A 72,089-nucleotide genomic window follows, 5' to 3' on the forward strand; every position below is an offset into this window, starting at 1 on the left:
CTTCTGATTCAGTGAAAGCAGTGGCCCTCTTCGCAACCAAGACCAAGCCTTCTCCCCATGCTTGAACTCCTGCCCCTCCCAGCTTCTCAGGGGTTTTACATTATCAGTTATCCTGTTTCTCTTATTCATAGTCTAAACCACACTCTTTCCAACAGCTTTTAAACATGCTTGAGAGTCTGTTCCACTGAAAACATAACTCCTTCAACCAACATCTCCCCTCCAGCTTGCATCCCTCTCCCTCCTGTGCGCTTCCTAGATTTCTTAAAGAACAGTTTCCATTGCCACCAAACGCTCTGGACTGTCTCCTTCTATCTGTTGTTCACATCAAAGCCTAATTGGGTTTTATAAGAGTGAAAAATAAGCATTACGTTTTTTCTTAATAATGTTTATTTTTGTATTATACAAATAATATGTATTAATTGTAGAAAAATTTAGAATACACATAAGGATGTATTTTTTTGAATAATATAAAACCATATACAAATGCAATAACCAGAGACAGCCACTCCTCCTTAATATCTTGCTGCAAGCTCTTCCTGGCTCTTTCTTTGTTTACGGTCCTTGATATGCATGGCGTTGACATGCAAAACTTCCAGCTACCGTGGTTTAGTTATAACCAACAACATGGTTCAAATTTCAGTTTTCTTGTTGTATTAACTGTAATTGCATAAAGGGCAAACTTTGCTTCTCGCTCTTGGGCCCAGCAACCACTTCACAAATAATAGATATGCATCATGATCAGTGGCCAAAGATATTATTTCCTTCAAAGTCTGTCAGTGATGGGTCTCTGTGCATTTGTTATTCCATTCACACAGACAGCAAACTTCGTACCTGTGTTGCCTCCCTATCTCCCAGGGATAAAACCTCTGTTACATTTTTCAAAAATGAATAACTGAAAGAGGAAATTGGCCAAAAACGTGAAACTTCAGCAAAAAAAAAAAAACTTTTTAAGGGATGATGTTGGAAGTGAAATAAGGATAGAATGAATGTAACTGGATTATGGAAGAAATAGCGGACCACTGGAATGTTGACACTGCTGCCATTGAAGAGGAACTAAGTGAAGGTACATTTATAGACACAAATGTGGAATGTAGTTCTAATGAAAGGATGAAGATGTCCCAAAGGACGTGATGCCACCAAGTCTCTCCATTAAGGAAACTCTCAGACACATGTCATGACTTTGACGGTGCAAAGAATAAAATGCTGGAAGGTGACCCAGACTTTAAAAGGAGGATAACAATTCACCAAGGCATAGAAAAGATGCTTGTTCCATATCATACGTTATATGACGAGAAGGCAAGTGATATTCAAACTACTACTGATAATTTTTTAAAGAAATGAAACACTTTAATTCCCAGTGCTTCTAATGTTTTAAATTAGAGTATACTAAATAGAGATTAATTTTACTAGTTTTTCATTTCTTTATACAATTAAAACAGGTTGTAGGGAACAGCTTGCATAATCCATTTTACAGGCTGCACTACCATGCAAAGCAAGGGCTGCCTGTTCTCTCATCCATTCTCTCTCTTCTCTTCTCTCTCTGTTTCTCTCTCATATCAGTACATGCACTGTAATAAAAATGGTACCATAATAGAAATGTTGTGAATCCTACTTTTTTGCTTCACATATATTATTTCCATGTCAACACCATTTGGCATTCAGTGAATGCAAAACATACCACTGGCTCTGGCATCATTCATACAGTGATTTATTAAGACAACATTTGAATTATTGCTTTTGCTTTATGATTATGAAAAGTGCTACAATACGCTGCCTAAAAGTAGAATTGCTAAATCAAAGGGTAGGTGTGTGTATTTTTTAATTAGATAACACAATACTGAACTGAGTTGCTGAGAGTTACACCAATTTACACTTCCTCCTGGAGTGAAAGAGAACCACATCAAAAGTTGGTATTTGTAATCTTTCTAATATTTGCTAACCCAATCAGTGAAATATTTCTTTTCATTTTTTCAAATTGTTGGACTAAATTAAATTTGTGTTGGAGCAAAACACGACACCATGGCAAATTTCTATTTCACATTAGAAAGTATAAATGTTTAGGTCAGATAGTTTAGAGATACATATACTCGAAGAGGCCTTTTTGTAGTTCTCCAAAGACCTTAACTGTTGTATAGCAATCAGTGATACCTCTGTCTTCATGGACTAGAAAATAGAGGTTACACGGGAACAGAATACCAGTTTTGGATTCTGTTTATTGTTCTTTTCACTGGCCTGTTGGCTACAGATGTTTAGAAGTTCACAGTGGTCCATATGGGTATCTATGTATACTAAAGATGCTTCTAACATTGGAATCCCCAGAAAAGAGAGTAGGGATAAGTAGACATTGGTTAAGGGACTGGTTTTACATTTAAGACTCTAAACATAACACTGAGAATGCAAAGGGGTGAGAACAAAAGTAGGTGTAAGTTAAAACTAAGCAATAAATCAAATTTATTTCAATATCAAAAGGTTAATTATAAACTTTAAAATATAATAATAACTTCAAAGGTAAGCAATAACTTCATAGTTTATTCTGTTGTGAAATAATGTCCTTGCAATTTATGATATTTGGCTAGCAGAGTCGTTTTTTAATAATTGAAAAAAATTTAATATTAGAAGTGTTTAAATTTCCAATTATTCTTGAATCCTCAGAAGGTCTGATAACATGAGACCTCTCATTCCCACATGGCAACTGTAGACAGGGGCTGGAAATGTAGGTGCTTCCCTTACAAAGGGACAAGGTCCATAGTTTTTAGCTCACTTTCTTTATTCATTTATATTCCCTGCCTACCTTTTGCTCAAGAGAGTAAACCAATCTTGAATTTCCTTATGATTTATAATACTAGGGGAAAGAAATGAAAACTTATGATGAACTCTGATTAGTGTAGCCATTATACTTGAAAGGGGCAGCAAGTAAGTTTATCACTCTCTTTAGACATTTTATTTCAGGGAAATGATTTTTTTTCTTTAATATTTTTCCATTGAGTTCTTTCTGACTAGCTGCCCAATCAGATGACCTAACGCTTAAACACTGTGAGTTAACACAGTATCTAGGGGTTACATAGATTTCTACCAAATCTTCCATGGTCCTGATGCAAGCACTTATCAGACTTGATGCCAGTGTGATCTGCACTGTGGCTGAGAAACCTAGTCCTTTCATGTAGTATCCCCACTAACACTAGTCCACTTTTCCCTAAGAAAAGTGTATAATCTGCTTGAAGTCACTCTCAATACTTTGTGGGAAAGTTTCAACGTCCTCTGTGAAGGGTTAGGCTCTTCTCCTCTAACTGTAAATGATTTGCTTCCAAATTGACTGGGCTATGACAAAATTCTCAAAATACATGTTTCAGATAAGTAAGTCAATTTACTTAGTTACTTACTGTATGTTCTTCAAAACAACCATCACCAAGCAAGACGGGCACTGTGCTGGCTCTGCCATTTCTATAAAAAGATTCTAGAGAACTCTACATTCGAGTCTTATTCATTTTTCACACGTTAGAAAGAGAGAAAGGCATTTAGCTGGTTTTCCATGTGAGGAATAGGATCCATTAGGACAATTAATAGAGACACGAACAATGCAAGCTTAGAATGAGACTTCCCAGCCCCCTAAAATAAAAGCTAATTAATCAAGGTCATTCACCCCTTTCTTGATGATCTCATGGCACAAGGACTGTTCCTCAATAAAAGCTCTTTTTCTATTCTGTGACTTACTACAGCCACTCGTGTACTAATTGTCAGAGGCCTGTATCTTCAGCATCTTTAGATGCACCACAGTAACTAGCTCCTTGGTCTGCCCAAAGCAAGCCTTCAGTAAATGCCAGTAATCCACTGACTGACTCGCACAGTGCCTAATTGAATACTCTTTATGCTCCTGCTCTGGGCAGGTACATCTCTTTCCTCCATCAGGTTGATTCCTGTGTCCCATTAGCTCTAGTGACTTTCTGTCTGATCTACCCTTCTCTCTTCATCCCTCCCTCCTTGGCCCAGGATCAGGGATGGGCCACCTCTCACTTGGACTCTTGCAATCTCATTCCTATTGTCCTCCCTGACACTGTCGTCCTTCTAATACTAAATTCTGAACATGACACTCCCTTTCCAACTCTTCAGTGCCCTCCCCTCCCTGCAAAATGAAAATTCTCGGGATAATATAAAAGGTCTGCCCACCTGTCCATCTGTCTAACTTACATTTCCCGTTAAACCCAGGATCCTATTGTAAATTCCAGTATAACCAAACAATGTTCCAACATGCCACCTCTCTGAGATCCTTTCTTTAGGTAGGCTGTTTCCTTGGCCTGGAATGTGCACCCCTACCTGTGGGCCTGCGCAACTGCCACTCATTCCTCTCTGCTCCAAACAGCCTCCTCTGAAACCTTCCCCTTACTTCCCTAACAAGACACAGTTGATCTCACTTCACCAGGCGCACACCTCCAATAGAGTACGCCTCACATTGTAATTGAATTTGTTTGGAAGAGTTTCTCACTCATAGACTGTGAATTCCTCCAGGGAAGCAGCTGTCTCTCTTCTTATTTGAATCCTTGGTACTTGTTACTAACAGGTTGAGGGAGCTCTAACCAGAGAAGGCACTCAATTCCAATTCATCTTGATTGAATGCAAGAAAGGACAAGGGTTGACTAGTCATTTCCTTGAAAACTTCATTCATCTATTCATTCATCTATTCATATTCTGTATTCATCCATTTATTGACTGCTTCCTAAAAATGGGTAGATTATTGTAATGGACACTCCTGAGAGGCTTAGTAAAAACGAGGCCACTTCACTTGTCAGGCCAGAGGCACTGAAAGCCAAGCTAACACACTTCAGAGTTTTGCTCAGGGACAATGTAGGCCAATTATTAGGGACAACATGTAAATATAATAAAGAGAATAATGCACATCACCATCATCATCATCATAATGGTATCCCACATGTGTACATCACTTCACAGTTTATAAAGAACTTAGATGTTTGCAACCTAGTTATCACAATTTAAATCACTAGAAATACTTGGGAGGGGGGTTCTGGGTTACGATCATCTCTAATTTACTAACATAAATGACGCTTAGAAAGATTACGTGGCTTGTCTAAGTTTACTTCGTGTGATAGCCCAGTTCCTTACCCTTTCCTGTACACATACCTTTAGCCATCAAACTTTGCAGTTCTTCCACTTAGACTCTGGCTCTACCTACATAACTTACTTTGACTAATGGGATGTCACCAAGCATAATACCAGCAGAGGTTTGAAAAGCTGATGCACACCTGGGCTTCCTTGCTCTTACCCTCTGCCATCACCACGGGAAGCACCTGCCCGGGTTAGCCTGTTGGTCCCAGAGGAAGGAGGGAAAATACCCAGAGCAGAGACTAGTCACCTCAGCCATCCAAACCATGACTATATAGACAGCTAAGAATCTAGACACATGAGTGAACTGGGTCAAGGCTAGAAGAACTGCTCAGTTTGGCCCAGACTAAGTCATTACCCTCAGATTCATGAACTAACTGTATGCTTATTATTTTAAGCCACTTAATTTGAAGGTGGTTATATATAAGGGATTATTATGACAATCTACCCAGTTAATAAAATTAAAACCAGGACTAGAGAAGATTCTTATTGCAGTCATTCTTTACAGATATTGGCAAATCTGTAGACATTAGGTGCCTGGGTATTGAAGGTTGAACATATCCAATTTCAAGAGTCCAGGTGCCTCTCCATTTCCTGGGGACTATAGATCTTGTGTAGTCCTGTGACTCAGTGAGAGAGTGCAGATATACTTCTTTATATCAGGGACAGCTCATAATTTTCTAACTTCCAAAGTATCCCTCCTCTCAGAAAAACAATGTTTTTATAGCGTAATATCCCAGGCTATGCTAAATTGTGATTTGGAGACCAGTTGGAGTTAGATGAAGGCACTCACTCATGGGAGGCAGTTCCTGGGTCAGAAATGGGAGGAAGGAAGAGACGGATGAAGAGGCCAGTAGGAGATGTTTTTTCCAAGCCCCTCTAGCAATCAAGTATAATTAACCCAGGGAGAGAGGAAGGTCATGACACAGGATCCGGAACAGCTGGGTCAGGACAAGAGGTGCACGTGGAGGCAGAGATAATGCTTTGGGGCCCAGGTAACAAAGAATCTCTTATAGTGGAACTCAGAATATGACTCTCGTGAAGGGAGAACAGAATGCTCTTCAGTAGCCCTGGACCTTGGCAGCATTTGTTGTGCTGGGCAGAACCGCTCTTGGTGGAGACATGGTACACTTAGGGGCTCAGCATCCGTGGTTCTGAGTGAACCACGCCTCATGCCTCACCACATGTCTCGTGGGTACCAAACACTAGCGAGTGGTCAGGGACAAAATCCAGAAGCAGTGTCCTCCGGGCTAAATGGAAAATCAGAAATAACCAGGTGGCTCTGAAGTGGGTGTTAAGGCCCTGCGTTTATGTAGGTGGGAACTAGGGACAACAAAGCCAATTTTAGTGTGAAAATCAGCGTTTAATCTAGAGGCTAGGGATGCCAAGAGGCTCAGCTTCCAACTACTAAAATTAAAATTGAGAGTGCCGAGAGGTAGCACGCAGAGTCAGAAGGCGCTGGCGGCGGGGTCAGCTTCCAGACCGTAGCAAGTATTTACTGAGCACCTGCCTAGTGCTTGGTAGTGAGGTTGATGCTGTGAGAAAGACAGGACGAACTGAACCTGAGCTTAGTCCTCAAGGAGTTGGACTGGCCCAGAGGAGAGAGAAATTCAACGGAAGTAACTCTACACCAGACTTGACCTTGCCAATGGACCTGGTTGGTTTTCGTTATGCAGCCCTGGTGGCATCCGTAAGCATTTTGGGATATAAGCAGAGAGGTGGTGTTCCATCTTTGATTGCTGGTCTTTTTGTTGGATTTTCAGCTGGTTATGGAGCTTACTGTGTCTCCAATGACAAGCGAGGTGTAAAACGATCACTGTTTACAGCTTTCTTCCTGGACACCACAATGGGGGTGAGGTTTAAGAGATCCAAGAAAATCATGCCAGCTGGGCTGGCTGCAGGTTTAAGCCTCATGATGCTTCTGAGACTTGTCTTATTGCTGCTCTTGTCTCACTCTGAGAATTCGGAGGAACTGAAACCTAAATTCGTGTCATTCTGATGTAACGGGCAGAGCCTATTCTTTGTATTGAAAAGATAAATTTCAATATGGAAAGTTCAACATGGTCTTATTTTATGTTACAAACTATAAAAGACATACCGTCACCTCTAATATGGACAATAGTTTAAGGGTTTTTTTTAAACAAATGGTTTAACCGTTTTCTAATTATCACATACTGGTTTCATGAAAGATATTTAATAAACCGTGATACACTCTTTGATTTGCTGTCATGTTTTATAGATGTGGTATTTTTTTTGGTAGTTCCAAATACTCATGTCTGAAATAAGTTTAAATTAAACTACAACGTATCAGATGATGGAATGCCCCTTAAGTGGGCTTCACAGAATGCTAATGTTATCTATTTGTCATTTGTGTTATATTTGAAATCATTTTTTTTCCATTTTAATTGTATTACTGCCTTTTTTTTCCCTTAAAAAACTTCAGCCTCAGCACACTCTGTACCAACAGAACGTATTCAGTATTCAAATAAAACACATTCTGTTTTAAAAAATTAAGTTAAATTAAAATCGAAATGTAGTATCTCCACGATGTAATACCACACCTAACGGAAGAAATCAGATGAAAAAAGACAGATAATATGAAGTGTTGGCAAGGATAAGAAACATGCACTGTCACACAATGCTGGTGGGAGTGTAAATCTGTACAACGGCTACTGTTGAGCAATGTCTACCAAGGCTGACTTATTCAAATCCTCTGACTCAGCAATCCTCCTTCTAGGTATAAGTCCAACAGAAATATGTCCCTCTGTCCACCAAAGACATGTATAAGAAAGTGGTGGTGTTCACAGCACCACGGTTTGAACAGGGAAAAACTGGAAAACAGCCACAATGCCCATCGATAATCACACTGGATGACTAAATTTTGAAACAGTCACACATGGGATACTATACAGCAATCAGAATGACCTACAACCACCCCCAATAATCTGAATGGAGCTCACAAACGTAATACTGAGCAAAGGATGACACAAAAGAGACTTAGTGTATGATTCCATTTATAGAAAATTTGAAAACAGCCAAAATGAGTCAACGCTGTCAGAAATAAGGATGCTGTTATCCTGGGGAATTGGGTAGTGGTGTCCAAAAGGGGCATGAGGTGGGCTTTTGGATGATGGTCATGTCCTGTTTCTTGGTGAGAGTGCTGGTTACATGGATGCTTTTAGGTTGTGAAAATTAATTGAGTTGCACACTTATGCATAGTTTTCCATGTGCACGTTATACTTCGATAAAAATTTTAAAACCTGGAATTAAACATCAAGTCGAAGTAATATGATGTGATAAAAATTTGGTTGTCTTACAAACAGCTGACACTGTGTAGTGTTGATAGTGTCGGCTATTTGTAAGACAACCAAATTTTCTTTGTTTGGCCACGCCTCATGGCTTGCAGGGTGCAGGATTGAACCTGCACACTCAGCAGTGAAAGTGTGGAGTCCTAACCACTGGACCACCAGGGAATTCCGACAACCAAATTTTTATTTCAGCAAATAATGCTCTCTGAATTTTAGCTTTCTCATTTTAAAAGTGGGGAAAATGATATCTGTTCTATTCATATGGTTGATTTGAAAATCAAGTGAGTTAATGGGTATAAAAAAACTTCATAAACTGTGAACATGTATACACATGGAAGATATTCCTGTTGGAAAAAGGTAGAGGAGGTTTTGATTTTAATTTTTAAATGACTTTTCACTGTTAAGGAATAGCTCCCTTTGGCAAATGATAGTAATTGTAAATGTTTTGGATCAAATTTTAAAAAGCAGGTTTGTCAATTATATAATGGTCTTTAATGTACCCAGATTGTTGCTTTTGTTTCAGAAAACAGAAAATTACATGATAGCTTGTAAATGGCACATTTAATTTCACACACTGAGAATGCTTGAAAAGTAAAAGGTCCACGTATAATGCAGGAACTCAAATTTAATGGCATCAAATGATACATAATTTGATTCGTTCAGTCACATTTCCAGAAACTAATCACTGAGTGTTAGTGTCTTTCTGTCCTTTGTGACTTGGTTTGTCAAGAGAAAACTGCCCTTTTTGCCATATCACTACTAATCAGCATTAGATGGTTCTTTGGATTTAGCATTTCAATCCAGTGCTCAGCATCTGGAAACATTTTAAAAGGTCAGACTGCTACTCCCTTATTCAATTTACTAAAGTTTCACAAACATAATGAGCTTCCCAAGATGCTTAGAAACACCTTTAGAAATCAATGGAAACTTTGTTAGAGCAAAAATTGGGAGAAAAGATTAGGAGAGGAAATCAGAATGAATGATATGTAGCTTCTTCCTTTCCCACTGATGTTTTTTCTCTAGATCAGAGTGCCTGAACAGTACCACAGTTGACCTTTTAGGATGGCTAATTCTTTGTGGGGTGGGAGCTGCTATCCTGTACGTTATGTTTAGCAGCAGCCCTGACCTCTAACCACCTGATGCCAATAGTCCCCTCCCCCCACATTGTGACAACCAAAAAGGTCTCCAGCCATTGCCAAATATCTCCAGGAAGGGAGAGGGGGTTAAAATTTCCTCCAGGTGAGAACAACTGCTCTGGATGGAAATCTGCTAATGCCTTTGTCTTCAGATCTTCTCCAAGACGTTGACACCTTTGTACAATTTTCCCAAACTTTCTGGAAACAGTCTGGATGTAAGGTGCCCTGCTAAGGTGTGCAAGTAAGCGGGTGGTTTGGCAAACCCATGTTGTTCTCTGGCACAGTGGGTCACTGCCTGCTGTGAACATCTTTAGAGCATACCTCCATTGACAGCATCACATTTTGAGAAGATCAGAGAGGACTAGAAATCAGAGGACAAGAGGCAATCACTGAGGGGAATGAAGATAATACTCAGGTCTGCCTGGGAAGGGACTTGATGACGCCTCTCCGTGTCTGTGTTTACCTGGTGCATGTGGAGCTGCCCTGCTCACATCCCTTCACACTTACTGGTGCAAAACGCCTGTCTTCCAGATGCCAGCAATTGAGATTCTTTGCCTTTTTTCTGGCCACTGAACCACCTTCAGCTCATAAGCAAAGGTTGAATGGGAGTGCAGGGAAATCAGTTTCCCTGGGAGCAGAATCTCAGTCTTTGATGGACTGGATGAGAATTGATGGATAACAATCCCAGCTCCCTCCAGCCTCGACTGGGACATCCCTGGTGTGTGTTCCCCACTCGGTCCCCCCAGTCCCCCACAGGACTGAGCTCCAGCTGGTAACCTGGCTGCGTCCCACTCATTGTTTCACTTCCCCGCTTCACCCTCAGTGTTTCCTTGGATCACCTCCAAACACACTACTTGCACTTGAATCCTGTTTGGAGGTTTGGTTCTGAGGAAAATCAAAGCTAAATGGTCTGGTGGGATATGACTTTTTGCTGTCACATTCTGGAATATTCCAAACCCACAAAGCTAACCTTGGGAGAATTAGACTCCACAGGGCTTCTCGGGGTCCAACTTATTTGATCAGAAAGAATACTTTCTCCAGCTTTATGGGGAGTTGCACAGTAATAACCCTTTTTAGAAGGGCAAACAGCACGATACAAGTAGGTGGTGTTTTATTCGTCTGATTTTTTGTCATTCACTCATGTAGGCACAGAATGTTGCATGGTAACTCACAGCTCTATGAACTGTAATTTACTCTTATAAGGTTATAATCCAGTAACAAACAATTTACAATGCCTGTTTAAAGGGAAAAAGAGAAAAGGTTTCTATAGGACTCTGAACCTCCACAGATGCCAAGTAAGCAAACCCAGAGAAGGAAATGTACTTGCTTATTTCTTAAAAACATAGCTCAGTCATATAATCAAGTGATAAAACACAAGGCCTCTTACTTTAATGTCTGGGTTTAAGAAAATCTCTCTATATAACTCTTTAGTATGTTTTCCTCAAAATTCAACCGGGTTTAATGTCTGGATTTAAGAAAATCTCTCCATATAACTCTTCAGTATGTTTTCCTCAAAATTCAACCGGGAATGGTTTTACATGATGAATTGAGCCATCAATTACGAGGTGAAAAACACACGTGTGAACTACAAACGTTAAATGGATAACAGACAAGTAGGAAGTGTTTATCAACAACTGTATGCATATGAGAACTTGTTACTTAATCTTTTTGAAATCAGGTTTAGAATTCTGATGAAATACATAGCATTTAAAACCTTTTTAGAATTCAAGACTGCATAGTGTTTTAAACATATCTGTTTACTGATTGTTGGGTTAATCAAAGACTGTATTCATTTTTGTTATTTACCCATATAATCAATTTAAAAAAGGTTTTAAAAGTGTAAAAGTGACTAAACCTCAAAGTAAAGTTCTACAAGACAGAAGGATACTGATAAAACTTGAGAGAGATCCCATTTACAATAGGGAGAGATAGTCAACACTGCAATTACTGAAGAGATAAAGAAACCTTGCAGAGTAAGAACAACTGGAAATGTATGGAATCAAATGTGATAGGACTAACCAAATAAGACCTAGGCATGGCAGATTAAATTAAGTAATGCCTGTATCCATTCTGGGCTTGCCAATGTGGCTTACTTTGGCTAATGAAACAGGGTCAACTTGATGTAATCAGAGGCTTTAAAATGTGCTTGGGTATTTTCACAGTTTCTGGAGGGCCACCACTGCTCTGAGAACACACCTGGGCTAGCCTACTGGAGACGAACAGACCACGAGGAGCAGTGCTGAGCTATTCCAGTTGACCATCCTAGACCAACTAGTTCCAGGCACCCCACCTGGCCTAGAAGCAGAACTGCACAGCAGACCCAGAGATTCGATGGAAGCAATAAAGGTTGTCTTAAAGCCACTAATTCCTAGAGTGGTTTATTACTGAGAGGTATTAGATATACCTGATATGTTAGGTACAGATAATCAACAATGACTGGAGTAGAAAACAAGGTGGGAAATTTTTGTCATGAATGTGAGTTAGCTCTTATACTGGCAGTAGGATGTTGAGTGCAAGAGTTAAACATATTAAATAAATGTAGGCATCACAGAAAAGTTTTGTGATACCATTGTCAGAGGTGTTTCTCTATTAGGAGATTTTCTAAACAATCATAAAGTAAAAATTCCACAGAACAAATACAGAAGTGCCAACACACAACAGTTCTCACCAAGCACTGAAGTAAATCTTTACCTGGAATTGTCCACGTTACATCAGAACTCATGGCCTGAATAATCAAAGCTTGGAATTTTATTAGCAATTGTTAATTTTGTTAAGAAATACTAGTGATGCACATGTGCCACGTATGCTATATATGCTACACCGCTAGTATGTTTCAGCATGATTTTTAAATGCTATTGGTTTCAAGTAAAGAACAACTGACACTGGTCTCATAATATTTACGTTTTGATAATGCCTTAAATAAAACTAGTGATTCTCAAACTTAGTTGCATATTAGAATCACCCGAATTTCTTTTTTCATCCCAATGCCCAGGTGATGCCCTAGAGCAAATACACTAGAATCACGGGACCATGACACAGGTATCAACATTTTTTCATCTTTTCTCAGGTGATTCCAATGTGCAGCCACTTTTGAGAACCAACAACCTAGTCCTAGATCTGTGCTGTCCAGCTCGATAGCAACTAGTCACATGTGGCTACTAATTGTTTGAAATTGCAGTCTGAATTAGGATGAGCTGTAAGAGGAAAATACAAACCAGATTTTGAAGATGTAGTATGAAAGCAAATGTAAAATATTTCATTAATAATTTTTTATATTTATTACATGATGAAATGATAATATTTTGAATATCTGGATTAATGCACTATTGAAGTTAATTTCACCTGGTTTTACTTTTTTAAATGTTACTAGAAAATTTTAAATTGCATATCTAGCTCAAATTTGTGGCTAACATTTCTTTCTTAGCACTGACCTAGACTGTCCCATTAAACTAGAATATAAGGGATATAAATAATTTTAATATTCATGTGACTTTACAAAACCTTGCTTAATGTAGTATGTGTTTACATTCTGGAAAACTGGATATAATTTTCTGTAGTGTAGGAGGTTCATTTTTAAAGAAACAACCCTCTATAACCCAGTATTGGGTTTGTCGCACAGTTTTTGTCGTTGCTTATGCAAAATAATTTACATGCATTTAATTTTTATGATTATACTCAATTTAATATTTTAAATGTCATATTGATGGAACATTTACTTAGGATTTAAAACTACAGGTATAATTAAAATGTGCAAAAGTCATCTTATTGAAAAGTTGTGTGTCAATGACATTTTGTCAGCGGCATAAAATATTAAAGGGAGGTAGAACTGGAAAAAATAATAGATATTGTGCCTGCTAGCCATTTTATTTTATATTTTTATTTTTCATGATCAAATATTCTTATAATAAGAAATATTTATATTGCCAATCTCTTTACTGAGTAGGCAACATTCTACTTGTGATACTCAACAGGTTGAATTCTTTTGAATAGTATTAATTTTAAAAAATCATGGAGAAAAAAAAAATCATGGAGAGAGGATGCTGTGTATAAATCTGTAGTGCAGAGCTATGTATTAGTTCTGATTTTAAACCATTTAATGTGAGCACATTGGTTAATTCTGCAAGGCACCATTCCAGAGTTGGTAATTTTTAAAAAAAATTTGGCCCAGGATTTATTTTAACTTATTTCACATCTCCTATTATCATCATTATTATTCATCAGATGATAATTAACATCCATGGCTGGAGGCTAGTCCTTTCAATTTTATTAAAACTCTTCCTTTTCTAGTATAGAGTTTCCTTTAATCCCAGATTAATTTATTTCCCACTCACTGTGGCAAAGCTCCTGAAATGAATATATTCACAAATTCTTATAATAAAATAACATCCTGATTATTTAAAAATTACTAAAATGCTGTGTATTTCCCCTAAATCACTTGCTTTTGTCAGTCCTGCAGTTGGCTTACTCTCATCCACAGTGGAATATTTCATTCTCAGCCAAAAGGAACACGGGGGTCACAGCATGACAGCCCTGGCTACAGAACAAACATGATGGCCATCTCTGTCCACCTGGCTCATGGTTTCCAGCTCAATTATTCCTTGTCCTTTTATGAACTCCAGTCCCCACTGTTTGTTATTGTCATGTTAGATTTTTATGTATTCTCCTCATAAATCTTCATGAGGTCAGGGGAATTTACCTAAGTATTTTTTTTTTAACTCTAAAGTTAAATTCTCCTTTAAACAAAACAACAGCCATGACGGAAAAAGAAAGAGGAAACAAGGAAAAGAGGAGCTTTTACCTCTGAATGGCTTGTCAAGGCCCCTCCTGCCTCACCCTCTCTTATTATACCCTGTAAACTCTGAACTGAAGCAAGTGAGTCAGGGGAATGAGAATGTTATTTTATTTAACACTTAACAGCTTTGTTCAAACTTTTTTTAAAAGATGCTGCTCTACCCCATTGGCTTGTGCCAAACCAAACTGTGCAAAGTACAACTGGCTCAATCATTTATGCCCCTCCTAAGGCGCTTGCCACATTCTGCCTTACATTATAGCTATGGACTCATAGGCCCTTTGATCAATTCCCCGAGGGCAAGGAGGTTGCCTAGTACATAACAAATGGCAATAGCTGTAGATTAAATGGAATATCTTATCCATTTTTGCGTGCTCGCAATAGCTACAGGATTGCCCCAAAAGGGATTCAATAAACACACTGATTGAATGCTACATCATGCATCTACTCTGAGACTAAAAATTATTTCCAGCGTAAACTCTCCTTAGGTTGCTCCATCCTAGCAGCAAGTAGTTAATTGGCACTTAAATTGAAATAAAATGTTCAGACGTGAAATCATGTCACTGCTTTGCATGTCTGGTGTTTTAAGAGTACAACTAGAGTCTATCTTTAGGCTCATTAGGCATTTATTTGAAAATAATTAAAATATTCATATGTATCACCTTTTTGGTATATCATAGCTAGGAAGACCAAAATTGTGTTACCTCCTATATCAATTTTTTAAATTTAATAGTATTACCCAGTGAACTGAGAAAATCTCACAGTGCCAACATCCACACTCTCTCCTCTTTTGGTTTCTGCCTCTGGTATTCATTTACAAGTAATAGCAGTTGCCGTTTATTCAGACCCTAGCATGTGCTGGGTGCTTTACCCATTTTTATTTAATTTGTCATCACCTTATAAGTTAAAGATTATAATCCCCATTTTTCAGATTCAGATGATAATTAACTCATGTAATCTTCATAACCTTGCAAGGTATATTAGTCAGGGTTCTTCAACTAGAGAGAGAGAGAGAGAGAGAGAGAGAGAGAGAGAGAGAGAGAAAGACTTATTTTAAGAAATTGACTCACATGATTGTGGAGGCTGGCAAATCCATAATCTGCAGGGTGAACCAGCAGGCTGGAGGCCCAGGGAAGAGTTGCAGTTCAAGTCCAGAGGCAGTATGTTGGCAGAATTCCTTTTTTTTTTCCATGGGAGGTCAGTCTTTTTCTATTTGGGCCTTCAACTGATTGGATAAGGCCCACTCACATTATGGAAAGCAATCTGCTTCACTCAAAGTCCACTGACTTAAATGTTAATCTCACCTGAAAAAAAATACCTTCGCATAAACATCTAGACTATGTTTGACCAAATATCTGAGTACTGTGGCCTGGCCAAACTGACACATAAAATTAACCATCATACAAGGTAAATATTATGATTCCATGCTACTGTAGGGGAACAAAACTTGCCACCCCAAAATGTCTCTTTGGTATGCAGATTTTTTTTAGAACTGAAAACAATCAAGGCCCAAAAGACTCAGGAAGAAATTCTGACCTTCCCCCCCTAATTGCCTAAAAATTTTAGATATAGGGCCTATTCCAGGAATAGAGCTATCACCAGAGATACCTGCAAAAAATATGGGCTAGGGATGGTAGGGGAATAGGGCTTAGAGATCAAAGTCCACTCTGTGTCCCATTGTCTCTGCCTGACCCAGCAAACAGTTATTTACCAAACATTTATATGAATTGCCTTTTCCCCCTTTCAAGTCCCAAACCACGACCCACAACATCTTCTTTTGCCTTTAAACTGAAGATAATATTTAAGATAAGGGTGTCAGTCATTTTGGTGAGTTACTCCGTTTTCCTGGCTCTCTGCCATGCACATGTTATTAAACTGTTGTTTGATTTTCTTCTGTTAATCTGTCTCAATTGAATTCTTACACCAGCCAGAAGAACCTAAAAGGGAAGAGGAAAATTTCTTCCTCCCTGACATTACACACGAACACAGTAAGGCTCACAGGTATTTAGTAATTTGCATGACATCAGACAGTTTGTTTCAGAGCATCTGGACTTTATAAAAGGGGTTTTTGTTTTCCAAAGTCCATATATTTTTCACTACATATACTGTCTCTCAAATTAATGTTTTTTTAATTAAGTAGAAATGTATTCTCCCAGGACCAAACTCATGTTAAAAGAAGCATTTAGTGATTGTAGCTGTACATTTTAAAGGTCTAATTTATCCACTAATAAATATCTACCAAGGATGATGATCTAATCTAATGAAGTAGGTGTCTGTCATGAGAAACAATTCTTTACACCCAAACAGGCAGTGACAAAAACTAGGGAATCCTGTCCTTCACAATCTCACAATCTCTGAAAACGTTTCCATGTATTCTATTTCTGATGCCAACACTTGAATTCAGGACCCTTCTACTTCTACAGAATTTCACTGCTAGTCTTCACCTTATATTCCAAAATTCTGCATCTAATCAGACCGCCAGAAACACCAGACCCTTCTCCCTCACACCTTTAGTATTTATCAGTTATCCACTAAAAAAAGCTGAAAATTTGAAGTGAAGCATCAAAAATCTTTTCCAGACGAGCTTCAAGTACCCTTCCTGCCACCGTTTTTGCCCTTCACTATGAAAAACACATTCAGATTAAACTTTTCCCCAAGAAGGTTCATGAGCTCGTATATTACTTGATTTTTTTTTTTTTTTTTGCAGTTTCTGCCTTTGCGTTGACCTTCCTCCCAGGTGAGCTTATCTTCTGACTCCATCTCTTACCCTTCCAGGCTTCTCAAAGTTTTCGCATCACCCCAGCCAGAGGCAACTCTCCTTCCCCAAACTGCTTAAGAGTATAGTTAAGGTTTGCAGTTTCAGGTACTGGATGATCTCTATTTATGCACTTTTCTCATCTGTTCAAAGAGAGGGCTGGATTCAGTGCCCGAAAAGGAATCCCAAAGCCAAATGCAATCGGTTCACCATTACCTGAGGATGCCCTGTGTTCTGCACAAAGGCTCTGCCAAAGTAGGTGCTCAATAAATATTTAACACCTTAATTGACGAATGATACAGAGAAGAAGACTGCAACTTGTGGGACAAGAGCGAACTTGCTTCTCAGCGAAGGGTGACTTTTGGCCCTCTTCCACTTCCCTACGTTTCACAGGTCCAGGGTCACAGCGCACTACGCCACCAGACCCTAGGAAGGGAAACGCACTACGCATGCCCGGTATCCAGGGGCGCCTCCGGGCGCGCAGCTCGCTCGGCCCCGCCCCTCCCGTCGCTCGGGTGCGCGCGTGCGCGGCCCCGCGGAGCGTGCCCTGCGTGCGGGTGCCCGCCGAGCCCGCCGGGCGCTGGTTCCCCGAGTGCCCTGGCCGGGGCCTGAGGAGCGGGCACCGAGCCGGGGCAGCGAGCAGTAAGCAGAGCAGACGGCGGGCGCTGCCTGAGGCGACAAGGACTGCGAGCGGTGAGTGAGGGGACCGTGAGCGAGCGGACGGGCGCCTCCGCGCGTGCGCAGCGTCGGACCGCCGGGCCAGGGGCGCGCTCCCGGCCGCGGGCCGGAGGGGCAGAGCTTGGCTGGGGCTGCCGGCCGGCGTCGGGACAGGGGTTGTGGGGGCGCCCGGATCCCCCGTCCCGGCTCGAGAGGCGCTGGCCGCGCGGGTGGGGTTCCGGAAGAGCTCCAGGCGGGACGGTGCTGGCCCCGCGCGGAGGTCCTGGCGTCCGGGCCCGAGGGCAGGGCTAGCTGCAGCTGAGGACGCCGGGGAGGGGCGAGGCGAACCCCCCGAGGCTTCTGCCGGCAGTACGGGCGCTCTTTGAGTGCGCGACCCCCGAAGGTGGCCGAGGTCCAAGGAGGGGGCGCGGCCGAGCAGCCTAGGCGTCGAGCAGGTGGCGGGGCCGCGCCCCTCTCCCGGGGAGGCGCGGGTTGGAAACGGGAGCAAAGTTCCCTGGAACAACTTTACTGGGGCGCAGCCTGCGGGGCCCGACCGACACCCCGGCCTTCGCCCAGCCCCTGTGGCCGCAGGACCCCCGCGAATGCTGGTGGGCTTCTGCGGGTTCAGTTTCCTTCTGGTCCTGGAGCTCGTCCTCCAAGTTCTGAGCTGCATTCCCTGCCAGTTCGCTCTTAAAATAGATGTGTAAGTTTGGTGTTTCGGTAAGAAGGATATTTGCTCTCTTGGGAAGAAAGGGCTTATGTTGCCAGTTTTTTTTTTTTTTAATCTCAAAGAAAGTATTGTCAGGGCATACCGGGGACTCCTATTTATCAAGAAACCTATTGTCCTGTGTGTGCTTGGAGAAAGCCAGCTAATTTCTATTATTAGCCGTAAAAAGACAAAGGGAGATAACTGTGCTTTCTTTTTTCCTTTCTTAGAGTACTGTAGTTCCTAAAACTGGCTGCACAAAAGGATCATTGGAGACTTTTAAAACTCTGCTCAAAATTGCACCCCAGACCAATTAAAACACGGTGTGTAGTTTATAAAGTTCCCTCGGTGATTCCAATAGTGCAGCAGTTTGGGAAGCATAGGTTTAATTTAAGAAAGTCAAGATTTTAGTTTTGCGAAGTAGCATTCAGTTTGTAACTGATGAGACGAAACTCTGGCTTCGTTTTCCATAGACAGGAACTCACAAAGAGTGGTTTGTTCCCGCCGGGGGGGGGGAGGGAGGGAGGGAAGCGCCTCTAATGGTTCAAACTTTAGCTGAACTGTATAATACGACTCCAGCGGCCAGACATTGTTCTAACTGGTGTTTTGAATTTCTTTTGGGCGTGTTGAATTTCCTAGTAGTAAGCCCACCTTCCTGACCCCTGCCGCACCCAAGGGGTTTCATCTTCTTTTAACCCTCTTTCCTCCTCCCTCCCCCGTTTCCCCTCAACCATCCCCCAGCCTCTGGGAGGATCCCCTCCCCCAGCATGTACCGACTCTGAGGGGTGACTGCAGGTTACCACAGCAACGGGTCTTCCAGGGGAAGTGGACGGGTCTACCTTTGGTTTTCTGAATAGGACTCTAACTTTTCTAAAGATTTTGAATGACACTTTTCAGTTCTTGGCCTCAGTTCAGGTAAGGGTGAGTTCACGCAATTCCACTTTTTCTCACTAAGTAATTTCAGAATTATTTATTAATGCTGTTGTATGGAGTGATAATGCTAGCAGCTCTGCTGTTCTACCTTTACCAGTCTTTGCACTAAGAACTTGTGTAACAAAGTTCCAAAAGAGGTGGAAGCAACTTTTTTTATTTTTATTTTTTCTTTGGGGCACACAAATCTACGAAGTATATGCATCATTTTTCTAAACTCCGAAGACATATTTAAGAAATTTTAAAAGTGAAATATAATCCTATATCCATGCAAAAACCTTTGCTAATTTGTGGCCCAACAATGTCATTGTCAGTTTGTAAATTGTTTTGTTCCTAGAAAGTGCTTTGCCATGATTCTTTGCAAAAAGTTAAACCACTTGTAATGTTATACTTTAAAATAACAAAGGAAAGGCACAGTTTGTCTCCAGATTCACCCACTCCTTCCCTTCCCCAACACACACACATCCAAACGAAGATAATTTTTTAAAATGTTCATTCTTTTATGTTCAAAACAGATATTCCGCAGCCAACTAATTCCAGTTTACCTTGCAAGGAACGCTTAAAACTGTTCCACACAAAATAGTACAGACATATTTACGTGTCTTTAGGCTTTTTGTTTTCATGAAACCTTTCCAACTTTACTGTGTAAATAATAATCAGAATTTGATCAGTCAGTTCAAAATGCTTATGGTAGTATAGTGACTCCCAGTATCTACTGGGGATTGCAGAGGTTTTCTTTACTCTTGTGTTATGTGCTAGTTAACTTTCTGGTTATCAAGCAGATTCCGTAAGGCTAATTTTCCCCATTTCACTCTGAGAAGAAAATAATAGTGGAAAATCCTCTCTCGTTTGATGGACCTTGTAGTTCATCAGTAATGCTGTGCAGCTAAGGCAGTAACTGCTCACCTAATCTTTTCATTCCGTGTTTAAAAATTGAGGCCTTCTAAGCATCTACAGTTGAGAATTTCTATTCTTTCTATGGTTTTTAAACATTTTAAAATGAAAAGCCATTGTCCTTGTTGTAGACATTTTGGGAATTACCAAAAAAAGTTAAAAAAATAAAAATCACAGGTACATCCAGAAATAATCACCTGTTCATGGGATGATAGGCTTCCATTTGTCCCGTTTTATTTGTCTGCGTATATATACTTTTAAGCAAAATTGGCACTTTAATTTCATTTGTATTTTTAAATGCTGCCTTTTCGCTTAATATATCACAGACATTTCCTATGCCCTTAAATCTTCTTTGAAAATAAGATTTTTAATGATGGGTATGCCAAAGTTTATTTAGCTAGTTTTCTCTTTTTTGACATATTTCCATTTTCAGTGTTTGGAGGTATGATATTAAATTCTGGTTGCAAATCCTAGCTTGGGCACTTCCGATGTAAGTGACCTTAATTACTTAATTATTTGATTGTGCTTCCTTTATCCATAGAATGGGGGTAATAATTGTGCCGGCAACATAGAGTTTTGGAGCGATGGCATGAACCAGATAGAGGAAGGTCTTCAACAGAGTCTGGCAAAGGATATAGGCTCAGAAAGTAGTAGCAGACACACAGGCAGAGCTGGAGTAAATGCCCTTGTCTGAAAGTCTTACTGTCTCTGACTTGCTCAGGCTAGATTTATAGCAGAATTCCTGGGGCAGAGGTGAACTCTTTTATGACTCTTGAGGCCTGTTGCCCAATTGCTTATGCCAGAACACATCGATGCCCTTACACACTGAACGGTCTTTCCATAGTATCAGCACTCCAGTGTTTAATCTTTCCTAATCCTCTATAAAAATGTGGTCTTATTTTAATTCATATTTTTTTGGTAACTAGTGAAATTAATAATTTGCTTTTTATTTGTTCATTTTGCCTTCTGAGAGTTGTACAGGTACTTTGTCCATTTTATTGTTAAATGATGATTTTTTAAAAATGAGTTAAAGTATCTTTTAATATAAAGAGATAATATATGTATAATTAAATATCCTATATATATTATATAACATATGCTCGTAATATAAAGAGCATATAATATAAATATGCTCTTAATGTAAAGAGCATTGTGCCTTTATCATATTTGTAATTTTTTTTTCCTCCACAGCTCGTTATTTGTCTTTTAATTTACTTTATGGTGTTTTCCAAACAACAGGATATTTTTACTTTTATGTAGTCAGCTCTCTCCATCTTGTCCATTATGACTTTTCCTTGTAAATATTTACGTTTGAAAATATAAACAGACGTGAGGTAAATGAAACGAAAATTTTGGAAATATATTAAACTTGTATATTTAGTTCTATATTAGCACATGGATGTGAATTGTTTTACAGCACCTTCTCCTCCTGAGCCAGCCCATCTAGTCTACTAGCACCATCTGTTAAACAGTCCATCCTTTCCTCAATGGGTTGTGGTCTTCCCTTTACTATATTTTAAGATCTTGACTAGCTTTTGGGTCTGATTCTGTTTTAGGTCTTACTCATCTATCATTGACCTCTTATCTTAATCAATGTTAAATCTTTTTAAATGTACATTTAGAATATATAGAAGTATCTGCTAGAGTAAGTCACACTGTTCTTTTAAAAATCATAATTATAGCCATCTGTCCTTTCAAATAAAAATTGTATTACTATCTTTATACTAATACATGCACATAATTTAAATCTAAGAATACTAAAATACTTACTGTAAAATAAGTGGTCCCCTATCTCTCATTGCCCTCCACCCATCCCCTTAGGCTCCTCAGTGTCAGTCTTTTGACTGTTACTGGTTTCTTTTTCCCTGGGACCACATACGAGGTCTTTTCCTGTTGGGTTGGTCAGAGGGTGGTCATCAGGCAGCACCCTGCGCTGAGGAAAGGGTCCAGCTGCCAGTGTTGGGGAGACATCTGGCTGGAGTCTTAGCATCCTCTTCACTTTGGGGAAGGTTCTGGTGCTCTCACAGTCCAAATACTTACCTGTTTTATCTACTCTCCCAAGAATCAGTCTCCGGTCTTGCTGGGCTCAGGCAGGGACTGTGGGCCAGAGCTCCACAGCCAGGAGGTGGGAAGGGCATCCGGGAAGTAAGACTGCTAACCTTATTTTAGCCCGCTACCCTTTCTCCAGTTTTGAAGCAAACTAGAGTGCTTCTCAGCTTTTCTCACTGGTGGTGGAGCATTTCACTCTTAGGGCTGCTGAGTTGCTACTTGTCCATCTGCTTTCCACTTTCATGATTTTGTTGTAATTTCCACTACAGTTCTTCAAATCCTTCCATCTTTGTCTTCTGGAAATAACTCTTTTTTATTATTATTATTATTTTTTGCGGTACGCGGGCCTCTCACTGTTGTGGCCTCTCCCGTTGCGGAGCACAGGCTCCGGACGCGCAGGCTCAGCGGCCATGACTCACGGGCGCAGCCGCTCCGCGGCATGTGGGGTCTTCCCGGACCGGGGCACGAACCCGTGTCCCCTGCATCGGCAGGCGGACTCTCAACCACTGCGCCACCAGGGAAGACCTGGAAAGAACTCTTTACTGCCATTTTTGTGGAGTTTACAGAGAGGATGTGCTTGAATGTTTTGTTAAACGTGCCATCTTAACCTGGAATGGTCTGCAGATGAATCCTTAGAACTGAGAAATATCCAGTTAGTTTGGTTCGTTGGCAAGGACTGTCATGTACATATAAAGTAGTCAGTGTTTCTCTGAAGGGATGTGAAAAGTTATACAGACCTTCTGTGTCTTAGCAGAGGTGTTTTGTTTGTTTGTTTACTCTTTATATAAGTCCTAATATTTATTGTTAGGGTTCTTCTTAGGTATTTATGTTTTTGTTGCTGTTGTAATGGGTTCTTCAAATTGCCTATTGCTGACATAGACGGTTGTTGATTTTTGTAATTTTATTTTATAGCTGGTTCTTACTCTAAGAGCTTTGCAGTTTATTCTCTTGGGTTTCCTAGTTACGTAATGACACTTGTGTCTACTTCTTTCTAATAATTATACCTTTTATTTTGGTTTTATGGCAGGCTGCACTAGTGTTAGCATTCTGGAACATTATAAAATACATCTGGAACATTATCAAATAGTAATGGCAGTAATGTGCAAACTTTTGTTCTTTAATAGAAAAAACAGTAGTACAATATTGGCTTTTGTTTTATCATAATTCCTCATCAGGACAGAAGAAATCTATCCTTTTATTTCCAATTTACCTAGAGGTATTTTTATTATTATTTTTTAAGGGATAGGAATTGAATGGAATTCAGTTAGCAGTAATCTGCTAATAGGAATTAGCAGATTACTGTTAGCAGCTACAGTTTATCACTGGTATTTCTTAACAGATCTACTGACTAGAGTCCCAAATATTAAACTGGAGTAAATCCTTCCTTCTGAATAATTCTTTAGAAAAATGAATTCCGTTTGTGACAAAATTAAAAGATAACATCACATTCAGTGGATATTCATGTCTTCTGTGGTGGGGGCTGTGTGGGATAGAGTCACCAGGGCTTTTTCAAAAGAAAATATTGTAAATTGCAGAATCCAACAATCAATTCTCCTCTTTACTCTTGGCAGCACTTGATATAATTGGTCATTCTCTCTTTTGATTTGATTTTTCTTCATTTGATTTTGAGGACACCACAGTCTCCTGCTTTTCCTTCTGTACCACTGGCTTTTCAGTCATTTTTTTTAAAAACGTGTGTGGTTTTTTGTTTGTTTGTTTTCACACCAGCCTGTTAATTTGGAATACTTCAGGGCTCAGTTCTTGTGGGACTCTTGTCACAAACAATTGTAAGATTTTAATAAAGTACCATGTAGCTCCTTTAGACTCCCAATGTGTATTTCCAGTTGAAGTAGGTCTCTTAAACTCCTGATGCATATATCCAACTACTTTTTTGACTTCTTCACTTGAATACGTAAAATATACTTCAATTTTAAGGACTAAAACAGAATTTCTGATCTTCCTCTGCAAACCTGCTCTCCCTGTAGCCTGCCCTATTTTGGTGTCGGGGTAGCTCCATTTTTGGGGTTATTCAAGCCGAAACCTTGGAATCATCCTGACTCTTCTCTTTCTCTCCCACTTTACATCCAGGCTGTTAGCAGATCCTGCTGCTCTATCTTCCAGATGTATCCAGAATCCTGTCTTCCAAATAAATCCAGGAGTTCAACCCCTTTTCTTACGTCTACTGCAAGCACCTTCCTCCAAGTCTCCAGCACCTGTTGCCTGGATGGTATGCAGTGGCCTCTCCTTTCTTCTTCCCTGCCTTCCTTTAATATGTTATTGACATAACAACCATAGGTTGCATATGCTTAAAACCCTTCTCTGGCTCTCCATGTCACTCAGAGTACAGGTCGAGATTCCTCATAATGATTCACAAAGCCTGACACTTTCTGGTTACCAAGACCTCTGACCTCCTCCCCACTCCTCTCCCTGCAATGGAATGCTCTCCATTCCAGCCATCCTTACCTCCTTGCTGATCCTGGAACCCTCCAGGCACATTCCCACTTTTAGGTCTTTGTGCTGGGTTTTCCCTCTGCCTGTAGTATTTTCTCCCCAGATGCATTCATGGCCAGCTCCCTCACTGCCTTCAGGTCTTCACTAAGCTACCAACCACCTCGTCAGTGATGTCTATGCTGTTTACAGTTGCAAACTGTGTCTGGTATCCCTCTTGGAATGCTTTACATTTTCCTTTCTCCATAGCATCTACTAACTTCTAAATTACCGTATGACTTATTTATTTATTGTTTATTTTTGGTGAATTCTCTTTTCCCGTCCCTGCTAGACAGTAAGTTCCATGTGGCCAGGTATTTTATGTCTGTTCATTAATGTGTCCCAAGTGTGTGGTACATAGAAGATGGTCAGTAAATGTTTTTTGAATAAATGAACATAGTCTGCGTTCTCCATTTTTTTTCCAATGAATTTTTCGTAAAGCAGTGTAGTCCTTTGGCAGCTGTGGATCTAGCATTGGTGATTTAGCATCCCGTCAGCAACGGGGAAGTTGAAGAACATGTATAATTTATAATGGTATAATAATACAGAGAGTGGTTATGAGGATTAAATAGGATACTGTCTGTAAAGTGCTAAACTGTGCCAGTGTTTAGGAACAGGTCACTTAACTGTCAGAAAGCCTTAGCCAACTGACTCGATTCACATCTGAATGATGTGAGTTGAATTCTAGAACCTGCTCTCTTTGGATTTCAGCTTTTTAAGCAACGGTGGGCAGTGGGTTCACCTTGGGAACATTTCAAAATACAGGGAGCCTGAGCTCTCTGGTAAATATCAGTGATGTGCTCTTCCTTTGTTTATTCTTTAACCCATCTGTTAAAGTGGAATGCAACCACTTGTTTTCTCCTTTTGTGCTTTCTTGCTGTTCAGGACATCTCCCCATCTCTCAGTCTCCTTTAAGTCCTTTTATCCTCTGAGGTTCTAGCTGAAATAAATTCTTTTATAAGGTGATTTTGAAATCCTTCAGAGTCACAGAGAAGCACATAGTTGAACATGATATTAAATCCACAAAGTCAAAAGCTCTCAGGCCTTTAGCTTCAGTTCCCCGGACAAGATGTGTTGTGACCATCCCTGCAGCAACCATCTTGCTTACAGAGTTTCTAGAGTCTCCTTTTGTGTCCTTTAAATCTGAGAATACCTCAGAAACATCAGGCTCCCTCTCCTCTTTTGATCGAGCAAGAAATATTTGTAGGCTTTTTACTGTGGCAGTTACTGTGCAAATAAGGTGAGTCATGTGCCAGAAAAAGATGATTATTTTAGAGATTGTGAAGGCAGCCAAAGAATAGACAGTAAACCAAAACCACGATGTATGTATCTCTAGAAATGTGTAAACCCAATGCCAGTAACCTGAACACAAAAATGTGAACATTTTCTTCAATTTCTAATTTTTTTCCTCAAAAACTATCTAATTACTTAGTTTTTTAAAAATCTACTTTATTTTTCTCTAATAGTATATGAGCAGGGGAGGTCCCCATGTTCAGAGAGTATAAACATTTTAGCCTCAGTTACCATACATATTACAAATAAAATTTCACAAGCACCACATTCTGAATGTATCACCTGATGAATTTGCCTTGTCTTTGAAGATGGGATCATTGTATTTATGCTTTGTTTTTGTTTTGTTTTACTTTTTTATACAGCAGGTTCCCATTAGTTATCCATTTTATACATATTAGTGTATATATGTCAATCCCAGTCTCCCAGTTCATCACACCAGCACCCTACTCCCCCGCCACTTTCCCCCTTTGGTGCCCATACGTTTGTTCTCTACATCTGTGTCTCAATTTCTGCCTTGCACCAGTTCATTTATACCATTTTTCTAGGTTCCACATACATGTGTTAATATACGATATTTGTTTTTCTCTTTCTGACTTACTTTGTATGATAGTCTGTAGATCCATCTACGTCTCTACAAATGACCCAGTTTCATTACTTTTTAAGGCCGAGTAATATTCCATTGTATATATGTACCACATCTTCGTTATCCATTTGTCTGTCGATGGGCATTTAGGTTGCTTCCCTGTCCTGGCTACTGTAAATAGTGCTGTAGTGAACATTGGGGTGCATGTGTCTTTTTGAATTATGGTTTTCTCTGGGTATATGCCCAGGAGTGGGATTGCTGGGTCATATGCTAATTCCATTTTTAGTTTTTTAAGGAACCTCCATACTGTTCGCCATAGTGGCTGTGTCACTTTACATTCCCACCAACAGTGCAAAGAGTTCCCTTTTCTCCACACCTTCTCCAGCGTTTGTTGTTTGTATATTTTCTAATGCCCATTCTAACTGGTGTGAGGTGATACCTCATTGTAGTTTTAATTTGCATTTCTCTAACAGTTAGTGATATTGAGCAGCTTTTCATGTGCTTCTTGGCCATCTGTACTGTCTTCTTTGGAGAATGTATATTTAGGTTTTCTGCCCATTTTTGGATTGGGTTTGTTTTTGTAACATTAAGCTGCATGAGCTGTTTATATATTTTGGAGATTAATCCTTTGTCCGTTGATTCGTTTGCAAATATTTTCTCCCGTTCTGAGGGTTGTCTTTTCGTCTTGTTTGTAATTTCCTTTGCTGTGCAAGAGCTTTTAAGTTTCATTGGGTCCCATTTGTTTATTTTTGTTTTTATTTCCATTACTCTAGGAGGTGGATCAAAAAAGATCTTGCTGTGATTTATGTCAGAGTGTTCTTCCTATGTTTTCCTCTAAGAGTTTTATAGTGCCCAGTCTTATATTTAGGTCTCAAATCCATTTTGAATTTATTTTTGTGTATGGTGTTAGGGAATGTTCTAATTTCATTCTTCTACATGTAGCTATCCAGTTTTCCCAGCACCACTTATTGAAGAGACTGTCTTTTCTCCATTGTATATCCTTGCCTCCTTTGTCATAGATTAGTTGACCATAGGTGTGTGGGTTTATCTCTGGGCTTTCTATCCTGTTCTATCGATCTGTATTTCTGTTTTTGTGCCAGTACCATATTGTCTTGATTACTGTAGCTTTGTAGTATAGTCTGAAGTCAGGGAGTCTGATTGCTCCAGCTCCGTTTTTTTCCCTCAATACCACATTGGCTTTTCGGGGTCCTTTTTGTCTCCATTCAAATTTTAAGATTTTTTTGTTCTAGTTCTGTAAAAAATGCCATTGGTAATTTGATAGGAATTACATTGAATCTGTAGATTGCTTTGGGTAGTATAGTCATTTTCACAATATTGATTCTTCCAATCCAAGAACATGGTGTATCTCTGCATCTGTTTGTATCATCTTTAATTTCTTTCATCAGTGTCTTATAGGTTTCTGCATACAGATCTTTTGTCTCCCTAGGTAGGTTTATTCCTAGGTATTTTATTCTTTTTGTTGCAGTTTTGAATGGGATTGTTTCCTTAATTTCTCTTTCATATTTTTCATCATTAGTGTATAGGAATGCAAGAGATTTCTGTGCATTAATTTTGTATCCTGCAACTTTACCAAATTCATTGATTAGCTCTAGTAGTTTTCTGGTGGCATCTTTAGGATTCTCTATGTATATAGTATTATGTCACTTGCAAACAGTGACAGTTTTATTTCTTCTTTTCCAATTTGTATTCCTTTTCTTTCTTTTTCTTCTCTGATTGCCATGGCTAGGACTTCCAAAACTACGTTGAATAATAGTAGTGCGAGTGGACATCCTTGTCTTGTTCTTGATCTTAGAGAAAATGCTTTCAGTTTTTCACCATTGAGAATGATGTTTGCTGTGGGTTTGTCATATATGGCCTTTATTATGTTGAGGTAGGGTCCCTCTTTGCCCACTTTCTGGAGCATTTTTAGCATAAATGGGTGTTGAATTTTGTCAAAAGCTATTTCTGCACCTATTGAGATGATCATGTGGTTTTTCTTCAGTTTGTTAATATGGTGTATCATATTGATTGATTTGTGTATATTGAAGAATCCTTGCATCCCTGGGATAAATCCCACTTGATCATGCTGTATAATCCTTTTGATGTGTTTTTGGATTCTGTTTGCTAGTATTTTGTTGAGGATTTTTGCATGTGTATTCATGAGTGATATTGGTCTGTAATTTTCTTTTTTTGTAGTATCTTTGTCTGGTTTTGTTATCAGGGTGATGGTGGCCTCATAGAATGAGTTTGGGAGTGTTCCTTCCTCTGCAACTTTTTGAAAGAGTTTGAGAAGGATTGGTGTTAGTTCTTCTCTAATTGATAGACTTCACCTGTGAAGCCATCTGGTCCTGGACTTCTGTATGTTGAAAGATTTTTAATCACAGTTTCAATTTCATTACTTGTGATTGGTCTGTTCATGTTTTTTATTTCTTCCTGCTTCAGTCTTGTAAGGTTATACCTTTGTAAGAATTTGTCCATTTCTTCCAGGTTGTCCATTTTATTGGCATAAAGTTACTTGTAGTAGGCTTCTTAGGATGCTTTGTATTTCTGCAGTGTCTGTTGTAACGTCTCCTTTTTCATTTCTAATTTTATTGATTTGAGTCCTCTCCTTCCTTTTCTTGATGGGTCTGGCTAATAATGGTTTATCAATTTTGTTTATCTTCTCAAAGAACCAGCTTTTAGTTTTATTGATCTTTGCTGTTGGTTTCTTTGTTTCTATTTCTGCTCTGATCTTTATTGTTTCTTTCCTTCTGCTAACTTTAGGTTTTGTTTGTTCTTCTTCCTCTAGTTCCTTTAGGTATAAGGTTAGATTGTTTGAGATGTTTGTTGATTCTTGAGGTAGGATTGTATTGCTATAAACTTCCCTCTTAGAACTGCTTTTGCTGAATCCCATAGGTTTTGGGTCGTCGTGTTCTCATTGTCTCTAGGTATTTTTTGATTTCCTCTTTGATTTCTTCAGTGATCTCTTGGTTTTTTAGTAACATGTTGTTTAGCCTCCATGTGGTTTTTTTTACATTTTTTTCCCTGTAATTCATTTCTAATCTCATAGTGTTGTGGTCAGAAAAGATGGTTGATATGATTTCAATTTTCTTAAATTTACTGAGGTTTGATTTGTGAACCATGATGTGATCTATACTGGAGAATGTTCTGTGCGCACTTGAGAAGGAAGTGTAATCTGCTCTTTTTGGATGGAATGTTCTATAAATATCAATTAAATCTATCTGGTCTGTTGTGTCATATAAAGCTGGTGTTTCCTTATTAATTTTCTGTTTGGATGATCTGTCCATTGGTGTAAGTGAGGTGTTAAAGTCCCCCACTATTATTGTGTTACTGTTGATTTCCTCTTTTCTAGCTGTTAGCAGTTGCCTTATGTATTGAGGTGCTCTTATGTTGGGTGTGTATATATTTATAATTGTTCTATCTTCTTCTTGGGTTGATCCCTTGATCATTATGTAGTGTCCTTCCTTGTCTCTTGTAACATTTTGTATTTTAAAGTCAATTTTGTCTGATATGAGTATTGCTACTCCAGTTTTCTTTTGATTTCCATTTGCATGGAATATCTTTTTATATCCCCTAACTTTCAGTCTGTATGTATTCCTAGGTCTGAAGTGGGTCTCTTGTAGACAGCATATATATGAGTCTTGTTTTTGTATCCATTCAGCAAGCCAGTGTCTTTCGGTTGGAGTGTTTAATCCATTCATGTTTAAGGTAATTATCGATGTGTATGTTCCTTTACCATTTTCTTAATTGTTTTGGGTTTGTTTTTGTAGGTCCTTTCCTTCTCTTGTGTTTCCCACTTAGAGAAGTTCCTTTAGCATTTGTTGTACAGCTGGTTTGGTGGTGCTGAATTCTCTTAGCTTTTCCTTGTCTGTAAAACTTTTGATTTCTCCATCGAATCTCAATGAGATCCTTGCCCGGTAGAGTAATCTTGTTTGTAGGTTCTTCCCTTTCATTACTTTAAAGATGTCATGTCACTCCCTTCTGGCTTGTAGAGTTTCTGCTGAGAAATCAGCTGTTAACCTTATGGGAGTTCCCTTGTATGTTATTTGTCGTTTTTCCCTTGCTTTCAATAATTTTTCTTTGTCTTTAATTTTTGCCATTTTGATTACTATGTGCCTCGGCATGTTTCTCCTTGGGTTTATCCTGTATGGGACTCTGCGCTTCCTGGACTTGGGTGGCTATTTCCTTTCCCATGTTAGGGAAGTTTTTGACTATAATCTCTTCAAATATTTTCCCGGGTCCTTGCTCTCTCTCTTCTCCTTCTGGGACCCCTATAATGTGAATGTTGTTGCGTTTCATGTTGGCCCAGAGGTCTCTTAGGCTGTCTTCATTTCTTTTCATTCTTTTTTCTTTATTCTGTTCCTCAGCAGTGAATTCGACCATTCTGTCTTCCAGGTCACTTATCTGTTCTTCTGCCTCAGTTATTCTGCTATTGATTCCTTCTAGTGTAGTTTTCATTTCAGTTATTGTATTGTTCATCTCTGTTTGTTTGTTCTTTAATTCTTCTAGGTCTTTGTTAAACATTTCTTGCATCTTCTCAGTCTTTGCCTCCATTCTTTTTCCGAGGTCCTGGATCATCTTCACTGTCATTATTCTGAATTCTTTTTCTGGAAGGTTGCCTATCTCTCCTTCATTTAGTTGTTTTTCTGGGGTTTTATCTTGTTCCTTCATCTGGTACATAGCCCTCTGCCTTTTCATCTTGTCTATCTTTCTGTGAATGTGGTTTGTGTTCCATAGGCTGCGGGATTGTAGTTCTTCTTGTTTCTGCTTTCTGCCCTTTCTGTATTTCTGCTTTGTTAGTGTGACAATTCATTCTTTAAGACTTACCACTGCTACAGTTTATTTTATTTTGAACTGGAAACAGTCAGTACTGTTGGCCAAGACTGAATGGAAAGCATTGACCTGCCTCTCTGCTGCTGAATTGCATAATATCCCTTAGTTTAGGTTGTTAATGGATAGCCCAGTTGGAAAACACACCTTGTTTTTTATAGTTCTACAGCTGGGCTGAGGACCTGTGTAAGTATTTGTTTTCATTGTGGAGTTTTTTTTTTTTTTAATTGCCACCTTTTCTTGTATTATCCAGTTTTTCGGAAGTGGTGATCTTGCCTACTCAGCACCAGCAAACACACGTACTCTGTAGTGAGGGACTGAGTTTGGCCTTCAGGCATTACACTGTAGGTCTCTGGAAAGACGGGGCTCACATCTAGACCGCCACCTATTTTCATACCTTTGTTCATGGGACGTGTAGTGGCAAGTCAAGTGTAATAGTCAAACTGCATTTAGATGTGTTTTGGGGGGCTTACTGGGGAATCACTTACATTCCTAGGAAGTCTAGAAAATGATAAAATTCTTAACTAGAGTTCAGCAGGCCTCTCTTCTTAAAATAATCTTACTGTCCACATTAAAAATATGAGAAGGGGCCCAGAAGCACCTCCCGCTCCAGATGCAGGTTCAGATGCCAAACCCGCTGTTCTAGCTGTTGCTTCCTCTTTTGCATATCCCTTGCCCCCACCCCCGTGTAAGACACCCACCCAGGCAGGGGTGCATCCCAGAGTGCTCCCTCCCTGTTCCTGGTTTCTTCCCTCATCCCTCCTGTAGCCTCAGGAGATGAGGTGAGTAGGAGCTAGAAGCTGGCCCGGCTGCTGGAACAGGAAGGGCAGTCACTCCCACTCCCTACCAGTCTCTCTGCAGACTCCCCACCCCTCCCCCGAAGGATTTCAGCACATATTTCAGTAAATGCTGTAGAATATCTTTACAGGAATTAATAGATTTTCTAGTTAATTTAACACTATTCAACAAGTATTTCTTTGGGACTTACGGGATCAGCCCATGCTTACCTGACATTCTGGGTTACTTTATTATCTCCTTTCTCCTGTCACTGCCATGAAAGACTCCTCAAAATGCCAAAATCAATCCTGAACTCTGGGCTAGTATACAGCTCCCAACACATTCTCAAAATCGTCACCAGCCAGTGTTGTGCTCAACCAGGTGGGTGTTTGTTAGGGATGTCGATACCTAATGGTGTTTGGGTTGGGTTATAGGAAAATCAGATGCTTGAGGTCAGATCAACCAGTATTTTGATTTTACAGTCTTTCTATAATAATATATAATTACTGAATGTAAGGTAACTAGGAGGATCACAATCCTACTAACATGCACAGCCTCTAAAATCGTTTCAAGAATGAAGCTGAGGAAGTGTTTGAACACCAGCTTTTTAAGAAAAGGCAATTTTTAGGGCTTCCCTGGTGGTGCAGTGGTTAAGAATCCACCTGCCAATGCAGGGGACACAGATTTGAGCCCTGGTCTGGGAAGATCCCACATGCCGCGGAGCAGCTAAGCCCTTGTGCCACAGCTGCTGAGCCTGTGCTCTAGAACCTGCAAGCCACAAGTGCTAAGCCCATGTGCCCCAACTACTGAAGCCCGTGTGCCTAGAGCCCATGCTCCGCAACAAGAGAATCTACCAAAATGAGAAGCCTGCACACTGCAACGAAGAGGAGGCCCCACTCACCGCAACTAGAGAAAGCCCGGAGGCAACAACAGAGACCCAACACAGCCAAAAATAAATAAATATATATATATATATATATATATTTTTTAAGCAATTTTTAAATGAAAAATCACTGCTGTATTTCCTTTGTCTGGACTTCTTCAAAGTCCTAACCTAAACTTTATTTCCAACACACTGTTTTCAATTACTTATTATAGAAGAATATTTTGATATTACATAATATCAAATACTGTACTATATAGAAATAGTATATAGGAAGATATTAAAATGGTGTGTTGGAGGGGGAGGCAGTTTCTGTCTAATGTGTGTCTCTAAATGAAGGAAAAAAGTGAATAACAAATTCTCTTAAATGTTGGCAGCTGTGCTTACCTTGCAGAAGTTGCTACTTCTCATTTTCCTATAGCAGAGAGCAAACTATCAGAGAGAGAAACTTGCTTCTTTCTTGCTAGTTTATATGAAGCTAGAGACAGTTGTCTACTCAAAGTTCATTTAAATTTTTCTCTTAAGATCTTCAAAGAAGGTGTCAATTGATATATCTTGTACCTTGTATTTGAATTTTCTGAGGTTGGGGTAAAGCTAAGGTGCCAAACAATGTAATAGAACAAATAGAATATTAGCTCCTTGACTGCTGTTAATTTTTTTTAAGTATTTTTTAAAATTAATTAATTAATTTGTTTATTTTTGGTTGTGTCGGGTCTTTGTTGCTGTGCACGGGTTTTCTCTGGTTGCAGCGAGCGGGGGCTACTCTTCATTGCAGTGCATGGGCTTCTCATTGCAGTGGCTTCTCCTGTTGCAGAGCATGGGCTCTAGGCATACGGGCTTCAGTAGTTGTGGCACGTGGGCTCAGTAGTTGTGGCGCACAGGCTCTAGAGCGCAGGCTCAGTAGTTGTGGCACACGGGCTTAGTTGCTCCACGGCACGTGGGATCTTCCTGGACCAGGGCTCGAACCTGCGTGGCCCTGCATTGGCCAGTGGATTTGTAACCACTTGTGCCACCAGGGAAGCCCCAACTGCTGTTAATTTTTTTGTGTCAGAGATTGTCATTTTCTCATGTCCTCCATTCTATCTAATGTGCAAAAAAATGGTTGAGAATTATGCTCTGAGAATTAATTATTATTTTCTAGTAGAGTAGAACCAAAAAGCAGGTATGTGTAAAAACCTGGCCCTGATCACTTACAGTTTTTTTTTTTAAAGGATCTTCTTTGAAAACGTTTAGTAGCTTACCACAATCATACTTACAATAAAATCCAAACTCCTTATGATGCCAGGTGAGGCATCAGTGGTTCCTATACTTTTTGACCTCAGGACTCTTATACTCTTGAATATTTTAAGAAACCCAAAGAGCTTTTGTTTATAGGGGTTATCTCTATTAATATTTACTGGAATAGAAGTGAAAACAGAAAAAAAATTAATATTCACTTACTTGTTTAAAAAATAAATGTTTTGATTGAAGCTTAGGAAGAAAATCTGGCCTCACACATATAGCTGGAAAAGGAAGGAGTATTTTAATAGTCTTTTCAGATAATGGTGGATATTCTGTGATAACTTCAGCAAAACTTGAATGGTAATTTCTTAAAGGTTGATTGCTATGTGGAATCTAAAACCATCAGTGAACTTTTTGTATTCCTTTTATACTAAAATCCATTGATCTGTCTTGTACTTTGAATGGACCTTTTACCAACATGCATGATTCTGTAATGTAATAGCATTGTTATTAGAAAACATTGGTTCACTGAGTTATGCAGATCTTTAAAATGTTGACATGTTTTATTATACAATATAAAAAATTACATTTACCTGATGTCACCTGTGTTAATCAGAAACAGTCTTTAAGAAGTCTTGATAGCTTGGGAAGCTATCAAGCTCATGGTGGCAATAATCAAGATTTCTAAAATTCTAACTTTTGCTTTTTCATTGGCAATAAATAGTCACTTTTCCTTGAAGTGACAGGCTCATTTCATTCATTTTTGAGAAAATGTCTGCTAAATACCTAAGTGTGAATAAGCATACTTTGCATATTTTCTCAAGTGCAGTGGTGTTCCATGAAAAAAATGGCTGGTTCAGCTCTCACACAAACATTTGCACAAGTATTTTTTTTCTCAAGGCAACCATTCTATTTCAGTTTCACCAGAAATGCTTTAAGCATACTTCCCATTTCATCACATAGAATATTAAGAAAATGTATACTCAAGGGCTGAGATTTGATAAAATCAACAGTTTTTACTACTGCATCTTACAGAGATTCCCCAATGAAATAATATATGGATTATGGCAAAGGAATGCACAGTAGCTAATCTGTTCACACAAGCTGTTTCATCACTGTTCCTAAATCCCCCAGCCCCCCACCCCCCACCCCAGGTGTGGGTGGGGAGGCATAGGTAAGGCAAGGCCCCTTGACAGGTCCTTCAGTGCTGTTCACTTTGGCTGCTTAGGGTCCACTGGAGTGACTGCCCAGGCTTAGGAACCAGCAGCTTCAGTTGTGAAAAGGCAAGAGTCACAGAGCCTGACTGTGGACCAGTCCTTATCTGTTTAAGGCTCCCTTTTCTGTTGGGAGCAGATGGCTCCTCCTGTGATGGCTTTTGGTGATGTATCGCCACTGCCAGATGTCACAGAGAGGTTTCAGAGGGCCTCAGCCACTGCATCTACTTCAAGTACCTTCTGAACCAGTGCAGTTCAGAATTGCTTAAAATACTTAACACAGTAAGACACACAAACTTTAACCAACAGGCGCAAAACAGTGTGTTTACTCCATCCCACCTTCCAAAAAATGTGCTTTTATAACCAGTTGAATCAGTTATTTAGAAATTTAAGCTATATTTTTTGCCAACACACAATTCAAGCCATTACATTTTAACAGTTTGTTTACATTATCAACGCTACTAATGATTTTAAAAATCATTGCTGCTGGTAAGTTTCCTTTCATAAACACACCAACCCAGCAAGAGACTTTGCAGCCATGGCTAGGGTATTCAGCTCCTCCACTATTGATATGACCATTTCCATTTATGCTTACTCCAATAATGTAAGATGATATATAGACCGAAGTTGAGAATTCTTTATTTTGGGGGAAGAAAAATAAAACATGTGATTACTTAACACTCCAGTTTTTCTTAGTAAAGTGTTTCACCGAGACAGACACGTGTTAAGAAGTGCATTTTTCTGCTTGTGCTTGTGCCCTGCAGTAGTCTGAAATGTGACATTGCCCATCTCTAGCAGTGTGGTTTGTTTGCAGGGTAGGGGTGAGTTTCTAGACTATTCATATACTCAGTCCTGAACACACAGGCCTGTTTTATTACTTTGTTTGAAGATTGGGTGTGTCTAATGTAGTAGAAATTCTTGCATTCAGCGTTAAGTACAGACGAAACACGTTTCAAAGCCACACATAAAAGTCTTCTTAATTATCCATTTTTTAAGATTATTCATATGACTGCTTTCCTCCTTTCAAGTGAATTGCTGAGAATTTATTATCCTTTCTAGTTCATTAAATCACTAAAATTCGCTACTGGTGCTATAAATAAATACGCCAGGCCATGAATTGAGGCCAGTTGATAAAGGCAGCTTTGTCCTGGGTAACTGAGTCTTGCTCCTCATTAGCCCATACTTCTCTCTGACTATGCGAATATCTATTAAATTTTAGACTAATGAAGCGAAGCCTTGCTCTGAGCACCTACGGGGACTTGCTTTAAGTCGTGCTTTAGTATTTTCAGTTGGACTAGATGCTAGATGGATGCAATGTTATAAAACCACGTTTGTGCTTAGACATGTTCGGGAAGCCTCAGGACGCAGTTCACAGATGTCTCAGTTCTTTACCACTGTATCTCGTGTAAACCTGCATCTCGGACAGCTGGAAACTTGACAGCCCTCGGTTTCAGATCATGTTAGCCCAGGACCAGTTGCACTCCACAATGCAATCTAAGGTTCTAGATGGACTTGTAAGTGCTGGACTTGATCGTTCCTGTTACAGAATGATTGTAAGCCAGGTGTGAGTGTGGTGCTTTTATCTCTTGTTGGGAGGCATGGAGATGAGGCCCTTGGAGAACTCACCTAGTCAGACTGCCTAAGGCAGGATGAAATGTGGGAAAGTGCAGCGTGGAGAGGCTGGGAAACCTGCCTTGTAGAGGTGTCTGTGGACTGCATTGTGAAGGATGGGTAGGCTTCTGACAGGTGGGCTGTAAGGAAGAGAGGGCAGGGAGGATGGCGGGAGGCAGTGGGCTCATTTCAGTTCAGGAATAGTCTCGTTTGCAAAGTGAGTGAATGAGGAGTACAAATCACAGGGCTTGGAGTCAGGTCATGGAGATCCAGAATGCACTGCAAACTGTGTGGCTTCCTCTCGCTGAGAAAGATGAGACAGAATTTCTTCTTTTTTTTTCTAGATAGATGCTTGGTCTGCACTCCTAGCATGCTGAAGCAACAGGTGAGACCATCCTCCTTTCACATGGTAACCTCTTTAGGAAGAGCAGCACAGAGTAGTTGGTTAAGACTTGGCCACATGCTGGGACTCGGTACAGTGGTACCGAGTGGTTAAGAATCTGCCTGCCAATGCAGGAGACACGAGTACGAGCCCTGGCCTGGGAAGATCCCACATGTCTCGGAGCAACTAAGCCCGTGTGCCACAACTACTGAGCCTGCGCTCTAGAGCGCGAGCCACAACTACTGAAAGCCGCACTCCTAGAGCCCGTGCTCCACAACAAGAGAAGCCACCAAAATGAGAAGCCCATGCACTGCAACGAAGAGTAGCCCCCGCTCGCCACAACTAGAGAAAGCCCGCGTGCAGCAATGAAGACCTGACGCAGCCAAAAATAAATGAATTAATTAATTTTAAAAACTTGGCCACATGCCACTTAATAAATACCCCTTTTCATTTCCTTTTTATGCCATATTTTAAATTTTATGAGAGAGTATTACATTAAACAAATACTGACATCAACCAGGTCTCCTGTACTGAACTCTCAGTGGATCATGGCATCCCTACAGCTGGCTAGTAAAATGCTTATGCAGAGACCTGACTCCTTTAATTTTGATCACCCTTTTCAGAGACTGTCAACTCTTCATTGGTTTGGTTCCAGTCATCATCAATACCATGGATCTTGTATGAGTCTAGGCAGTTCTTGACTGTGGTAAAACCGTTGCTTCTCTGAGTGTTACTTAAAAAATTTGGAGCACTAATAGTTGAGTGGCCACTTTTCGAAGATATATTTTTGACTCGAATGCTTTTAATCTACTCATTTTACTTAGGTACACATGTAAATACTGTCTACCTATTGTCGTGTGATGCAGAGATTGGGGAAACCCAAATTTGAGAACATATTTTCACGAATAGTCTTGACTTTCTAAATGAAACTTACTTGAGCATTATTTTATGAGCAACTAAATTTTATACTATACCTCCGGGCAGTTGTACTGACCTACTTCTATAGTAGCTCTTAATTAAAAAAACAAACAAAAAGAAAACTTGCTAAATATATTATTAGAATTGAATTTTTGTTTAAAGTACCTCATTTTCTTAGTTCTGACACATGCAATGAAACTCTGTATAGAAACCCCTCAACTTTTATTCTGGTTAGAACAGCATGAGAGATAGAAGCAACAAGGGGTACTTTATTGGTGCCAAATAATTATTTCCTGCAGCAAATGGTGGTCGTCTCTGAATGTTACTTGGTGTTGACATAGTTAAGGTTATGCCAGCGTTTACAGTACAGTGTGCCTTTATATTGTGTCCTTCACAACAATCATGGGGAATTGTAGACTTTAAAGCTAATTAAAAGTAGCGTAAAACATATTTTTTTATTTGGACTTAAAACAGATTTTACTTTGAGTTTTTGCCAGAAGCTGGTTTCTATAATAACCCTCCATCACGGGCTTCTAATTCTACTTGGATTTTTTGTTAGAACATGTTTTTGTGACTCAGTTTAGAAATGTATGTGCTTTTTTCATTTTCATTTGGTGGTCTCTACTCTAGAAAGGATATATTAAAAATTGGGTTTGAAGATGCCTGGTAATTTCAGATGTGTTTGTGTTTTCCTGTAGCACAGTTTCTCTCAGTATAGCAGATCTCTTATTTTTAGATCTTGTATTGTTTGCTTAAAATAACTATATTTCATTCTAGTCACATACATTGTAAAAATGAAGGAAGGCGTTTCATTAAATAGTAATTAACTAAGGCTCTTGTGGATACGTGTATGGTGATAGTCAAAACACAAAATTGGTAACTTGTCTTTTCTATGTGACTTTGCTAAAATAGGAAATTAAAGCTTTTTGGTTTTTGTTTTCTCTCGCCTCGCCTTTAACAAAACTATCCTACTGATTTTACAGTGATAAAATTTTTTAGTGTAAGATAATGTATATCATTCCCTCAGGTGTTTTGGGGGGCTGTACTATGTTGAGGGAGAGGAGAGCAGTGCTCATTTCTAAGTGCCCCTGAGTGACTGAGGGCAAACGCACAGTGAAGTGACTTATGTTTGGGAATCTTGTTTTATCTTGCAGAGCTTTTTCACTAAGTTATAGATGTTGGGGAAGTTGGTGTGTTACATCTACCCTGTTAATAAACAGGACTGATATAGAATGGTTTGAAGGTTGGTTTGAAGGTTGTCAGGATTTTTTCTTCCTGTTCCATGTGCTCATTGGAAAAGTGTGGCTTTATCAAATAAAGCCAGACATTCTTTGGTTAAGTACGTAAGTGAAGAGGGCCTTTGGATTTTAATGATCTGAGTGTAGAGATGAGTTTGGTTATTATCTTCCTAATATCAGAAAAAAATATACTAGGCAAAGTAAAAAATATCTATGAAAAATATTTTTTATTTGACTAAAACATATTTTCCTCCTCTGTCAACTAAAGCCAACAGCCGACCTGGAAAAAGCCACAGCTGTGGTCAGGCAGAGTCCTTCTTTCCAGAATTTCCAATAGGTTTAATGTCCCCTGTTGGGTCAGAACAGCCCCCCTTCGGGCCTTCTCAGAAGAGACCTCCTAAGGCCTGGTTTTACTTTGGATAAATTGGATAAATTGTTTTGGATAAATTGTTTATCCAATAAACAATTGGATAAATTGTTTATTTATCTTTGGATAAATTGTTTTCAAGTGCCTAGGAGAAAGTCATACATATAATGGGATCATTGTAATATGATAATAATATTTCTCCCTCTTAAAACTAATATTTTAATATTGATTCTATTTGTTTGAAAATTATTAATAATTTCAAAGGAGTCATTTAGCTCCAGGTTTACTATGTATCACATTGTTGTAGGTTAATAAATCTTTGATTGATTAATTGATAAAATATCTTTAGCAAATATTACCCAGTTAATAGGCTTCTATTATGGAGTTTTAAGTACATGTATAGTTGTGTGCCATGAGAATTTAGTAGAAATGCATTGTATTAATGCTGAAACTCTTACCAGTCCTGGCAATGGAAATTCTCATTTTGGAATTTCCATGTAGACTTTTTACCATATCATCGGTTGTCATAGTAGCAGTCTCAATTGAGAATTGTGATTATATACTTTATCAAATGACTGGTTGATGAAAGCTCAATTATTCTAATGTAGTTCAGCCAGAATTCTGAGCCGGCATCTTGCCTGGTTAGGGGAATAATTAACCAACCTAAAGAAGAGAGCCCTTTTTTTCTGTTGAATTATATATATTTTACCTTATTTCACTGATTGTAAGGTGCCATCAGTTGTAAGGTATGCCTTTATTTTATGTACCAATAAGAAAGGGGAGGAGCCTGAAGTTATACTCATAAAATGCCATCAATTGTAAGATTCAGCCCAATTTCAGAGATGTTAAAATGTTGCAGTGGGGGAGAAAAAGGAATCTTATAACCAATTAAATGTGGCACATGTCTATATATACATACATAGAGTTTTAGTTGGGTTTTGGTTATACTCATAATATTAAGATATAAAGAAAATTATATTAAATAAATCATTATTTCTAACAAACATTATACAGATTCTTTAATTCTAGAAATCTAGAATTGGAAACGATAAGAGATATTGTATAGCCAACAACTTTCACACACAAGGAAACAACATGAGATCACTCAGTATATAAAAATCAGCAATTGATTATCTTGTTTACTAAAGGATCTTAAACTTTACGAAAGAATTTATAGTATTTTTTTAAATACCTATCATTAGAGTATCTCATATGATATATTTTATATGTTCCTCTCAAGATCACCTCGTTTAACATATGATAAAGAATGATACGGCATTTAGCTGAGTTGTTTAATAGTCCAAACAAGGTACCCATAGACATAGCTATAATCATCAAATATCATGTTAACTGCTACATGAAATTTTAAAAGAATCGTTGTTCCTGCCTTCAAAGAATTGTCACATTCTACCTTTGGGCATTTTTTCCAAATTTAATGTACAATTTTAAGGTTAACTGGAACTTTGTGTGGTGAATAGGAAATGACTTAGTGAAACAGCCCATGAGCCTCATCCCTCCAGCCACACAGAGGCATGCCTTGCTCAAGTGTTTGTCTTAGTTATCATCACCCTTGGTGCTAGAATTCAAATTGGGTCATTGTTGAGAGGCCAAATTGAGCTGCTAATGTAGACATTGCTGGGTGGCTCTGGACTAATTGCCACTTTGGGCTCTCTCAGGAGGTGGGTACAGCTGGGTATCCACCAACAGGTGGTCTCGAAGTCCAGTGGACACCCAGCCTGGAATGTGGGTTCCAGGTGCACACCTGGGCATTGTGTGGGACCTGATCACAATGCACAACAGAGATCTTGATTATTGAACCTCACCTGCAAAATCTGAACAAGAGCCCCAGCAAACCGGAGCCTGCTTGGTGGGGCTGGAGCAAGCCTGCAGATGGATGAAATGTCAGTAGCTGTAAGCCAGGAAGATTAGGAGGGCAGGGAGCCAGATGAATCTTTGGGTTTTTGTGTTTTGGAAAATTGTATCACAAATATTTCCTGCTTTGGGTACAATTGTTACTAATAGTGGAAGTTTACCTTTGCAGAGTGTTTTCAACTTCTATCAAAGTGCTTTCACAAACATGTAATCTTGCCTTCAGGAGAAACCTGAAAGGGATGAGCTAGGTAGAATCACCCCATTTGGCAGATGAGTAGAATGAGGTTTACAGATTCTAAGTAACTAACCCTAGGTTCGCTAGTTATTGGCTCTTTTTTTTCCCACTATACGGTGCTGCCAGCGCTTGACTGTATTTGTTTCCAAATTTAACATGCATATAGTCTGTTTTCCAGCAACTGTTGCTATCTTTAGGGATTGCCACCATTTTGTCACTTATGTTTTATACCTCCCAAATCAAAACATAACTTTTGCTCAGTACTGAAGAGAAAGATAAGCAAAACCAAAACACTCTTCCGTCATAATTTATCAGGTTATATTACTCTCCTCTGTTAGGTTCTGGAGGTGTCCACCCTGTAGCTGTTTAGGTGTCTTGTAGTAAACCAAATACAAGTCCAGACAAGGAGTGCAAGGTTGGAGCAAGTTAAACAAGGGTTGCCAGCATTGTTAGTTGTTGACATCGCATTTGTTGGTATTAACCATGAATGGCTGGCTTTCTAATTTTCATTTTACTGGAGAGCCTCTTCTGGTTTTGAGTGGCTTCCTCATGGCTGCTGCGCTCCTGTGTTCCTTCCTGTTACAGTTCCTCTCCATTTCTTCCCAGAAAGTGTCCTCCCATTCTTCTAGCAGTTGCTTCCTGCAGGGTACAGAGTATATATATGTTCATGGTTTTCATATCTGTAAATTCGGACGTGTGTTTTTCTTTTGAAGTAGATTAGAAATATGAAGATAAAGCATTACATAAGATTGTGGGGTAATTACTGTGGGTGAAAACTAGAGCGAGTGGAACAGACACAATTAAGCAAGCAGTCAGGAAATCTGCGCTCTAGTCTGGACATTGCCCCACAACCTAACTGTGGACTTTTCACAAATCCCGTAATCTTCTGGACCCCTAGTTACCTTATCTGTGGGACAGAGTTGCATTAAATGATTTCTATAGTCCCTTTTAGTTCCAAACCTTACTCAAGTCCCCAAACTGAATAAACAAGATTCTGTAATACCAAATAAAGACCGGATGTCTGGCAAACCTTCCAGTGGTGAAAAGGATGATTTGATCTAAGTGAGCTTAATTTTGTTCATAATTTTATTATTATGGGGAATTGAATGGGAAGAGATAAAGGTGATTGAACTTTCCGGCAGTTATAAAATTATCTGAAATGCACTGCTATTCGCTAACCTTTTAAGCTTGGTTCCCAATCTTGCTCACCATTGCATGCCCGACACCTAATACACTGCATGATCAGCATGTTTGTATTTTGAGAATACTTTCATAAAAGATTGATGGGCTTCTTGACTTCACCTAGTTATTTACTTTAATAGGGCAAATTAACCATGTCTCATAACAGCTTTAAAATTCAGGACGTGTAGGAACAAGTGGTATGCTAGCCAGAAAGAAATTTTAGACGTGAAATTTGACAGTAGATACCAGACTGGTATTCTTTATCCTTCAACCCAGTGGGTGATGTTTATGGGTTACAGATTCAATAGATGGGATTTTAACTATTTATATTTAATTTCAAGGGGGGGAAAGAAGCCATAATTTGTGTTTAATGAGATAGACTATAGAAATGAAAGCAGAAAATAAAATGATACAATGAATATTTTGACTATTCAAATTAATGTGCGATTTCCATAACATTTTATTATGTTCTGCATCATGAATTACTCTGAAAGACAGATATGGCTTCTCTTTCCAGAAAAATAAATGCAGACTCCCAATTTTGCATGTGATTTGAGGGGTTTGTTTCATGGGCTCCATTAAGTTGATGCAGCCTTGCCTTCTTCCTTGTCTAGTGGCCCCTAGTCCAAATTCCTGATAGGAAAGAACCCTAGGATGTTAAGCCTTAAAAGTCCTTGGAAATAATCTAGACCAGTGTTACTTAAACTGTGGTCATGAAATCAATGGACTGTACCAAAACCAACATTAAAAGAAAAGAATAAAACAGAAAATACCAGAGTGTTTCATAACATGCTAAGCATAAGTTTTGTTTTGTGACCTTCTTTCCATTTGTATATAGATATATGTGTTTGTGGGTGTTAGTACCGGGTCTGAATACAAAATGGATTTCTTACTGTGGATTGAGGGTAAAGTTTGAGAAACATTCATCAATTCTGGATGAACCTCTTCATTGTGTAGGCGCTTTAAAGGCTAAATGATGTGTTCCGACACTCTCCCTCCCTCCCCCTCCCAACACACACACACAGCTCTTTAATTTTTAGTGGCTGAGCCAGGACTGAACTAGACTATTTGATCGCTAATTGTGCTGTACCACAGTGCTAATTTTTTGAAATAGAATTTGAAGTAGATTATTTTAAAATATTAGGTGGTTTATCTGTTTCACACTTGGCATTTTTTAATCCTTTATTTTTCCCACTAATTGTCTCTGTCACTGCCCTTTAAAATAATTTGGGCTTGAGCTTCTTTTCCTAAAAATTGAAAAATATTTGGGGACCTCTCAGTTGGCTGTCTACACATCTGAATCATAGAATTTGACACTTAGGGGCTGATCAGAATTTCAGAACAAGACATGAAGGTTCAAAATTAAATTATTTTTAATTATTGGTCCATTCACTTGAATGTGAAACGCGGCTCCAGATGTTGATACCGGAACATTGGGAAGACCTTGTAACATTCCCTTAGTCATGTGTATGAGGTTTTCTCAAACTTGAACGTAATATAGATTACTTGGAGAGTTTTGTTAAAATACAGATCCTGATGCAGAGTCTGGCTGAGGCCATGGGTTCTAACAGGCTCCCAGGAGGTGCTGCTGCTGCTCCTTCGACCACACGTGCAGTAGCAGGGACCTTATATTAACTGTCTTATTATCGTGGGAAGAAACGGTGGCTCTCAGTAAGCTTTTCATTGTCTTGATTTTATTCGCATTTTCATGCCTTTCCAAATTGGCTACAAAAATTAAAATATCTTTCTTGTTTTTAGAAAACTGGATTATTTTTTGTAGTTAAAAACATGTCTTTAGGGCTTCCCTGGTGGCGCAGTGGTTGGGAGTCCGCCTGCCGATGCGGGGGACACGGGTTCGTGCCCCGGTCCGGGAGGATCCCACGTGCCGCGGAGCGGCTGGGCCCGTGAGCCATGGCCGCTGAGCCTGCGCGTTCGGAGCCTGTGCTCCGCAACGGGAGAGGCCACAACAGTGAGAGGCCCGCGTACCGCAAAAAAAAAAAAAAAGTCTTTAAAACAGCCGTGCTCATCGGTCCTCACATCCATGAATAAGGACAAGGCCCCTCTTTGCAGCACTGTTCTAGGTGATTCCAGTTTAATAAATATTTCCAAGCTTCTCCACAAAACTTAATTTTCTAAATAACTGAAACTTAATTTTATAAAGAACATTTTCTAAAATATTATATAATTTTCTTTCTTAAACTATTACATGCACTTTTTCCTTTATTCTAGCGGTATAAGAGCAGTGTTTTTTGGAGGCTTCTGGTAAAGGGTGTTGAACTATATGCAAAATGAATAAAAACCACAAAACTTCTAAGTTATTGTGTCTGTCTTTAATGCTTTTTGTCTGTTTTGGCTTTCCAGCTGCTGGTAAGTCTGTCTCAAAACCCTTCATTTCCCTTCCATTCTAATTGATTACTTCTGACCTGAAGGAGCCAGCTACTAGGTTTGTTAGAAGTACACAGGGAATTAATCCCAGTCAAAAGGAGCTCCCTGTCCTGGGGACTTTCCTAGGATGGTGATGGTCAGGAAGTTCAGTAGCACTTGAGCAGGAGAGAAATCCTTTGGTTTTAATCATATTCTGAAAAGTTAGCTCTAATAGGAACTCACTTGTTTCCTCTTTGTGCCTTTCTCCATGTGTTTCTTTCTCTCTGTTTCTCACACACGCACACACATTGTGTGGTGAAGTGTGTCTGCAGGCAACTGGAAGTGTGTGTGTGTGTGTGTGTGTGTGTGTGTTAGCCCTATGACTGGGAATACGGTGCTTGTAGTAAATACGTGGCACTTCAGGGTTTGTACGAAATGGGGGTGAACAACCTGTGCTAAAGACCATGGTTCTCTTTGCACACAGTCTGTCCTGCAGTGGCTTTGTAAACAGGTTTAAGAATAATAATGATAACAATAAAGAGGATATTCCTTGGTTCAGTTTAGTGATTCCAGGTCCCAGGGATTTAAAGTCTGATTTTAGTTGTGTTATCTTTAGTAGATTGTCGGTTATAACAGCAACCAAAGCTCCCATTTGTTGGGCCCTCGCTCTCAGGAACTCATTATTCAGATGGATGTGGTGCAGCAAGCAGGGCTGTGGTCATGAAGGTGCATCAGGTGGGGGCAGCACGTGGCTGCCGCCCTTCAAGCCAGTAGGAGTGATAGTGCTTCATTCTCCTCATTAGGCCCCCCTAGCAATGTATGTGCATGTGTGGAACCTGCAGCAGGTGTTTTGGTTTTTCCTTACTCAGCAAAGCTAGAAACGTTGGAGGATTCACATCTATAAAAACCATGTAGTAGTTAGTACTGTTCTGATTCAAAGCCGAGAGAACCTGTTTGCATCTTAACTGTGCAGCATGTATCATTTTGGGTAGCCTTATTATTGGTTTTGTGTTAGAATTTGTGAATTACATTCTTTAAAACTGTGATGAGGCTAAATGTAACCATAACATTTAGGTTGAATTTTTTTGAAGTCCTGAACAGGGCCCCATTTCACATATTTTTAGTGAATTACAACCTTTAAACACTGATTACCAGATTTATCTCATTTGAATCTTATTTTTACATCCAGAATGTGTCTTATGTTTCAGTGCAGCTAAACCTACTGGTATCATTTTAGTCTAATTAACAGTATTTTGTGATCTGGGACTCCTGTCAAAGATCATTATAGGAGCTAGAAAACACTGGGGGGTAAAATGAACACATGACCTCATCTCTTATTTGTACTAGACTATAACTTGCATTCAAAGAGACTAAAAAAGGAAAAAGAAAAATTTCATTCCTTCCCATTAAGCTGTAATAAATGTGTGTTAATATGGTTTTGCTATTAATAATCCCTTTTAGCTGGTAGAATGGAAGATTTTGTTTGAAGTACTAGAATGCTGCCGGGATAAAGATTTTACTAGAAACAGTAGATATCAGTCCCTGCTTGTTTAACTGGGGAAATAAAAATGCACATCTACTGAAGAAAAATCTGTGGACATAAACTCTTCTCTTCCTGTTTTCAAATATATCTCATAGGTTGTTTATCTTATTTAAATGTACAATAATATAGTAGCCAAGAGAATGCAACTGCTGTTCCTTTAATATCAGAACTATGCACACTACAATAGGTGTCACTGTTTTGCTTGGTCCAATCATGACTGGTGACTTCAGCTATTGGCTCCGAGCACTGGCTGTCTGACTCCATCTGCAGGGCTGTAATACCTACTCTCCTCCGATCCATTCACCACACAACTTCAGCCGGCCGAACAGACTCACGCGGCTCCAGCACATCTTGCTAACCTAATTCAGAAAACAAGTGCTACGGCTCTCTGCCTGTCACCTTCGCGCAGTGTAGCATTTTCAGGTGATCTAGGAAACTGGGTTATTTTTATGAGCAAATAAGAGAAACAGGAATCATGATGGGGATGTATTTAACAGACCCAGTACTGGATAAAACTTAAAGCCAGTTTCTAATTCAACATAGTAAAAAGGTCACCTTGCCCGGCTGAGAAAAGAAGCAAAATATCAGCTTGCTGGTCTCTGCTCTCATCTTAGCTCGTGCTAGCCTCTTTTCCTTGATGCTCACACCGATTTGGAATATCTGGCTATAAAGAGAGACCTACTGTACTCATGGTAGATGACAAGGAAAAGAACATGAAATGTCTCACCTTCTTCTTGATGCTTCCAGAGACGGTAAAGAACAGGTCCAAGAAAAGCTCGAAGAAAACAAATCCCAGCAGTAGCAGCAGCAGCAGTAGCAGCAGCAGCAGCAGCAAGTTGCCTCCAGTTTGTTATGAAATAATTACCTTGAAGACTAAAAAGAAGAAGAAGATGGCTGCTGATATATTCCCCCGAAAAAAACCAGCCAACTCCAGCAGCACCACTGTCCAGCAGTACCACCAGCAGAATCTCAGTAACAACAACCTTATTCCGGCCCCGAATTGGCAGGGTCTTTATCCCACCATTAGAGAGAGGTAAGTGCCGGGCCAGCATATTTACTTTAAAAGTTTTCCTGTGTTGAAGTTTCTGCTTTTGCACAACGTGTAATGTATTTTAACATAAATCTGTGTTTCCTCTTTTCCCAGAAGCTTTATTGGTAATGGAAAACTGCCTTGTATCTTTTCCAGAATAGTACAGCTGTTTTCCTCTTAGATAAAAATGTTTTTGTAAGCTGTAACATTTAGGTGACAGGGTTGTGTCTGTGGGTTATAGAAGATAGAAACCTTTTATTTGTCCTTAAGTCTAAAGAAAAGTTTGGATAACTTTTTTTTTTTTAAAACTTCAGTTACTTCCATGTGTTTGCAGTGATTACAGACGCAGTTGTATAGTTGGAACCTTTATTTGTAGCTTTACCCTGAAGTTATTAAACTGTTGTTTAGCTTGTGAATCTTTTGTGGGTTTTGTATGTTGGGGAGGGGGTGTTAAAACGCTGTGAATTAATGAATTGCCTCTGTTTACAGAAATGCAGTGATGTTCAATAATGATTTGATGGCAGATGTACATTTTGTGGTTGGGCCACCAGGTGGGACTCAGCGGTTGCCAGGACACAAAGTAAGCAACAGATGCATTACTCGTTTAGTACTGAGATTTACAAAGAGGGACCCTCTCCGTGAGCCTGGAACTTGGGGTGGGCAGCTTGCCAATGGCAGGCAGTGCGTGTTTCACCCGATCACAGAGAAAGCGCAGTGTCTCCAGAGGGCCTTGGCCACGCTTAATTTTTTTTCTTTGTTTCCTTTTACCCTGCTTTATGTCTCACACAAAAACATGCCCTCTTAACTCTACAGTCATAGGAAGTTGTTGTGATAGGTTAGGAAAGTCATATGTTTACCCTTCTCCGAGAAATCTGTTAGATAAGCTTTTATTTTATTTATTTTATAATGAGGGAACTTGAGCATCAGCCTGTTAAAGCCTTGATAATTAGCAGCATAGAGACTGGTTTGCGTGAACTTCTGTCTTTTGCTTTCATGGCCAGATCCACTGTACCTTGGCTTTGTCAGTAGAGCAGGTGTTAGGTGCTCTGTGTCCACTAAAGCTGATTGCTTAGAGTTGTTTTTCTGGATTGATTTGCTGAAAATGTTTTCAGTTTAGTGCATGAAATAAGATTTCCCTTTCTCCACAGTATGTTTTAGCTGTTGGGAGCTCTGTTTTCCATGCAATGTTTTACGGAGAACTTGCCGAGGACAAAGATGAAATCCGTATACCAGATGTCGACCCTGCTGCTTTTCTCGCTATGCTGAAGTAAGCATCTTGCGTATGTTTGGAAAGAGTTTGTTTATGCTGTTTTTGTGCTCTTATGGCTTCACAGTTAAGTATAACTTCCAGGTAATAGAAAAGAGAGACTGATGAAGAAAGTGGGTGCTGCTTACCTTGTAAGTGTTTTTGATGAAAACTCCTGTGCATCTTTCATGGGGAGCATGTGGAATGAAGCAGGCGTTTACAATCACACCTTGACATGGAATTTGGGGGCAAGTGGCATGTATAGTGATTTCATTTTTAATGACTTATAATTAAAGAAAAAGAACTTTCTGGTGTGTTATCTAATGGAGCATGTTCTCTCTGAAAGTATTGTGTGCGAAGAAGTCTTTAAAAAGACATAAATTATATTTTTGCTTCACAATTCCAGAAATTATATACATTATTTAAATACTACCAGTTAGGAGGTTTTTAAGTTTTCTAGGAGTTATTGTCTCCTATCAGCAATTATAAAACTTATTATCTGTTGAAATTGTCTGATCTTGATGCACACATACGTACACATGCTGTCACATGAAGTCAGATGCTATTTCTCAAGGATAAGAGACATTTGCATTTTGTAGTAGAGGAGAAATTTTTGAAAGATGAATAATTTTCTATAGATGTATATGGATATGTTCAGAAAAACTTAAATTGGTCATACAGAAATGTAAAGTTATAAGATATAAATTTATTTAAAAAATAGTTTTCTCTCTCCTGGGTCTTTTGCAGAATCCAGTAAATGTTGACCAGATAACTAGAATCCACTTCTGTGACCTGTGTTGGTGCTGGACAGTGAGATAGTCTACTGTGTGGTTAGGGTCCAGCGATTATTCTAAGTAATGTTTAGGTGATTTTTCTTGATTCTTATTCTAGCACACCAAAGTGTACCAGAGTTCAAGGTTACCTGCTGCTGTGGGGATTTTGAGTCACTGGAATAAATTACAATGTTTGTTGAAAAAAATTATTCATTGGCTCAACAAGTTGGACAGTAATCCCACAAACATTTAAAATGCTGATATATATTGTCTTCTGCCTACTGAAAAATAAGTATTATAGTTAGTTCCAGAACTTTACAGTGTTTAATTCTTTATGTGTAGTATAGTTTTGAAATCCATTTGTTGCTCTCTAGAACTTTCATAGTGGGAGATAGGGAAATTAAAGGCAAGTGAGCACGTGAAGTACCAAAACATAAACTAATCCACTACTTTTAACGAACAGACACTTTGTGACCTTGGTAATGTTTTAGAGATATACATACAGAACTCAGTTTTACCTGTAGCGATTTTTGTGTGTTGTTTTTTTCCCCAGTGAAGTTAGCTTTGTATATTTGACATTATTTCTGTTGCAGAGGAGAATGCTGACACTAGTTCGGCATTTTGTCATCACTGTAGTCAAGTAGACTGTTGTGTTGCCGCAGATATATGTACATAATTAGGAAACCCGAGTACGAGTCAGAAAATTCCGTTTCACCTAAGCCATTTGATTCATCATTTGACAGGCATCTTTTCTTATAAATGTGTTGCCTAGAATATATCTTGATACAGCTTTTTAAAATTATATGAGCAGTCCACGTAAAGTGGTAAGAATCAGAAATGTAGCAGGTGCCATTTACTGTCATGCTGGGCTTGATCAGCACAGTGCAGTTGCCTGGGATAGTGAAGGCCAGGTTTTTCTCACCCCTGCATTGTGGGTGAGTAGCCAGTACTACTGGAAAGGGGGCTGTCAAGAAAAAGGGAAGACTGCTCATTTGCCAGTTCTAGGGTAAGAGCTACAAAGTGCTGACCGTGCTGCAGAATCCTCCCCATGGTCCTGGTGCTGCAGGTATTTAGTCGAGCAGTCTTGCCATCTTGCCAGTGGCTGGCTTAGTCTATCAGAAAAGAGTAAGGGCTTCCTGGGAGAAAAAATTCAGGTTCCATTCATGATTGTGGTCATTTTTCTCATTGCCATCCTTATATTTTTGTACTTTGTTACAGAAGCTATTGCTTATTTCCTGTTATATGTGTTTCAGTAAGGAAAATGTCACAGCAAGTAGCTAGAAACATTTTTTAATTATGTTATTAGTATGTATTTTTTACTCATGTGCAGTTATTACTATCTCTTAGTCAGCCACAGCATCTAAAAGAAGCAGATGATTTCTATCTTTACATAGCATCTTGGGAGACTGACACTGTCCCCCAAAACAATAAGAAGTGTCTTATCTCCTGAAATGGGGACACTTCACAGAAGCACACAAATAGTGCATACTTAGACTTTCTTAACTTTGTTTTTTAATTAACTGTATCTGGAAATAATGTATTCTTTAATTCTGAAGGTGGAAGGAATGTGTGGGGGAGAAGAAAGAATTTAGAGTTTAAAAAAAAAAGCCAGATACAAAGCCTGCGTTGGATTCTATGTAAAGTTAACCGGAAGATAGCATTGGAGCCCATATTTAAAAATCTATTGAACTTGGAACTACTTGAAAAATATCTTAAGATCAGGTTTTGTTTTGTGTTTAAGGAAAATCCAAGTCATTCTTATATAAAAGCGTCAAGATGCAATCATTGCTGACATTACAGTATTGATATTAAAGATACTTGTTTCCATCTGAATTTGCAGAAAAATTTTTAAGTAAGTCTACATACATATATTTCTCCTAAAACATATAGGGGTTATTTTTAACTAAATATAGTATAGTATATATAATAGAATTTTGCTATATTTTTTCCTCATATTCACTATTTTTGATTTCAGCCCTTTCTTGAATGTTCTAGTATCTTCTATATTTTGTAGCTTTAAAATAGAGGCTAGAATGGTTACATGAAGTTAATGTCTTTAATTATACAAACTTTCTACTAAGTTGAAATATTAATAACTTATGAATGTATTTCAGATGTTGTTTTAATGTCTAATCATGTTTGTAATAACTGTTACATAAGATTTTCTTGGAACTAACTTGAAAGTAGTTACATCTTTTCTCACTGGACACGCTCATTTTTGTGAAAATTCCGTTTACATGCAGCGCTGTTTCTTGCAGATACATCTATTGTGATGAAATTGACTTGGCTGCTGACACAGTCTTGGCCACTCTTTATGCTGCCAAAAAGTACATCGTCCCTCACCTCGCCCGGGCCTGCGTCAATTTCCTGGAGACCAGCCTGAGCGCCAAGAACGCCTGTGTCCTCCTGTCCCAGAGCTGCCTGTTTGAGGAACCGGACCTGACCCAGCGGTGCTGGGAGGTGATCGACGCCCAGGCCGAGCTCGCTCTCAAGTCTGAGGGGTTCTGTGATATTGACTTCCAGACACTAGAAAGTATCCTCCGCAGGGAAACTCTGAATGCCAAAGAAATTGTGGTTTTCGAGGCAGCTCTCAACTGGGCTGAAGTGGAATGCCAGCGGCAAGATCTGGCTTTGAGCATTGAAAACAAGCGCAAGGTCCTCGGGAAGGCGCTTTACTTGATCCGCATCCCGACCATGGCCCTGGACGATTTTGCAAACGGTGCTGCACAGTCTGGAGTCTTAACTCTGAACGAGACGAACGACATCTTCCTTTGGTACACCGCGGCCAAGAAGCCCGAGCTGCAGTTCGTGAGCAAAGCCCGCAAGGGCCTCGTCCCGCAGCGCTGCCACCGTTTCCAGTCGTGCGCCTACCGGAGCAACCAGTGGCGCTACCGGGGCCGCTGCGACAGCATCCAGTTCGCCGTCGACAAGAGGGTGTTCATCGCGGGCTTCGGGCTGTACGGCTCCAGCTGCGGCTCAGCCGAGTACAGTGCCAAGATCGAACTCAAGCGGCAGGGTGTCGTCCTGGGGCAGAACTTGAGCAAGTACTTCTCAGACGGCTCCAGCAACACCTTCCCCGTGTGGTTCGAGTACCCGGTGCAGATTGAGCCAGACACCTTCTACACGGCCAGCGTGATCCTGGACGGCAATGAGCTCAGCTACTTTGGACAGGAAGGCATGACAGAAGTTCAATGTGGCAAAGTCACTGTCCAGTTCCAGTGCTCGTCGGACAGCACCAACGGCACTGGGGTGCAGGGGGGTCAGATCCCCGAACTTATATTCTACGCTTGAGCATGCTTCCCGGAGCAGTGCAGGCTCTGAGGTGCACACCACACTCCTGCCTGCTTGATGCTTAGCTCAGCTGCAGATATGCAATCAGCGCAGGTAGTTTGTAATGAACGGAGCTGTAGGCAGGTTCTGATTTCTTTCAACCTTTTAATTATGTACAGGCAAAAATGCAGCATTCAGCTTTTAACTCTATGCCTAAAAGAGCCAAGTTCTCATCAAGGCTTGTGGTTCTTAGAGTTGGATCTATACATCTGGGGAGATTTTGAGTTCTTTTCCAACTGCCCCACTGACCTCCCAGTTTTGTCCCTCTTAGGACAATTTTCAGATCACCTCAAATTCCCTTTTGGGCTTTATTTTAAATAGGAATAAATAGTCTAAAATAACAATAACAAGAATTATTTTTAAACAGAACCCTTCACTTCCCAAAAAACAGATAAACCTCAGTGTACAATTTTGAAAGACGTTTTGCTTGGTAATTAATAATTAAGAAAGTAGACAGTAGTCACTTTACCTTCTTATTTTATTTCCTTTTAAATATTTTACTTTTGGGCATTGCTTTTTCTTAAATCCTAAATTCATAAGATTGTTAAGTTTTAAACTGCAAAGTGTCAATGTAAAGTAAGAAATTGGAAGTTTTAGGTCATGACTTTTGCTACAGACAGATTTATATTCTTTTAGTTTAGAAGACAGACTATTGCAGTACAGAGACTTCTTTTAGAAGTAACTAAATTATAAAATTTTATTGTCATTAGGAAAAAGTTGCAGGCCTATTAATTTAAACTAAAATGGTTTTAAAAGGAAGCCTAAAAAAGTCCCATACGACAGATAGTTTAATTGATGGCAAATTATAATACAGAGTTTGAAAAAGTCAGACCCTTTTCCCTGCTTAGCTTCTGATCCCTGCCATTTGCTGGTTTTCAAAAGTTGTACTGTATAGAATTCCTATTCCCTTTTTCCCATGAAAAGAGGACCAAACAATTCTTTAGATGAATGGAATAACAATTAGTTTTGTAGCACCACATGTTAATGTAATGAGATATTTTATTCATTGATTTTTTTTTTTCTTAATCTGTAATGTATTTCACCGGATCTACTTTGACCACATTGTATCTTCTTAGTTAATTATAATTCTGTCCTGTTCCTGGACTGCTAGAATCTGGCCTCTGGCCATCTTAAAGTGCCAATATATGCCTGCAGGGTTTTTAGAAAATGGTCTAGAGCGATAGACTTGGTGATACCTAATATTCACTGCCTCAGCATCACATCCAGCTCTCTTATTTGTCCACGGATAATGTAAACAAAGGAGGGAAAAGCTCATCAAAACATTCTCCTTCAGCGAAGGCTTGTGCTGGCTTAGTGCCTGTGACCCTGGTGGTGTCCACTGTGTTCACTCCCAGTTGAAGTATCCATGTGTTTCTGGGCAGCTTTTCTGCCCAGCGTGATCCTGAGATGGCTTCCCCGCCACCCAGAGTGTGGTCGCTGGCCGCCTCCTCCTCCTGCTCTGTGAGCCCGAAGCTGGCTCTGGAGCAGGGGTCAGTCCTGGGGCGGGTGTGTGCGTGGGTGCCCGTGCGCGCTCAGGCGCGTGCCAGCTCAGGAACTGCCTCCTCCCTGCCGGTCGGTGAGGGCTGGGACAGAAATGGTCCCCCTGCCGGCCCCAGCCGGGCCCCAGTGAGTGACTGCCTGTGCTTCTGGGCCACTTCTCCCCCTGTAGACATGGGCTTGTCGCTTCGGCTGGCTTCCCTGATGGAGGAGAACACTGGATTATGGGAAATGTTTTAATCACCTTTACCATTACCTATGTCTGTTAGCGTAGATGATCAAAAGCTATTACGGTGATTATAGATGAGTATTCCCAGGACAACTTTCCAAAATTATCTAACAATTATTTCTTATTAGCAAGATGACAGTAGTTTTGGCAAACTATGAAATAAAGGCACGTTTTCAATTTAAAAAATACTTCTACAAAGGGTTTTATTTATAAATTATGGTTAAACATTTCGGTAACTCATAGTTACTTTGCAAATTGGTAGACTATATACCTAATTGGAAGGCACTAATTTTTAAGCCAGAGGAGAAGAAACTTTATTTAGCACTAATTTCATCATATCAGGTTGTTGGCGATGGGTGTGATAACCTTAGAGTGAAGATTGTTCATTCAGTAACACCCATGGTCAGTGCTCCTGTTAGTAGCTGCCCTCCAGAGGCTGGGGAACCGCTGGGTGAGAGCCACGTGAGATCCTGTGCACTAGGTGTGGAAGAACTTAATTTTATATTAATTGCTATCACCTGAAAAAGAAAAAAAACAAAACCCATCCATCATCTGATTGGCTGGTGCCAAGATCTGTGGGTTAAATTTGAAAGTTGTATTTAAAACAAGAAAATTTTATCTTTTAAATCCTATTCTCCCTTCTGCATTTTCAGTGACATGGAATTAAGGCTAATGTGCTTGCTTTATTTTCTTTGGTAATCTCAAATTTTGTAGCTTTTAAAACTAGAAACCATTGTTCTGACAAGGCGGGCAACTGTAGTTTATAAATGCAACTTTATTGAACAACGCCCTATAGATACTTTTCCCAATGTACCTGGCAGTCTTTGTCATTGTTTATATCCTGGGGATAAGGGGAGCTAGGCTAGCAGTTCTAATGTAACATTCTTTAAGCATATCTTAATATAGTATTTAAGTAAATGGTCTAATTTCTACATAACTGTTGCACTGAACCGTCTTTTTTTTAAGGTGTTTAAATAAGCTCGCTAATTCAAGACACTAGCCACTTGTGCATCAGAGTGCTTGAATTCAGTAGCTTACAGCATTATTTATGAAGGAAAAATATATAAATATGAAGTACCTCATGTTGAATGTTATTGTACTGTATTTTTAATGTAACAGTGCAGATCTTGTTAGACACATGAATGTATATAATCATGTTAAGTGAAAATAAAATAAAACTGGTTCATAGATTTGTTTTCCTTAGCATTTTTGTAGGTCCCTTGAAATAGTAAAAAAAAAAACAACAAACTCATTCTGGCACTTTTGGTTCCACTTATATTTTACAGAGATGGATTTTTCAGGAGCATTTGTTTGCTGAGTTATTCACATATCCTTGATCCCTAAAGAAGTAAAAATCTGAGGCAAAAGCATAAAAGAACAATGAATATGTTAATCAGTTGCATTGTGGAAAGCCTGACTGTTAAGTTGATGAGAGGGAGTGAATGAAGTTGATGAGAGGGAGTGAATGGATACATTTATATTCCAGGAATGGAGTTTGTGGTTGGCTGGCATTCTGGGTAGAGCTGCTCAAATGTCTAGTAGATCTCCCGGTACTCTGGGCTATTGATACCAGATCACATCTAGCTTTAGATGTGACCAGTGCTGCTGCTTATTCCTGCTTTGTTATAATTGCTTACGTCTAGGAATAAAAAAGATAAATGTCATATGACAATCGTGAATATAATTTTTAAGTCCTCAACTGTTTTCCATTATATTTCCCTATATCAAGTACATATACACACACACACTCGTATAATTACACACACACGTACATATGTTTTTTGCTTTACTACAGCTTTCTGTTACTTTTATACTAGAGTTTATTGTGAAACCCTGTGTATTTGCTTAACTACTTCATCTACTCATAGTTCAGTTTCTATAGCATACCTACTCAAAGGATTTTTGGAATTATTCCAAAGAGTAAGAGAACTGGAAATACCCATTCTCATCAGTGTAATTACAGATACAACCTGGATTGCAAAGATCCTTAATCCAGGAAAGTCTTAGCCATTATCTCTTCTGGTGCTCTTTAAACTTAATCCACATGTGTTTGTTTTCAGTATCCCAAGACAATTGGAAATGATCCTCCTCTTCTGTCGGCACTCAGGATCAAAATGTCATTGAAATTACACTTTCTTCCCAGTTGACTCTTTGGCTTGCCTACAAAAGCCATGGACTTAAACTTGGGAAAAAACAGGAAGGAGAAAAGCATTCCTGAGGAACTAAATAGCATGAAACTTAGAGGCCGAAACAAGCAAGTGGCCCTGAAAACCGGGGGTACCTTAAGTGTTTGTTAGAGAGGGCTGCGCGTGCCTTTGAGATGCTGCAGTAGATGACTACGCTTTTGATTTCTATCAATAATTAATAGATTTCAGCATTTTTTTCTGAGCCATTTACATTTATTGACCAACTACTTCCTTTGCTCAAAACTTCACGTTATCCTCCACTTTTTAGAATAGATCATCTAACAAAACTAAAACCGGGGGAACATTTCAACAACAGAACCTCTTCGTTTATTTCCATAAACAACCTAAGCACTGGTGAGAAAAGTTTCTCAACCAAGATATGGTCAGGTAGGTGAGACGAAAATACTTTTGAGGAAGAGAGGAAGACAGTGGTTCACCTTGTCACACACCAAGCAGTGTAAGACACTAGCATCTGTAGATCAGTCACTGAGGAATCGTTGGGTACCTTTTCCCAACTTGGGCATCTCCCCTCTGTTTCTTCTTCTGAGCCTTTTTTGAGTGAGGGTGGTGGGGAAGGTGCAATTCCTATTTATGCAGATCTTAAATGTCCTCATAATGGTAGTTTTCTATTTGCCTGTTTACTTAAATGTCCATTGGACAGCAGTTTTGCCAGCAGATGCTACTATTTTATACTTGAGCTTCTAACAAGTTCCTCACTTCAAGATACATAGTTAAACAAAACACCCACCCTTTACTTTGTCAAATATGTACTTTTGTCTGTGTACAGGACATAATTAAAGTTGCCTATTAGACTACTACCACTGAAATGTTAGTTTGCTCCTACTGATTCCTCTTTAAGCTGTTCTTGGTAGTAACGAAGCTAAGTGCTGTGAAGAGAGGCTGTGCTTTAGAATTTAAGGATGAGTTTTTCACTTAATGCAACAGCAGTACAGAAAATTATTTCAAAATTAAGGTGTATTTTTTGTTTTTATGACTTAGGTGAACAGTTTAATAGACTATCTCTTTTACATCAATTTGTTTTAGAGGAATGAAATTGTACCTGGAAAACTTTAAAAATAAGTCATCCTAGTGGCCTTGTTAATTTAATTTTTTAAAAATTTATTTTATTGAAGTATAGTTGATTTACAAGGTTGTGTTAGTTTCTGCTGTACAGCAGCGTGACTCAGTTATACATATATATATATTCTCTTTCATATTCTTTTCCATTATGGTTTATTATAAAATATTGAATATAGTTCCCTGTGCTCTACAGTAGGACCTTGTTGTTTATCCATATAGTAGTTTGCATCTGCTAATCTCAAACTCCCAATCCGTCACTCCCCCACCCCCTCCGCCTTGGCAACCACAAGTCTGTCTCTATGTCTGTTTCTGTTTCTTGGATAAGTTCATTTATGTCATATTTTAGATTCCACATATAAGTGATACCATATGGTGTTCTGTTTCAGACTTACATGATTTAGTATGGTAATCTCTAGGTCCATCCATGTTGCTGCAAACGGCATTATTTCATCCTTTCTTATGGCTGAGTACTATTCTACTGTATATATACCACATCTTTATCCACTCATCTGTTGATGGACATTTAGGTTGCTTCCATGTCTTTGCTATTGTAAATAGTGCTGCTATGACCATAGGGGTGCATATATCTTTTCCAATTAAAGTTTTGTCCGGATATATTCCCAGGAGTGGGATTGCTAGATCATATGGCAACTCTATTTTTAGTATTTTGAGGAATCTCCATACTGTTTTCCATAGTGGCTGCATCAATTTACATTCCCACCAGAAGTGTAGGAGGGTCCCCTTTTCTCTACACTCTCTCCAGCATTTGTTACTTTTAGACTTTTTGATGATGGGGTTTCTGACTGGTGTGAGGTGTTACCTCATTGTAGGCCTTGTTAACTTTAATAAGAAGTGCTGCAGTAAACCTTCATGACCAGCATACAGCATAAAGACTTTTGTGAGAAACTGGAAAAGTCTGTGAAATATGATATATAGCAGTCTTTACTGTGGCTGTACAATTTGCATTTTCATTCCTAAACTATTATGTTCAAAAAATAATCAAAGGGGAGATAATGACTATTTAAGGAAGCTTCAAACAATCTTTCAAGGCTTGAAATGGAGGTTACTACCTTCTGCTCTATAGTAGAATACATTAAAATGTACTTTTTGAGAGACATTCTATGCATCTTAGGAATTTTCACTTTTGTGCATGCCTTAGCCAGCCCTAAACTTAAAAGATATTTCAGCATCTCTTCAAATAGTGCTGAAACAAACCCTCAGAACTCCTGAGCCTTATCCAATTCAAAGTTCAAGAAAAATTTCAACTCTAAGAATATTTGGAGGCATAAGTGGACTAAAGAGTTTTTAGTGTATTTTAGTATTTAGTGTTTCTTGGATAATGTAGCTCCCCAGGAAAGACATATCAGGTTTAACGAATCATTCAGAGGATTAACTCAATGTTCATTCATTCATTGATCATTCGCGGATTCTTGGCTCCATCCCAGGCAGTAAGAGGTGCTATGAGACAAGGTGAGTGCTTTCAGAAGCTTCTGGTCCAGTGCAGTGTCGCTGTGCTGTTGGCACAGAGGATTGTGCATTGCTGGCCTCTGCCCTCTGATTTGGTTGGTCTCGGGTGGGGCCTGAGAAATTGCCTCTCCAAGGAACGTCCACATGATGCTGACCGACGCTGTTGTCTGCAGATCATACTTTGAGTAGCACCCATCTAAGTGAGTGGTATGTCAGGGAGGGGCCAGTACAGAAATAAACCAGTAGGGTTAAGGGGCAGTAGAGAAATGCCTTGGCTACTGTGGAACCGATGGAAAGGGTCATCTAGATCACCCCGGGGTGGAAGAAAAAGGGATGCTTGAGCTGGGTTTTGAAGGATGCATTAGAATTATCTAGTGCAGAATTATCTAGTGGAGACTGATGATGCAAATTAGAGGGAAGGGATAGGGATGAAGGGAATTCCAGGAGAGAAACAGCAGGGGGATAGGATTGGGAACAGCTGGATGTGGCTCAGGTAAAGGGTACCTGTGGGAGAACGAGGCCGTCTGCTGTGTGCCAGCCTTGGGGCAGGATGATAAACCGGGCAGGAACGTGGAGCACTTCACATATTGGGCTGAATTTGCTTTTATCCACAGAAAAAAGCAGTGACATTGAAGAGGTTTGAGATGAGACAGCAGTTTTGTGATTTAAAAACGTCTTTCTGAACTTAGGGAAGGGTAGACTGGATTACACTGGAGGCAGGAGGAGAGGGTAGGGCTGTGAGTAATGCAAGCAAAGATCAAAGGGGGGCAGGAAGTGGAGAGAAGGATGAAGATTCTAGAAACATTGAGGAGAGACTCCCAGGGTGCAGTGGCTGTGACATCCAGTCAAAAGGGGGCTTGTGAAGTTGGAATGAAGCCTCTTGCTTTATATTTAGCCTTATGGAAAGGGAAAGAAAACAGTTTTTACTCTACCATCCTCTGTAGATGGTTTATAGGTACCCACCCTTGATTCTAAGATTCTTTTAGGAAGAAGGAAAAACAGAGAGTCAACTTAGGGTGCTGGCTTATAACTTAGATGCAGGAAGACTGCCTGGATTTGAAGCTGTAGCTGCATGTGAATTCAGGCAAGTTACCTAACCTCTCTGAGCCTCAGTTTCCTCAAGAAAGATGGCAGTAATAACAGTGCTTCCTAATAGGGTTATTATGATGATTAACTAAGATTTCTAAAGCACTTGTGACAGTACCTGGCAAACAGGAAGTATCATGAAAGTGTTGTTAAGTGAAACAAAATATAAAAGGCCACAAATTAAACCCATGCATTTCCCTCATATGTGCCTTTATGAGAACCAGTTTTAGTTTATACACACTTTTTAAAGGTTGTCAACGCAGACAATTAAAAAGGGTCATTTTGTTGCTGTTCTTTTAAATAAACTATGGCCAATAGGTAGGGAGTATATAAAGTTACAAAGAGCTATATTGTTGAAGAATTCTCATATTTTAGCCGTATTTCTAGTAAGCATTTAAATCCTGTCGTGTTAATGAGAGACCACTGAGGTAGGTGGATTCTAGCATGTCAGACGCCTTCAAAGCTAGGAAGTTATCTAGGATTCAGAAAATTACTCTGTAAAAGAGTACACAGCGGGTTTTCGAAAGACCTTTTGAAGACATCTTCCAGGAGGAGTCTATTTTGCAGGTGAAAGAATGTCCCCTTTGCGAGTTCTGCTAGAGTCAAAATAAGCTCTTTTTTCCTGGCTTACAGACTCAGACATTTTTGGATATAACCTCTTCTCCAAGTTATTTGGGGATTAAAATCAGTTTTAACTTTGACATTATTTGCTGTGTGTTGAAAGCAGGTTTGACCTTCATTATGAGTGATGTGAATATTACAGGGAATATTTGAAGGGCTAATTGTTTTTATTCAGGTAAACACAGGTGTGTCAGAAGCCCCGGCAGCTCCGAGTCCGTGTCCCCCAACTGTGGGTGGCTCTCCACCTGCCCTCCCCACGATGTCCTCCATCTGTAGGCTTACCTAGTCCTGAGCCAGTGCTGGGCCCTGGTTTCCTGGAAGTTAGTTCCTGGTCCCTTGTTCTGGGTTCTCTGTTTTGCAAAATAAGCCCTCAGGAGCCTTACCCCCCAGAGATTCTCATTCAGGGGCCAGTCGCGTTTATGTGAAGCTGAGAGCAGGTATGAGGGACTCTGATGCCCATGAAAGGTTGAGAACCCCTGGTGTGGAAAATGTGCTGGAAAAAATACACCCACATGGACACTTAGCTTCAGCACCCTGTTCCCTGCTGGGGGCTCTGGCACCACGCACACACCCTGAAATCAGTCTGAAGCTTATGTTCCGAACCCATGGACCCTGAAGCTCACCCCAAACGACCCCAGTCTGCGTCAGTGGATGAAATAAACTAGGGGTTTCGGAAGGCCCAGCCTCTGACTCCCTGACTGCTTGACCCTGAATTCTGTTGAGCTCACTCTTGTCAATCTCTCTGTACCCCCCAGCCCTCCACCTGCACCCCTGAGTTCATAGCCCCAGCCCTTTCATCAGTGTCTGGTCCCAATTCTGGCCCACTGGACCATGCCACCTGCTTAAGTTCTGATCACCATTAACTGGTCTCAGTGCCTGCCCATGCTGGGGACTCCAGTTCTGAGCCCTGTCTCTCTAACATTCCACTTGCTTCAAGTACGTGCTGGCCACTTGGCCTGCAGGATCTCCTCTCCCAGCCTCCAAACCCAGGCTGATATTCCCGCCCCCACTGGTCCTGGTGGAGCCCCTGCCCAGCCTGTTCTGTAGCCCCCACTCCCTGTTCTCTTCTTCTTACCTCCAACCTGACCCCCAGAATGACATACTTAAAATACATTTGTTAAAGTACAAATACATATAATGCAAATACAAATAATGTGTAGCAGACACACACAAGCTCAGTGTAGCACTGCAGTGCATTTATGCTCCCATGTTCGGAACAGCTGCGGGCTGTCTTGGCAGCTCTGCTGACTTGGCCTCACGTGTGAGGGTTAGCTGAGGTGGCTTTTCTCCGATTGCCTCTCATCCTCCAGAAAGCTAGCCCAGGCGTGGTCCCGTGCCGACGGCCGAGGCACGTGAAAGTCACCTGCATCTGGAGGAAACGTGCAAGGCCTCTTGAGGCTTGGGCTCCGAACTTGCATGTCATCACTTATGCTGTGTTCTGTCAGCCAGAACAAGTCAGAAGGCCTCCCAGATGCAAGGGGTGGGGAATTAGACTCTACCTCTTTATTGAAAAGGGCAGCAAAGTCATGTGGTGAAGGCTGTGGATAAGGACGGGGTGTGGCTGATGGAGTCATTTATGCCATCAGGCGGCCACAGCATTTCACCTGAATGTTGGAGGGGCCCACGTGAACACACTGTGCTCCTTCGAACTTGGACCCCAGACTCAGTTCCTGCTGAAGTTGCCCACGGAGAATCCACTTGAGCAAAAAGCATTAGTGAACATGACTGTTTTATAGGGGAGAGGAGAAGGAATCCCTTTCTCGTACTCACAGCATGAACTGCCCAAACATTCACTTAGCAGGTCTCCTCCCCAGGTAACTAGTTGGTTCTGCTAACAAGAGGTGTTTCTTGTCCCGAATCCTCCAGGCACAGCTGTAGCTTCTCCTCAGACCACATCTTGCCCACCTATCATCTCCCCCTCCTCAAACTGGAGCCTTTACCTGGAGTTAGTACACACCTCAGTGCAAGATTGTCTTGTCGCTTACAGCATCACTTCCACTCTTGTTTACATCCCCCTTAGCACTGCTGTACAGTTGTACTCAGAAGCCAGGCCCTAGTAAAACAAGTAAAGGTTGTGGAGGTGGATGGTAAGGGGCCTTTCCCCCTGTGTGTCTTCATCATCATTAGCAGCAACACCCCAGGAGACCTAAGATGGCCCAAGGGCTTCTTCTTCCAGGTACAGGAGGATGGGGAGTGTTGGCCCTCAGAGGGTCAGGAAGGGGAGAGGGAGTTGGACTTTGATATAACAGCTCAGCCAACACTTGGGGGATAGACATAGACGGTTGGCTGGAGCAGGAAGAAAGGATGGGGTCTCTCAGGTGAGCAGGAAATCTCACACAGCTTCTCTACTGGGAGCTTCTCATTTTCTCATCTCGGGAATCCCTGACCTGGAACCCACTCAGGAGATGCTCAGCAGGTGGAAAAGTTTAGGGAGAGCCCACCCGCTGGTGGCCTGGGCACATCACCTGAACTCCTACGGTTTGGCGAGCACTTGCTTAATCGGCTCTGTCTTTTGTGACCGTATCACCGAACAAGTGTCGCACCTGGCCTTTGTCACCTCACATGTGCATTTGTCAGTCAGCTCTTTACTCTCCGGTCTTTGGGGAAATGTGGCAATGCCCTTGATTCTGCTTCCGTCCCTTTCTTCTCTGAGGAACCCCTCCCTTGTCAGAGCCCCTGCTTTCTCTCTGTTCCTCTCCCGCAGTACAGAAAGTTTTAACTGGTGGCGTATCCCAGATCCTGCATTCCCCACGGAGGAACTGTACTTGGTTACTATTAGTAACCAGCCAGAGCCTCGATTGCTGAAAGAGTTGCTAAATTTGGGGAAGAATTGCATTCCTTCCTCGAATTTCAAATTTATCTGCCACATGGGTTTATCAGAAATCAAGAGAGAAGCACTCATGCCTTAGAAAAATCAGGCTTCCCCTTAGAAAAATCCCATGACTGTAGGTACAGTTGGGTTGGAGATAACATCCAGGGTGAATGGGAGCCTTGGGACGCGGTGGCTTCCCAGAGACTGGCTGTCATCCACCCAATCAGAAACCTGGGCTGAATTTGAGCATCTCCCAGGCCAAACCTCTTCCCAGCTAGACAATGTTTAAGGTTCTCCTCCCCCTTCCCTACCCGCTTCCACTCCACTCAGGAGAAAGGCGCGTCCCTCTTCAGACAGCTCCCGAGAAAGCTTAATCAAGCAGAGCGAAGACTGCAGCCATTTCCAGTAAGATTCCCGTGTCCTGACCGACCAAATGTGCAAGAAAACTCCTGTTTGGGGTGGATTTTGGATGTTTGTGGTGGGTTTTACTGCCGTTCTTTAGTGTTTCATTTATTCAGACCGAGTTCAGAAGTCAGGAAAGAAATGAACTAAGCTCTTCCCTGCAACTGCAGAGAAACTTGCACCTTTCCAGGTAAACAGTTATTAGATTGAGAAAACCAAACCTTCCACATACACAGATCACCTTGACCTCCAACTCATGACAGCTTCAGAAATGAGCACGGATGTGACCAGAAGCAGGATGGTGCCGGCAAAATAAGTCGGGGAAGGAAAAGGGCCGTGGGGCGAGGAGAGAGTGACTGGCCGTTTCCTCTGAGAGGCGAAGTCTTTGGAAGGAGGGTAAAGGAAAGCAGTGCACTTCCTTGGGTGGAGGGAGTGACACTGACTAGTGGACAAGCCGGGGGGTTGGGGACATGGCTGTCTTAGACCTCCCCGGCCCACCTCCTACTCTCTGTAAGGAGCCTTTGTCGGCTTGCCAAGCCTTTAGCTCGAGTCCCATGAATGGCCTTCTCAGGGCTGTTTCTCAAGGGCTCTTCAGTTTCTGGACCTCCACACAGGGCCCAGAGTACAGGCCAGACCGAGCAGCCATTCAGGGGTTGAGGCGGGAAACCAGGCCATCCTTGACTCCTTTTTGTGAAGTATTGCCCTCAGACCTTGGAGCAGCTGAAAAGATGTGTGGACTCTGTCCTTCACCAGAAAGAATCAAGTCCGGCTCGTGGCAGCCTCAGAGGATGGTGTCGAGTTTTCCTTCACACATCCCTCCCTTTGCTGTCCTTCCTTCCTCAGTGGTGTTGTCATCCCACGGCCGCTCACTGGCTTCCAGCTCTCACCCTTGAACCTGGGCAATCCAGCCCGTTCCTGCCCCACCCCCATCAGCAAAGGTGTGGAGGTGAGGGAGTTTTCTCTTGCAGAACAGCGTTGGCCTCTCACAACACAAGAGCACTTCACGGTGGGTGGGAGAACAGGGAGGAGCAGAGCCGTGGAAGAGGCCGCAGCCTCCCTGTCATAGTGATGAGGGCAGGTGGGAACAGAGGCCACTGTATTCAGACCCCTGATCCCCGACCGGCCCGTGGACAAGGAAAGGCAGGACACATGGCTTCTTACAGCCTAAATAAATAAAAGGAGCTAGTTCTCGGCTTTGCCACGTGCCTGCCATTTACATAGTAGCTATGCTGTCTTCCCAAACTCCGGATAAGATGCCCTGGTTAGAAAAACGAATTACCAAGTGCAACCAGAAAGCAGTCTTTCATAGGTCATTATCAGGGCCTAGTCAGTACCACGCCTGATTGGTAGCAGCTCTCAGAATCATTTAGTTTCTCTTGTGGGGGAAGCTTTTTCTACTGCTTCCTGCTGCCCTGTCATTTTGAGCTAACCCCCAAAGGGAGTGTTAAATTGATGTCATCTTTCCAATTTCTTCCCAGAGGCATTTTCCTTTCTGGTTAACAATGGAGACATTTGCACAATAATGGGGGTGGGGAGAAGAGTGTCCAAACAAGAGTTCTGTGAAAACCCCTAACTGGGATGAAGTCATTTATTTATGTGCTGGCCTCAGTCCTCAACCTTCTGATGGCACAAAGAAGATGAATCACACAGGTGACATGACAAATAAAGAAAAATAAAGTCAAAGCAATCCCAAACCAAGAAGAAACCCATTGCCTTCAGTCAACAAGAAAATTCAGTTTGAAAATTGTGGAACTGTAGAATTACCGCCAAACAAAAAATTGAAGAGAATTTTGATCATCTTTGAACTGGGACACATGCATTTCATTGTACAATCTGTATTTGTGTATGTTTGAAAATGTCCATAATAAAAATTACTTTAAATTGCGGTAGGAATTGGACCAAAGAGCTCATACGTGACATGGTAATACCTAGGCACAGACCATTTTACCCCTAAATTTAATTAGCAAGTCTGGCAAGACCCACTCCAATAACTTACAGCTGAAAGCGTGTTTGAAAGTCAACCTGGCTTTTTTAGTCACACGTGGACAAAGGGTTCTCTGTGATCAGCCCACCTCTGGCATCATGTAACTCAGACAAAGTTTTTCCTAAATGCGGGGACTTTTGAATTTTAAAACCAATTACGCATCCACTTAAATGCAGGGATTGACATTTACGCTTAGTTGCTTAAGTGAAGACTCCTACTTCATAAAATACTTAATTAAATGGGAAAAGCATTCTACATTCTTGATCTTTGTTAATCATATCTGGGAGAAGCCTGGACGTTTAGATCACGATTTCATTAGGGCATTCTTACAGTTCCCCTGGTGGCAGCATAATCTAATTTTAACAAAATTTAATTACAAGTGCAGTGAGGGTTTATGTGGAGTGGAGTTGAGCCTGAGATATTCTGGCTGCTGGAAGTAGCCCCACCAGCCCCTCCACCTCAGACCCTCCATTTAGCCATGCCCAACCCAAAGAGTTATACGGCCCAGGGCAATTGTACAAATGGCTACCCGCATATTATATGTCTAAATATTAACAGTTATAAATCTAGTAACGGCTAAGTAAAATATGTTCTAGCATTCTACCTTGACACATACGACTTTGTAGCAATCTGTAAGGCCAGGTTCAAATTTCGAATCCTTAACCCCCCAGAGTTCTGCACCAGGGAATGTGCTGGTGGAGGAGAGGCGGTCCCCGGCTCCTGGGCTCCTGCCCACAGCCCACACCTTTACTCCTAGAACCCTGTCTTTATCTTGTAGCACAAGGAGTCTCCTTGTTCATGTGTCGTCTCCTTAGCCCACACACTCAACTCTGTCCATCCCAGTCCAACACCAAAAAGCTACCCTTTGGCCAACCCTGGGGCCTAGAGGTGCACAACTCCTGGCCTGGGCTGTCCTCATGAGGAAGTGAACTTGAGGCCATGAAGACAGAGAATTCCAGAAAACCAGATACTACATGATACAGAGATTGAAGCAAGCATTCTAGGTAGGCATGTCCCCTTGATTGATTTGCAAGGGTTAAGGGGCATGGGGAAGAGCTTTACCTTGCTTTGTCCTGCTGGCAAGTGTAGGAATGGGGAAGTGGATGGCACAGACACAGCCTTGAGACCAGGAGCTGAGCCCACATTGACTCTGCATCACCATCTCATATCTAGTTCTGAATTGTGGGAGTAGAGGTCCAGGTGGAGGCAACTGTAAAAGCATCAGACAGGGAGGGATACACATGAAAGGAAGGTGTGTGTCTTGGGGGAGGAGCTCTCATTTAAAATAAGTCTATAAACTAAAACTTCCATACACATGAAATAATCTAATGCTAGGAAAGGCAATAAAATAAAAAATCAGAATGTAAATTCACTCTATGAAGATCTGTGTATCAGTTAGCTATTGCTGTGTAATAAATCATCCCCAAATTCAGTTGCTTTGAACAATTTTATAAGATATTCCAACAAAGACTTTCGATATTATTAAGATCTATCAAATAGATATACCTATTTGCACTAGAAAGGGAATAAGAATTTATGAATTACAATCAAGGTTCAGACATGTAGAGACACAGCAGATAGACTTGAAGGATGAAACAGTTGAAGCCAGATTGCAGGAAGTGGCACTGGGGTCAAGAGGGGAAAAGAAAATTTCCATTATTAAGGAAAGTTATTGGTCATTCTCAGTGTTTGGGCTGGGAGAGGGGAGCAGAAATGTTAGGTTTAGTGTGAAAACTACAACTGGTGGGGTTCCTCTGCATCATAGTAAGGAGGGAGGTGTAGACTAAAATGGGGAAGTACATTTCACTAAGGGACCATGTACTTCTGCACACAAGCACATACAGACGCGCACACGCACACACGCATGCACTCACATGAAACAAAAGAGGGTTCCTTCCCTTCAGCCAGAGAGGTGAGCCCCAGAGCTCAGGGAGTGGCTGGTGGCTCTGAGAACATGACCCACTGAAAGCCTCTTCAATATCAGGGCATCTGGGGATGGAGATTCAGGTAGCAGGGGCAGCAGCAGCAGTAGCATCAGAGAGAACAGGTGCCCAAGACACCTCCATGCAGAAACAGCCACATGGACCAGTGGGGAATGAGAGATAACTGCAATTGCAGAAGCAGAGGTTAGAAAGAATTAAACATGAAACAAATAAGACTACCCACTGCCAATGCCGGTGACCACTAGAGACATACAAGAAAAGGTATGGACTGAGATCTTGCCATTTGGCTGTGGTAGCCAATGAGTCTATAGACTTTAGGACAAACTGTTGAAGCCTCATTCCCTGGGGCCTGCAGCTGGTAAGGTGAGAGAACATTCAAGTAATACAAGAGACTGACCTGGAAGGACACACACAGTTCTTGGAGCACTGACTTGTAGATCTAAATCTGCAAAATCACATGTGTCAATCAGCCTTCCAGATGTCCTTGTATTCAAATCACTGTGAGATTCCACACACATTGAATGGGCTGATCTGTGAAACCAATAGAATATTGCACAAATAATGGCGTGTGATTTTAACAGCTAGGTCATACAAGACACCATAACTTCTGAGCTGCTTTTCTGGATCATTCACTCTTGGGAGGCCAGTGGCCATGTTGTGAGGACACTCAAGCTGTTCTATGGAGAGATGCAAGTGGTGCAGAAATGAGGCGTCCTGATACCTGTCTTGCCAGTTAGCCATCTCGGAAGCAGGTTCTCCAGCCCTAGTCAAGCCTTCAGCTGCCTGCACCCATCTTGACTTCAACCTAATTAGAGACCTCAAACCATACCCACCCCTTTAAGCTGCACCCAGATTTCTGACCCACAGCAACTGCATGGGATAATAAATGTTTATTGTTTTTTAATTACCTACACTATAGGGTCATTTGTTATGTCCCAAGCAATAACTAATACAGGTTTTAGTAGCAGAGGCGAGGTCAGACAAAAGATCCTTTAAAGATTTTAAGACTGTATCTTCTCACAGATTCTCTGGATGCAATATTCTCATGGGTTCAAATCTGAGATGACTTTGTGGGCTTCATGTGACTCCAGCAGGCGAGCCTGGGCTTGTAAACATGAGGGTGACAGGGATCCGGGAGAGAGAGAAAACACACAAGCACTTTTCAAAGCCTCTGTGTGTGTCAGGTTTGCTACTGCCCCACTGGCCAAAGAGCATCACATGTCTAAGCACAGAGTCTCAGGAGGGTAATACTTAAGGGCCTGGATATAGGCAACTGTGATGAATTGGGGCTATCGATATGGTTAATATACCGCAACAATCTACTGAGGTCGCTTTAAATATGTCAATTTATAGGAAGATTTTCAAGATGACAAACCCCTTATTCACACGTCCCTGTTTTCCACAGCTGTTTAATCTAATCCAATTTTCCTTAAATTTTAATGAGTCCTTAAGTGTCCACAGGATTTTAATGTTAAATCCACTCCAATCTGTTTGGCCAGTTTTCACACCAAAATTCCTCGGAATTACCTTCTTTCATTGGTTGCCAGAGGCTTTCCCTAAGCTATGGTATGCTGTCTAGTAATAAAAGCCTACCTGCTTACAAATACTCTTTTTAAAATGCCTTTAAATTGTTTTCTTAGGACTGCAGCTCGCTTCTCCCGGTACACACATGCCTTAGCTCTTTTTCTTCCAAAAGCAGAAGGGAGCTTCAAAAGAGAAAATGCAGTGCATGGGATGTGGACGCGCAGAAACCCCATGATTATCTCTTCCCCCAGCTGGAAAGAAATAGTATTCCTCTTCCCTTAATGGTAGCTCTTTGCCCTTTGAAGTCCGACTGCCATTGCTGATTTTGTCCTGGGTGATTCTTCTGCAACATTTATACCTGTCAGCTTAGCATGCTTATATTGCATATGCTTTCTTTTCCTTTTTTTTTTTTTAATGTTAAGCATGATTTTAACCTTTTTCCAGTTGCATTTCAAAAAAGCCTAGAACAGAACATTTAAAAAGCAAATTTCAGCAAAATCTGATGGTGTTTTAACTTAACTCCAAAATGAGTTGTTCCAAGGCGGTTTCATGACACTGATACGTATTGCGAGAGGAATCCCTGACTGCACAAAGCTCCTGAAGAAAATGATGTGTGAGTTCTGGGCCTTGTAAGTCTGCATTGGACACTCGTGAGAAAATGTGCCCTACTTAGTGTGGACAGCTCTCATTTTTTTTTGTGTGTGTGGTACGTGGGCCTCTCACTGTTGTGGCCTCTCCCGCCGCGGAGCACAGGCCCCGGACGCGCAGGCCCAGCGGCCATGGCCCACGGGCCCAGCTGCTCTGCGGCACGTGGGATCCTCCCAGACCGGGGCACGAACCTGTGTCCCCTGCATCGGCAGGCGGACTCTCAACCACTGCGCCACCAGGGAAGCCCAGCTCTCTTTTTTGAAGGCTTTCTGAGCTTAAAAGACATGGAATTTGTTCTCTTAATATTTTTTTATATGGCATGTGAGAAACCATTAGTACTTAAAACGCTGACATTGGTGGATTTGACGTGTTCGTTTCAAGAATTTTCAAGCAACCGGCAATTTCAGGGCTGTTAGTAACTTGTAATTTTGTTGAGGCAGGACATTTAATCTGCATATGCTGCGAGGCTGGCTTTTGGGTAAGAGTCACTCAACCCGGGGTGGGGGGTCACCTCATCATCCTCATCTCGTTCCATCCTCACCCACCTGGGAGCTCTTTCGAAGCCATGGTGGTAGCTAGGTTGTTGCCACAGCCTAGCCATCCCCACTCCCCAGCTGTCTCCTATCCCCCTCCTAATAATCTGTGATGTTCTTTCTGGTTTCCACTTCTACTTCCCCGTCGCAGCTCAAGGACGGCCTTGATTGGATTAGATTCAACCACAGTGATTGGTGTTGGGGCCACCAAGTGACTTAAAACAATGCAATCAAGGCAACCTTAGAGGATCTGTGTATCATTTAGCTACTGCTATGAAATGAACTGCCCCCAAACTCAGTTGCTTTAAACGATGAGCGTTTGTTATAACTCTGCAAGTCAGCCGTGTGGTTCTTCTGCC

The 72,089-nt window shown here is 40.6% G+C and overlaps 2 protein-coding genes across 8 annotated transcripts; both read left to right on the forward strand.

Annotated features, from left to right (window-relative positions):
• Positions 1-6,763: 6,763 nt before the first annotated feature.
• LOC132506230 (transmembrane protein 14A-like) lies at positions 6,764-7,114 on the forward strand. Its single transcript, XM_060124777.1, has one exon. It carries the CDS (start codon positions 6,764-6,766, stop codon positions 7,112-7,114), a length of 351 nt encoding a protein of 116 aa, XP_059980760.1.
• A 10,528-nt stretch (positions 7,115-17,642) lies between these two features.
• BTBD3 (BTB domain containing 3) lies at positions 17,643-56,632 on the forward strand. Of its 7 annotated transcripts, XM_060123279.1 has the most exons (7): positions 17,666-17,796; positions 18,697-18,789; positions 24,428-24,566; positions 48,087-48,372; positions 48,859-48,949; positions 49,518-49,636; positions 52,647-56,632. In XM_060123279.1, exons 3-7 carry the CDS (start codon positions 24,461-24,463, stop codon positions 53,677-53,679), a joined length of 1,635 nt encoding a protein of 544 aa, XP_059979262.1. In that variant the 5' UTR covers positions 17,666-17,796; positions 18,697-18,789; positions 24,428-24,460; the 3' UTR covers positions 53,680-56,632. The 7 variants fall into 7 exon arrangements, with proteins under 7 accessions (XP_059979267.1, XP_059979261.1, XP_059979262.1 ...); XM_060123278.1 differs by lacking the exon at positions 18,697-18,789 and having other exon boundaries at positions 17,661-17,796; XM_060123280.1 differs by lacking the exon at positions 24,428-24,566.
• Positions 56,633-72,089: the final 15,457 nt, after the last annotated feature.

The sequence above is a fragment of the Lagenorhynchus albirostris genome, chromosome 15, assembly GCF_949774975.1.
Source record: "Lagenorhynchus albirostris chromosome 15, mLagAlb1.1, whole genome shotgun sequence".
Classification (NCBI taxonomy): domain Eukaryota; kingdom Metazoa; phylum Chordata; class Mammalia; order Artiodactyla; family Delphinidae; genus Lagenorhynchus; species Lagenorhynchus albirostris.

What these genes read in the sequence shown, in the direction of transcription:
- BTBD3 (XM_060123278.1), top strand. Translation starts at nt 24,461, where the DNA reads ATGTATCCAGAATCCTGTCTTCCAAATAAATCCAGGAGTTCAACCCCT. An exon ending in AGCGGTTGCCAGGACACAAA is followed by an intron (nt 48,950 to 49,517) that starts GTAAGCAACAGA and finishes CTTTCTCCACAG; the next exon opens with TATGTTTTAGCTGTTGGGAG. An exon ending in GCTTTTCTCGCTATGCTGAA is followed by an intron (nt 49,637 to 52,646) that starts GTAAGCATCTTG and finishes TGTTTCTTGCAG; the next exon opens with ATACATCTATTGTGATGAAA.
- LOC132506230 (XM_060124777.1), top strand. Translation starts at nt 6,764, where the DNA reads ATGGACCTGGTTGGTTTTCGTTATGCAGCCCTGGTGGCATCCGTAAGC.